The sequence below is a fragment of the Prionailurus bengalensis genome, chromosome C2 (assembly GCF_016509475.1).
Source record: "Prionailurus bengalensis isolate Pbe53 chromosome C2, Fcat_Pben_1.1_paternal_pri, whole genome shotgun sequence".
Taxonomy (NCBI): Eukaryota; Metazoa; Chordata; class Mammalia; order Carnivora; family Felidae; genus Prionailurus; species Prionailurus bengalensis.
In genome coordinates, this window is record NC_057350.1 from 159,667,791 (window position 1) to 159,739,879 (window position 72,089).

General features: G+C 41.4%; 2 protein-coding genes across 17 annotated transcripts in view; both read left to right on the forward strand.

The window, feature by feature from the left end:
* Positions 1-17,948: 17,948 nt before the first annotated feature.
* On the forward strand, positions 17,949-50,338 carry LOC122492215 (zinc finger protein 660). Of its 9 annotated transcripts, none has more exons than XM_043595942.1 (8): positions 17,949-18,053; positions 18,598-18,679; positions 19,834-20,374; positions 24,490-24,658; positions 26,112-26,203; positions 26,493-26,619; positions 28,690-30,102; positions 45,474-50,338. In XM_043595942.1, exons 3-8 carry the CDS (start codon positions 19,952-19,954, stop codon positions 46,322-46,324), a joined length of 3,075 nt encoding a protein of 1,024 aa, XP_043451877.1. In that variant the 5' UTR covers positions 17,949-18,053; positions 18,598-18,679; positions 19,834-19,951; the 3' UTR covers positions 46,325-50,338. The 9 variants fall into 9 exon arrangements, with proteins under 9 accessions (XP_043451877.1, XP_043451870.1, XP_043451869.1 ...); XM_043595935.1 differs by lacking the exon at positions 45,474-50,338 and having other exon boundaries at positions 28,690-28,917; positions 29,241-29,404; XM_043595934.1 differs by lacking the exons at positions 17,949-18,053; positions 45,474-50,338 and adding an exon at positions 18,173-18,344 and having other exon boundaries at positions 28,690-30,568.
* Positions 50,339-65,698: 15,360 nt separating this feature from the next.
* LOC122492216 (zinc finger protein 197) overlaps positions 65,699-72,089 on the forward strand; it is a 24,301-nt gene continuing 17,910 nt past the window's right edge. For 2 of the 8 annotated variants that reach the window (XM_043595943.1, XM_043595944.1), the window contains exon 1: positions 65,712-65,852. The gene's annotated coding sequence lies outside the window, so the exon portion shown is untranslated. Of the gene's footprint in view, positions 65,853-72,089 lie in introns of all 8 variants that reach the window. The other 6 variants (XM_043595948.1, XM_043595947.1, XM_043595950.1 and 3 more) reach the window with 6 other exon arrangements.

The window sequence follows — 72,089 nt, forward strand, 5'->3', positions numbered from 1 at the left end:
TTCTGACATACCTGACATACCAGGTCACATATGTCACCTCATTGTTCAGAAGAACACATACCTCCAGATTATTTCAAGGCATCCCTGCTCAAGGCTTCAAGGAACCCCTCACCCTCCTCTCATGTATTCACCTCCTTCCCCAAACATATGTAAGCTATCCCTAGGCTCAACAGGGTGAGGCAGCTTTGGGAATGATCTTCTGCCTTCTCATTGGGTTGCCCTTCTGATAATAGTTTTCTTTGCTTCAAAACTGATGTCTCAAACATTGTCTTACTAGGTATTGATTGGGTGCACAGCAAAATTTGAGTTCAGTAACAGTTATAGCAATTATGGTTTTTACCATTTTTATCTTACCTTTTTCTTAAGAATCCATATACCAATTGGTAAATAGCTACCCTGACCCTCCCTCACCCAACTGCGGTCCTCCTGAATCATTTACATGATCCAACAACTAAAGGGCTAATGCCATCAAGGGTCCTTCAGACTTACTTTCATCCACTCAGGCTGGTACAAATTGTTAATATTCTAAATATCACCCCTGTTGTGACCGGCGCAACAAACACCGAGATCAGGGTCCTGAGGGTAGGGGAATGTAAGAAAAAAAAAGAGAAGAGAAGCCAGTTTGGGAACAGGAGGGTCCCCTGGGCTGATGGCCCAAGTGACAGCTTTATTGTTGCTGTACACAATCTTTTATATCAAGACTCTTATGGATCAGGTCATTCTAAGAATAAACAGGTTTCACATGATCGCTGCCAGCCAAAACATTTAGTTCTGTGTACCTTGTGAACTTTCTAAATGGGTCACAACAAGACCTTGTTGATAGATTGCTAGCAAAACACAGTTCCCATGTTTGTTTCCATTTGACCCGGGGTAGAAAAAGGGGGGTAACATTACTGCCAACACCCACAGACCACAGGCTTCAGGAATTAGATTTCTCAGCCTTGACAAGGCTTTCGTATGCCTTTGTAAGTGGGGGAATGGGAGGGGGAACCACCGGGTTGGCTGAGTCAACAGGGAGCCATTGCTCGACCCGGTCTCAGCCTAGCACCAGGTCCAGCCTCTCACACACCCCTGAGGGGAATAGAGACCTAAGTAGCCCTTTCAGTTCTGTCTGTGGACTGAGAGTCATTGAAGGGGCCAAAAATCCCTCCATCCCTGCAACTGGTAGAATGAGACCAGGTAGAAGAGACCTCCTTCAGCTCCTCTCCCCATCCCCTAATTAATCCTTTCATCTAGATCATATGTATGATTCAGTGTTGGCATGATTATCGAGCAATGAAAGATGAGGTGGATTCACAAGGTGTGGCCAGCTGGTTTCAGAGTGCCATGGTGTTAAGGACCTCTTCCATTCTTAACAATGTTCTCTGCACGGGTGGGAGATGTAGCAGTGCATGCTAGGATAGCTGGATGTGTTTCATGCTCATGGCCTCCTACATGACCCGGTTCTGGTTATCTTACTTTCTGGGCCAGCAGAAGGTATAGATTCTCTCGTGTGGCCTGGCTGCCAGGGTGTTTGCAGGGCTAAGAGTATATAGAGCAGGATTATGTAGTAGCCATAATCGTTCTGTTGAGCATGTTGGAATATAAGAAGTTGGATGCAAACTTGCACGAGGCAAGATGAGAAGACCAGAGGACTTATTAGGAAGATGTTCTCAAATATACAGTTGATACTTCATACACAAGAGTGTACAATGTGGTCATTGATCAGTGGAAAGTGGGCAGAGAATGGGTAAATACATAGTCAAAAGGCCTCAACTCTTTTTTTCCCAAATTGGGAGATAGACTGCAGACAGTAGTCAGAAATCAACTGGCTGGGGAGGTAAGTCATAGAGGCAGAACATCTCCATGATGAACAGGTGGGCCATAACTGATGGGGACAGGGGACTCATATGAAGAGTGTCAGTGCTACCTGCTGTCACCATATGAGGGACATAGGTCAGTGATGAGGTCTGGGATAACCCATCTGAGGTTGGTTTGGGTTCTGGAAGAAGTGTTATAATCCCTAAGGGCTTTCAGACTTAGCCGTGGCCAAGATGCACATTTCATGAGTGGAAGAACATGGGTGTGGGGTGCCTGGGTGGTGCAGTTGGTTAAGCACCCAACTCTGGATCTCAGCTCAGGTCATGATGTCATAGTTTGTGAGTTCAAGCCCTGCGTTGAGCTCTGAGCTGATGGCACAGAGCTTGCTTAGGATTCTGTCTCCCTCTCTCTCTGCCCCTCCCCTGCTTGTGGGTTCTCTCTCTCTTTCTTTCTCTCTCTCTCAAAATAAATAAATAAATAAACAAAACAAATATATGGGTGTAATTCCTGACATGAGGAGTAGTGGGTGCTAAAGGCTGACATCAAGATCTTCAAAAGAGACAAGGGTGGAATGGTGGTATGGATGCAGCAATGGGGCTGCTGCTGTCTTTACAGCCCACGGAGGAACAACACAGTGTTGTGTTTCTCAAGTATGTCCACAACTTTTTGCTACTCCTCCCTTCAAGAGGTAGAACTTAATTCCCCTCCCCTGGAGTGTGGGCTGGATTTAGTGACTGTAGTTTTCCTGCCCTACTGGGCCAGTGATGATGGGAAGAGATATCCAGCTGAGGGAGCAGCATGCAAAGGCCCTAAGGTGGCCATGAGTTTGGTATGTCTGCACACTGAAAGATGGCCAACATGGTAGGAAACTGCCAGAGAAAAACAAATCTAGACTTCGTAAGGAGAGACTCTTATTCAAAAGAACTCAGAAGGGGGACTATTGCAACGGGGAGAATGTGACCATAAGGCCCACAAATGTCTCAAAATCAAACAGAAAACAGGCAAGTATCTTCTTGTGGTCAGCCGATTCCCAGGAGAAGCTGAAAAGGGGACATGTTCCACATTTTTGTGCTTGCTCTACTTTGGGGGCAAGCAGAGTTCAGGGAAGGTGTATAGGGAAGAGAGAAGCCTGACTAAAATTTGGCTAACAAGCATTTTGTTCCAGTTGATCACTAGGACAAGCAGTACAGCTAATGGGGTACAGAATGGACATTTAGACAGGCTGTGTCTGGTTTTGTTGTAGATGAAAAAGGAGGGCACCTGCAAATCTTATCTAAACCATATGGGGAAGTGTGGTTCTTTGCAGTAAGCTGTTTTCTTGAACACAAAAGAGTAAGGGGATTTCTTAACCATCACTGTTTACTAGGATCACAGGTCTCAAGCAAAATTCAACATAGCCACAAAAGAAAATAACCATGGCTTCACAGAAGCTATTACAAATCCAGGAGCTGTTCATGAATGACACCTTTACAGATTACCTTTCTTGGGCAGGAGAACAGAAGAGTTAGAAAAACACAATTTAGTTATAGAAATGCCTTGCATTTTCATACCAATAGCTACTTTTTTTCATATTTGTTAAAGATATGTTTAAAGGAAGATTAAAATGGTACAAATTTAACTTGTACTTTGAAATTACACTTGATCAGTCTCTGCTTAACTCAGTACTGGTTTTCTTTTCTTGCTTTCTGAAAAACCTCGGGCTTACTACATTGGGGTCACTTGCCCACAGCTTCCAGTAGCTGCCTATTTCTGCCTGTTTCAGCTGCAGAGTCCTGTCCTCTTACTATCCATTTGCAGGTTATTGCAGATGCAGGCAATTATGTTGCATTTCCTGTTCTCAAAGAAATGTTGGACAGAAAAACTTCCCAAGGAGGCAAAATAGGTAAAGTTAATCAAATAGAGGTTGAAGGCTTTAATTAGCTGATGGGCATCTGGGAGCAACTCAAAAGTAGGTAACTCCCTAAGCCAAAGAAATATTGGAGTTTTTATAGACAAGGAGAAGAAGCGGTACATGTGTGTTCCTGGCTACAGTTTTCTCTGTAACTGCTGTAAAACTTGTGGATGGAATAGTAGCATGTATTTGGCTTTTCATGTTCTTTCTCAGGATCTTTGGTGCAATCTCATTTTGGCAACTGTCAGAACAGTTATTTTGGAGAGATTTCTTTGTAAGTCTTGTAGCTTATCTGTTAATGTTTTTAGGTTCAGGGGAGGAGAGGATGGAAAAGAAAAATGAGAGAAAAAAAGAGAGAGAGAAAAAAGAAAGCAGGCAAAGATCTGAAGCAAGGAAAACTGAGTCTGTTCTTGTTCTTCTACAAAACAGAGATATTCTCAAGAGGCATGTTGGGCCATTTGGCCTCTGTCACTGCTGAATGCCAGCCACCTGCAGTGCCCAGCTCCAGGCGTTACTCTGTTCCAATGTGGGGACATACAAGTGGGGGGTGGGGGTGGGGGGCCACGCGGGGAACCATCCCCTAGTGGCATTATATTGGTGGCATGGACACCCACACCATTAGGGCTCCAGGTATAAATGTAAAATAGGGTTCAGAAATAGGGGAATGGGGCACAAACACACAGGGGAATGGAGCTTACACAAATATCCTGTGGAGCTTACACAAATATTCCTATCATTCCCCACAGAGCAGGGCTTAAGCAGAGAAATACCATGATTTCACCTGTCATGGGAAAGGTTCCCAGAGAGGTACCCTGCCACCACAATGTGCTATGTATGAATAGAGACCAGGGAGATGACTATGTGAATGGGAGCATCCTAGGAGAGTATGGCTTTTGTTAGAAACAGAGCCTTACATCCCAAGGCTAGTGTCAGCCTGTTCTTTGCTAAGTTGATTCAGACCTGCTGAACCATTTCTCTATGAGGGGAGGAAATAAGCCCCCTGAGCCAAGTGGATTTCTCTCTCCATATGGATTTGTGGAAGAATTACCACTGACATGTCAAAAGGAATGAGGGGTTGATAAGGGGCTGGCAATTCAAGTCCAGGTCTCACTGAAGAGAAAATGGATATAAGGGTAATGAAGGGGATGGGGGGTAGCATAAACGAGTTTCTTTATGGTAATGGAAGTTTTATATACTGATCATGGTGGTATTTACATGAATTGATACATTTAATAACATTTCATACTATACACTGTGGGACCCAGAAAAGAGGAATAACTGAAATACAACAAAAGCATTTATTTGATTTCTCAGAATTGAAATTCAGGGAGCACTGATTTGGGTAGCAACCCAAACTGTGTCCCACTGAGGAGTAAAAGCCAGGCTTATGTATCAGCAAATTGCAGAGGTATCAGGAAACTTACACAAGTTGTTTTCCAAAGACTGTGATTGGAAGGTACAATTACATTTGGCCATCCATTGGTTTTCTGAATACAGTGTGACAGTGACTAGGAAAAAATTTTTTTGCAGAGTGTCCAATTTTTATCCAGAATGTGAGTGTAGCAGTCCTCTGTTTAGTCATATGGTTTTGTCCAGTTCAATATCCTGTTTCAAAAACAGAAAGAAGTTTTAGTCCAAATATAGTCTCTCACGCTCAGAGGTTTTACACAGGTTCACAACACCTGATATTACTTTCTTGTGGCTGGTATAACAATGTATAACAATGGCTTAAAACAGAAATTTATTCTTGGGGCACCTGGGTGGCTCAGTCGGCAAAGCACCGACTTCAGCTCAGGTCATGAACTCACAGCTGGTGGGTTTGAGCCCCATGTTGGGCTCTGTGCTGACAGCTCAGAGCCTGGAGCCTGCTTCAGATTCTGTGTCTCCCTCTCTCTCTGCCCCCGCCTCCCCTGCTCACACTCTGCTCACACTCTATCTCTCTCAAAAATAAATAAACATTAGAGAGAAAGAAAGAAAGAAAGAAAGAAAGAAAGAAAGAAAGAAAGAAAGAAAGAAAGAAAGAGAGGGAGGGAGGGAGGGAGGGAGGGAGGGAGGGAGGGAGGGAGGAAGAAAATTGATTCTCTTACATGTAACTTCCAGACACTAGAAGTCCAAAATCAGTTTCACTGGACCAAAATCGAGGTGTTAGCAAGGGCTGTACTCTCTTAGAGGCTCTGAGGCAGACTGTTCCTTGCTTCTCCCAGTTTCTGGTAACAGTCATTATTGGTTTGGTGGTTTGTACCACTGGCTTTGTGGCTGCACCACTCCAATGTGCCTCTGTGTTGACATTACCTTCTCCTCTTCAATCTGTGTCAATCTTCTGTTGTCTTTCTCTTAAAATGATATATGTGATTCTATTCGGGGCCCATGTGAATAAACCAGGATAATCTCCCTATCTCAAAAATCCTCAATGTAATGGCATCTGCAAAATACTTGTTGCCACATAAGGTAATATTCACAGGTTCCAGAGATTAGAATGTAGATATCTTTAGGGGAGCCATTATTCAGGTTACACCCAAAACCCTCCCATAAAAAGATCGCATGTAAAATCTGGTGAAATCCAAATGAGATTTTTGCTTAGTTGATGGTGTTGTATCAGTGTCAATTTTCAGGTTTTGACAATGAATTCCAACTATACAGGGTGTTATCACTGGGGAAGCTGGCTGAAAGGTCTATGAGAACTCTCCATACTATTCGTATAACTTCTTATGAATGTTAAATTCTTTCAAAATGGGAAGCTATTTTTAAGTGGTATCTGTTGACATAGGAGAATGAAAATTACTGTAATTGTCTTCCAATCTATTTACTTTTATAAATAAACTTCTGAAGGTACTAGACTACTAAGATTGGTCAGTGAAATGTTGAAATCTGATGAAAACAGAGAACTGAGGATTGGAAACATTGTGGGTGAAAGATAATCAGAAATAGTTCTTTTAACCATTTCAATTTTATTGTATAAGGACTTCTTTCACATGCCCATTATAAATAGTCAGAGATAAACAGACACCCTGCTCTGAAAGTGTTTGTTTGCAAAATGACTATTTGTGTACAAAGTTACAAGAATGTCAAAAATGGCAAACTGACAGCACAGATGCTGCCCCCTGCCCATCCTATGAATGAGGCTGATTGTGGCAATTCATCACATGTTCTTTGTTCTCACTTGGTACAGGGCTTCAGCTCCTCCTGCATCTCTTGTAACATACTCTTTGCCATATTTTCCTCAAATATTTTTGATATTTAACTTGGTTAGGTAAAAACATTTTTGCTGGCTGATTTCACTTTTGATGGATTTGGCACATGGTAAAGTAAGATATTGGCTTTCCATATATACTTCCACAGGCCTCTGAAAAATAGGACTCCAAACTCTCTCCTGAAGCCTCCCACACACTTTTTCTTGCTTGCTGGACAATTTACTTAGATGTCCCTCAGCACCATAAAGTCAACGTCTAAATTTCATCTTCTTTTCCTATAAAACTAATCTCTTTCCTCATGCCACAGTTCCAACGTTGGCATCCTCACAACTACCTCTCACAACTGTGATTCCCCCCCTCCTTCCCACAGATTATTCCTTGAGAATGCCTCTCATATCCTCCCTTTACTTCAAGCCACTCCAGTCCAGGCAGTAATTGTCTCATATCTACTCCACTGCACTAGCTTCCTACTAAGCTTCCCTGTTTTTGGTTTTCTTACCAACTTTTACTATATCAAGGAGCAGAAAGGAGGAATGTAGGAGAAAGCATGGGGTGTAACAGATGCTAATGTGGTGGCACAAAGTCCAAAGGTATCAGCTGATCTTAATGTATGTAAGTACATTAGAAGATATTCTAGGTTGGCTTACTCATCTTTTCCAACCCCTTTTTCTCCTTGACTTCTTTTATTTTAAAGCTGTAGCTATACAATATGGTAGCCACTAGGCATACCTAGCCACTAGGTAATTTAAATAAAATAAAATTCAATTCATTTCTTCAGTCATACTAGCTAGCTACATTTCAAATGTTCAGTTACCACATATGGCTGGTGGCTATCATATTATTAGAACAAATATAGAATACTTCCATCATCAAAGAACCTTTTATTGGATAGAGCTACTGCTCTAGAGGCAAGAAACTGAGAGTAATGAGTCTCCTCACTTCTCTTAGAATTAAGGGTGACCATATGCATAGTTCTAAGATATAAGAGAAAGTTCTGGTGAAGTTGTCTCTTATAACATAGCTTTTTGAAAGGCTTCTGGGCCCACAATATATGCTCAACTAATCTTAAACAAAGCAGGAAAAATATCCAATGGAAAAAAGATAGTCTCTTCAACAAATGGTGTTGGGAAAACTGGATGGTGACATGCAGATGAATCAAACTGGACCATTTTCTTACACCATACACAAAAATAAATTCAAAGCGGATGAAAGCCCTAAATGTGAGACAGGAAAACATCAAAATCCTAAAGGAGAAAACAGGCAACAACTTCTTTGACCTTAGCTGGAGCAACTTCTTACCAGGCATGTCACCAAAGGCAAGGGAAACAAAAGCAAACATGAACTATTGGGACTTCACAAGATAAAAATCTTCTGTGCTGTGAAGTAAACAATCAACAAAACTAAGAGACAGCCTACAGAAGATTTTTGCAAATGACATATCTGATAAAGGGTTAGTATCCAAAATCTACAAAGAACTTATTCAACACTCAAAAAACAAACAACCCTCATAAGAAATGGGCAGAAGACCCTCAACAAATACAAAAAGATCAAGATCATACCATGCATATTTCCAGACCATAATGCTATGAAACTGGAAATCAACCACAAGAAAAAATTTGGAAAGATAACAAATACTTGGAGACTAAAGAACATCCTACTAAAAAATGAATGGGCTAACCAAGAAGTTAAAGAGAAAATTAAAAAGTACATAGAAGCCAATGAAAATAATAACACCACAGCCCAAAACCTCTGGGATGCAGCAGAGGTGGTCATAAAAGGGAAATATATAGCATTCCAGGCCTTCCTAAAGAAGGAAGAAAGGTCTCAGATACACAACCTAACCTTACACCTAAAGACTTGAAAAGAGCAATAAATAAAACCCCAAACCAGCAGAAGATAAGAAATAATAAAGATTAGAGCAGAAATCAATGCTATTGAAACCAAAAGAACACAGTGGAACAGATCAATGAAACCAGAAGCTGGTTCTTTGAAAGAATTAACAAAATTGATAAACCACTAGCCACTTTGATCAAAAAAAAAAAAAAAAAAAAAAAGGAAAGGACACAAATAAATAAAATCAAGAATGAAAGAGGAGGCATCACAACACAGCAGAAATAAAAACATAATTAGAGAATATTATGAGCAATTATATGCCAGTAAAATGGGCAATCTGGAAGAAATGGATGAATTCCTAGAAACATATAAACTACCAAAACTGAAACAGAAAGAAATAGAAAATTTGAACAGACCCATAACCAGTGAAGAAATCTAATTAGTAATCAAAAATCTCCCAAAAAACAAGAGTCTAGGGCCAGATGGCTTTCAGGGGAATTCTACCAAACACTTAACGAAGTGGTAACACTTATTCTTTTGAAGCTGTTCCAAAAAATAGAAACAAAAGGAAAACTTCCAAATTTTTTCTATGAAGCCAGCATTACCTTGATTCTAAAACCAAAGACTCCACTTAAAAGGAGAATTATAGACCAATTTCCCTGATGAACATGGATACAAAAATCCTCAACAAGTTTAATATCTTAAAAAATATCATTAAAAAAATTATTCACTACAACCAAGGGGGATTTTTACCTGGGATGCAGGGCTGGTTCAATATCCACAAAACAATCAATGTGATTCATCACATCAATAAAAGAAAGGACAAGAACCACATGATCCTCTCAATAGATGCAGAGAAAGCATTTGACAAAATACAGCATCCTTTCTTGATAAAAACCCTAAAGAAAGTAGGGATAGAAGGAGCATACCTCGAGATAATAAAAGCCATATATGAAAGACCCAACCTAATATCATCCTCAATGGGGAAAAACTGAGCTTTTGCCCTAAGGTCAGGAACATGACGGGGATGTCCACTCTCACCACTGTTATTCAACAGTATTGGAAGCCTTAGCCTCAGCAATCAAACAACACAAAGAAATAAAAAACATCCAAATCAGCCAGGAGGAGGTCAAACTTTCACCCTTCACAGATGACATGACAACTGTATATGGAAAACCCAAAAGATTCCACCAAAAACCTGCTAGAGCTGATCCATGAACTCAGCAAAGTTGCAGGATATAAAATCAACGCACAGAAATTGGTTGCATTCCTATACACCAACAATGAAGCAACAGAAAGAGAAATCAAGAAATTGATCCCATTTACAATTGCACCAAAAATCATAAAATACCTAGGAATAAATCTAACCAAAGATGTGAAAAATCTATACACTGAAAACTATAGAAACCTTATGAAAGAAATTGAAGAAGACACACAAAAAAGGAAAAATATTCTATGCTCCTAGATAGTAAGAACAAATATTGTGAAATGTCAATACTACCCAAAGCAATCTACATATTCAATGCAATCCCTATCAAAGTAACACCAGCATTCTTCACAGAGCTAGAACCAACTATCCTAAAATTTGTATGGAGCCACAAAAGACCCCTAATAGCCAAAGCAAACTTGAAAAAGAAAACCAAAGCAGGAGGCATCACAATCCCAAACTTCAAGCTGTGTTACAAAGCTGTGATCATCAAGACAGTATGGTACTGGCACAAGAACAGACACCCAGATCAATGGAACAGAATAGAGAACCCAGAAATGGGCCCAGAAACGTATGGCCAACTAATCTTTGACAATGCAGGAAAAAATATCCAATGGAATGAAGATAGTCTCTTCAGCAAGTGGTGCTGGGAAAACTGGACAGCGACATGCAGAAAAATGAACCTGGACCTCTTTCTTACATCATACAGAAAAATAAACTCAAAATGGATGAAAGACCTCAATGTAAGACAGGAATCCATCAAAATCCTCGAGGAGAAACAGGCAAAAACCTCTTTGACCTCAGCTGCAGCAACTTCTAACTGAACACGTCTCCAGAGGCAAAGGAAACAAAAGCAAAAATTAAGTATTGGGACTTCATCAAGATAAAAAGTTTCTGCACAGTGAAGGAAACAATCAGCAAAACTAAAAGGCAACCGATGGAATGGGAGAAGATATTTGCAAATGACATATCAGATAAAGGGTTAGTACACAAAATCTAGAAAGAACTTACCAAACTCGACACCCAAAAAACAAATAATCCAGTGTAGAATTGGGCAAAAGACATGAATAGACACTTCTCCAAACAAGACATCCAGTAGGTGAACAGACACATGAAAAAATGCTCAAAATAACTCATCATCAGGAAAATATAAATCAAAACCACAATGAGATAACCACCTCACACCAGTCAGAATGGCTGAACTTAACAACTCAGGCAACAACAGATGGTGAGGATGCAGAGAAAGAGGATCTCTTTCGCACTGCTGGTGGGAATGCAAACTGGTACAGCTACTCTGGAAAACAATATGGAGGTTCCTAAAAAAATTAAAAATAGAACTACCCTACAACTCAGCAATTGCACTACTAGGTATTTATCCAAGGGATATAGGTGTGCTGTTTCAAAGGGGCACATGCACCTCAATGTTTATAGCAGCGCTATCGACAATAGCCAAAGTATGTAAAGAGCGCAAGTGTCCACTGACAGATGAATGGATAAAGAAGATGTGGTATATATATAGAATGGAGTATTACTCAGCAATCAAAAGGAATGAAAACTTGCCATTTGCAACTACCTGGATGGAACTAGAGGGTGTTATGTTAAGTGAAATTAGTCAGAGAAAGAAAAATATCATAGGACTTCACTCATATGTGGAATTTAAGATACAAAATAGGTGAACATAAGGGAAGGGAAGCAAAAATAATATAAAAAAAAGGAGGGGGAGAAAACATAAGAGACTCTTTTTTTTTTTTAATTTTTTTTTTTCTTTTCAACGTTTTATTTATTTTTGGGACAGAGAGAGACAGAGCATGAACGGGGGAGGGGCAGAGAGAGAGGGAGACACAGAATCGGAAACAGGCTCTAGGCTCCGAGCCATCAGCCCAGAGCCTGATGCGGGGCTCGAACTCACGGACCGTGAGATCGTGACCTGGCTGAAGTCGGACGCTTAACCGACTGCGCCACCCAGGCGCCCCCATAAGAGACTCTTAAATACAGAGAACAAACTAAGGGTTACTGCAGGGGTTGTGGGTGGGGGGATGGGCTAAATGGGTAAGGGGCATTAAGGAAGACAGTTGTTGGGATAAGAATTGTTTGTTATACATAGGGGATGAATCATTGGAATCTACTCCTAAAATCATTATTGCACTATATGCTAAGTAACTTGGATGTAAATTAAAAAATAAATAAACAAAAATTTAAAAATTAAAAAATATATTAAAAATAATTAAATATTAAGATATATTTGGGCTACTGGGAACATAAACTCAGACAAAAGGGAAAATTTTGATCCAACATGTCTTTCTATTCTGAAAGGAAAAAAAAAAGTGCTCTTATTGTGGTGAGCCCTGAGCAACGTATAGAAATGTTGAATCTTATATTGCATACCTGAAACTAATATAGCACTGTATGTTAATTATACTTTAATTAAAAAAAAACTCAAAAATATTTTTAAAAATATTTTTTTAAAAAAGAACAGGATCAAGAGATATTATATTATGGTGGTTTAGGGGCATAGAGATTTTACACATAAAAACTAGAGATTGCATCACTTTTTTGTTAATTTTCTACAGCTTATAACAGGAAATAACCTGAATGGAAATAATGATTACCCCCCTCCTTAAAATGTGTCTCTCTCAACATTTGATCATGTTGTCTCCTCTCCCTCAACATCTGTCCAAATCCAACTTCAAGGCTCAACTCAATGCTGTTTCCTTTGAGGCTGTCTGTGATCCCTTTCAAGATCAAACCTTCCCTTGGCTCTCTGCATTTCCCCTATGTTGGGTTTCACATATTGCCTTTTGCTAGTCATCTCTATCTGCCTTGATATTTTCAAGGTCCAGTCTTACTCCCCTATCTCCCTCCTAGAATCCGACGTTTCTTACATAGATGTTTGTATAGGACATGCCAAAGCTCACAACTTACCTCACTTAATCCTCCTAACTTGGAGATGTCAGCAGGCATCGATTTTTTTTTTCCATTTCACACATAGAGACTTAAGACTAAATGGATACATAAGTTGTCACAAATCCCAGATGGTAAGTGGCAGAGCTTAGGTCCGTCATACTCACAGGGCTGGAAAGAAATTCCAGTCTATGTTTGAGACACTTCTGGAAGAACTTGGATTTCAAATCTGAGGTCCAACAAACTCAGAAACTGAAATATTATAACCAACAGTGTCAAGTTTATTATTTCCAAGACCAAATGGTGCTTCAGGAGAATCAAGGTCATGGACATTGGCTCAGAAAAAGAGACATCTTTGGAATGAGAGGCAGGAAATTTTGGCTTATATCGCTTGTGGTCCCATTTCCCCACCTGTAAAATAAGAAGGTGGTGGCCACACCCAAAAAACAAATAATCCAGTGAAGAAATGGGCAGAAAACATAGACACTTTTCCAAAGAAGATATCCAGATAGCCAACAGACACATGAAAAGATGCTGAACGTCACTGATCATCAGGGAAATACAAATAAAACCACACTGCTATACCACCTCACGCCAGAGTGGCTAAAATGAACAAATCAGGAGACAATAGATAATAGAGAGGATGTGGAGAAACAGGAACCCTCTTGCACCGTTGGTGGGAATGCAAACTGGTGCAGCCACTCTGGAAAACAGTGTGGAGGTTCTTCATAAAATTAAAAATAGAACTATCTTATGACCCAGCAATAGCACTGCTAGGAATGTATCCAGGGGACACAGGAGTGCTGATGCATAGGGGCACATGTACCCCAATGTTTATAGCAGCACTTTTCAATAATAGCAAAATTATGGAAAGGGCCCAAATGTCCATCAACTGATGATTGGATAAAGAAGATGTGGTTATATATACAATGGAACACTACTTGGCAATGAGAAAGAATGAAATCTGGCCATCTGCAGCAACGTGGATGGAACTGGAGGGTATTATGCTGAGTGAAATAAGTTAGTCAGAGAAAGACAGACACCATATGTTTTCACTCATATATGGATCTTAACAGAAGATCATGGGGGAGAGGAAGGGGAAAAAAAAGTTACAGAGAGGGAGGGAGGCAAACTGTAAGAGACTCTTAAATACTGAGAACAAACTGAGTGTGGATGGGGGATGGGGGAGAGGGGAAAGTGGGTGATGGGCATTGAGGAGGGCACTTGTTGGGATGAGCACTGGGTGTTGTATGGAAACCAATTTGACAATAAATTATATTTTAAAAACCCCACTTTTTTAACAGGAAAAAAAAAAAGGTGGTGGCCAGACTACCGACTCTAAGGATACTTCGTGCAATCCATTGGTCCTTGCCAACAACCTTGGTGGCTGGGAGCTGTGGGTAGGATTAGACCTGAAAATGCTCTTTGCACTTTGCAGATTTGCAGCAGGAAGGGCCAGAGGGTGAGCTGGAGGTAGGCTGAGAAGGCTGAGGTCAGAATGACAGGCCTGGAGCAGGGATTTAGCCAGAACAGAGTACAGGGGGTATAGCCCCTGCTCTCCTAAGACTACTGGGTTGGATTCCCAGAAAGGAAGCACAGTGAGTTGGGATGGTACCAGGCATGGAGGCAGAGGTCAGCATTCCCATTAAATGCCTTTGCTAATGTGCTGGGATCCCTGGATCATCCCCACCGCTTTCTGGGTGGGTATCCCCATCTATGTCAGTTGTGAGGGTCAATATCAGCAGCAAAAATGGGCGGACACAACCCAAGACTGCAGCTCCCACTGCAGGGCTCTGAAATGGCACACCCAGCCCAGCCCAGCCCAGCCCAACCACCACACTACCAGAAGTCACCTGGTTAGAGTCCTGAACCAAGGAAGCACCGGGAAGTGATCCCTTCATGTTCTTCGGGCCCCTGAAGCAACTTCCAGTTCCATGTAGGCAGCTCAGAGACCTGCTCATCTCCTTGGTCTTCCTGCCTGGGATTTGCTTCCAGTAAGTAGGACTGTGGGCCTCCCTGAGGCCTCTACTTGAGGAAAACAGTTCATGCAGCGCCCCTGTGTCTACCTCAAAGCTATGTTTTGTTACTGTCACTGACCCCCCGCCCCCCACCATGCTCCTAACAGGACCTGGAACTCCATTAGCAGGAAGGAATAGAGTAATAACGAACAGGAATGAATGAGGGTCAGAGAAAGATAGCATCTTGCAATAGAAAGAGGAGGGGATGGCTATAGACCTGAATTCAAAGTCTTCCTTGCCCTTTTTAGCCGGTAAAATATTTCCCAGATAGCAGGATGTTTGCCAAGCCTCACCTGCAAACTAACGATTCTATCTCACAAAGGCACTCGAATTGCAAAGCAGATATAAGGGATGTTCCTGTCTCTTTCCCTCTAAGCCTCTCAGTATAGCTGGCAATCACAACCCAGTCCTATGATTTTCCTTCTCTGATTAAAAAGTCTTCCACAGCAAGCCAGATCAAGGACATATTTCTTAGTGGTTAGACCAGGCTCTGTGCTGGACACCAGGGAAACAAAGGTGGCCTGACCTTTCCTTCCAGCCAAGAAGACAAATACTAAAACCAGCCAAGCTTGGAGTTTGTGCCTGGGGACTCAACTATGAACATGGTATCAGCTCACATAGGGCTTACTGTACAGTGCAGGAGGCTGACAAGTAAACAGTGTTAACACAGTGTTACAAATATATGGCAGGCCATCACAGGAACACAAAGGAAGGGGCACCTAATCCAGGTGGAGAGATGGGATATAGGGGAGACTTCCTGGAGAAAGGGATTTCTTGGGTAAGTCTTGAAGAACAAGTAGAAGTTTTCAAGGTAATAGGAGAGTCTCTCTGCTCTTGGGCCCCATCCACTCCCATTCAAGCACAGTAGCTGGATGTTCCTGCCCATATTTCTAGGGACACACCTTATTTTTAAGATGTATAAGAGTTCTTGGCTATTGAAAAGGAGACTGTCCACATAGATAATGTGACAAGGTCTGAGCAGTTTAGGGACAGAGAATCTCCAGACCTGACTGTGCTCCTCTTTTTGTGGTCTCCTTAAATCAAAAGGTTGTTATTGTCATCGCTGTTGTTGTTGTTACATACAAATGGGTCAAAGACTCAGCAGGCCTTGGCAGTAATCTGCATACAGTGGATGAAGAAGTGGGAGGAAACATACTAGAAAACACCTATTATACCTACAATCTTCCAGGCACCATTCTAAGTGCTTTTTATATATTATCTCATCCAGTCCTCTTATTAACTCTATGATTTAGCTACTGTTATCTTTATTTTACAGATGAGGAAGATGCAGCACTGTAGCACAGAAAGGCTAAGTAACTTGGCTATGGTCACCCAACCCATGGTATGGCATCCAGGGTTCTGGTTTGGGGTTCTGGGTGAATGACAGTGTCTTTCATGGTGATGGGAACATGCGTGGAGCTTCAGAGATGATGAGTTCTGCTTTAAGCATCTAGAATTTGGGTTACATTTTCTGTTAGCTCTCATAACAAAGATAGTGTGATGGTTTCTCAAAGAGGTCAGGGTAGTGTTCCCTCAGATCTCCCGAGTTTTTTGGCCCAAATGCCAGTGTCCAAGATGCTATATGGGAGGCAGCATGGAGATGTCTTCCTCACTGGGATTCAATCCAGTCATGGTATATCAGTTCCACACTGCTGGCTACAGAGGGACCTATGAAGTTTAGACACACTGCCCTGATAAAGCTGACTAGGAAAGCCAACCACCTGGGCATGAAACAGCTCTGAGGAATAAAAGAACTCAATCTTGTTTTCCAGATTCTTGAGTCTCCTACACACTCCTAAGCAGCCAGAACTGCAGGACAACACATGGTCAGGGAAACCTGAAAACTGAAGCTGACGCATTTGGTCTGGAATTAAGAAATTTCTTGTTTAAGAACGCTGAGTCTCTGAGGACTTAATGGACCAATGGGCCACATCCAATGGCAATGCCAGGCAGAAGCTAGGATGAGATGGCCAAGTCCTCCCTGTGAGGTTTCCAAATGTAGAGGATGATCTTGCTATCAGAAGGCCACTCTAGGCCAAGTGGGCAAAGACTACTTCAAAAGACTTCCTTTAGACTTTGCAAAAACTCTGCAGTAGGTCTTCTGATGTCTTTTTCTGTCCTGGCTTGTTCATGGAACTGAGGGACTCCTATCAAGTCCAGACATGGGCCCAGAAACTCTTGACATATTGGTGATGCTTGGATAGCCCAGGAGACTGTTACTTTGCACCCTGTAAATGACTCACCTGTTGGGCTACAATAAGCTACATAAGATATAGCTAACTATATGGGAAAGGGCCTGATCTTATCTTCTGCCCCTCACCCATGGCCATTACACCTAGAGATTGTGGCTTCAGGGCCTACTCAATCATGTTAGCAGCAGGACCTGTTCACAACCTGCTTCTATATGCAAACCATTCTTCCATGTGAAGACCACCTGGGTAACTCCTGCCTCCCAGATACTAGACTAGAGAAATGCATCTATATTATGTTGTCTCCATACCTTTCCATCTTTTACCTGCTGCTCCACACTCCCTAAGGACCTTTCCATGGACATAGATTGCCAGGACTGTTTCAGGAAAGATTAACCACATCCATAGACCAAAATATCATTCACTGGGCCTGTTTCTTCATTAGTAAGATGGAGATGCCCTGTTGCTCACTTCAGTGAAACTCAGATTGGGTGAAAATGCCCTGGGTATCACATATAATGTAATAATAACTGAACGCTCAGGATACGCCAGGCCATTTGCTATGTAGTATCTGTATGTTACTCCTGTCAGCACTCCTAGCCCAGTGAGGCACACTTTACGCTCTACATTTTTCGGATGACAAAAAGTCTCAGAAGTTGGGTCTATTTCCCAAGGTCGGCAGAAGGGGTAGGGGCAGACCCGGGATGAATACTCTGAGAGGAGCAAGTGCGCAGCCTGAGCCCTCATTTGAGTCTCCGCCCTCTCTCCCTTCTAAGGTGGCCCGGCCTGGCCCGGGAGCAGCTTGTACTGGCGACCACGGTCCCGCCACGCCTCCCCCCCCCCACCCTTCCCAGCCCCCCTTCTCCGAGGGCAGGGAAGCAGGCCCACCTTCGCCACAGAGATTTCCGGGATCCTGGAGGGGCCGGAAGTGGGCCTTGTTCTCGCTTCCGGCTCTGCCATTGTTTTCGCTTCTGCGGGCCACGGTTGTGTCCCGCACCCAGGGGTCACCGCCACACTACCCCGGTGAGCGGACCAGGGACGGGGAGGGAGGTGCTGCCCGGGCCGGGGTCGCTGGGTTGGAGCCGCGGCCGCCCGCAGCACTGATCGGCGACGCCGGCCCGGCCCACGCTTCGCCCCCGCGGCCGGCGGCGGGTCCCTGTGACGGGAAGCCGCCGGTTATAGAGCCTCCTCTTTGTCCCGTGCCCTTGATCAGCCGTGCCTGGCCAGGAGCCGGGCACCTGCCGGTACAGCGGTTGAAAAGGGCAGACGTGGCCAGGTGAGCGGCGCCGCAGAAGCCCTGGTTTAACGCGAAATGTAGGTGGATGTTTTCCCAACCTTGCATTGAAAGACAATAGGAAGCGTCAGAAGTGAGAGACAGTCTCGAAATTTCAAACGTCAAGTGACACTTGGAGACTCAAAAGTGCAGATGAGATTAGCTGCTGAGCATTCGGAACTGTTAGAGAAGTAGGAAAATGATCAGAACTTTCTACAGGTGTGGGATTTCAGAGCGGAATTAACGGATTATTTTAAAGTGTTTTGTTTGTTTGTGTTTGTTTTTTCCTTACAGGAACTGAAGCCTAGAGAGAAGTAGCTTACCGAGGTTCCTGAGTTGCATGGTGACTAGCCTAGACGCTCTGGTTACAATGAAGGTGCTGATTCTCAGAGTTTTACCTATATAAACTGGATACAACTTTCCCCCCACTTCAGTATCAGCTGAATGAGTCACATTCATTTGTCTAGCAAATGTTTACCACTGTATGCCCTGTACGCACACCTATATACAAAGAAGACTGGGAAACAGCCTTGCCGTTCGAGTCCTTCCACAGAGTGGGGGAGACAGCAGTGTAAACCACAAACAGTGTGAGAAGTGCTCTAGCAGAGGTTTGAATGAAAAAGGTGCTGTGGGCCCACTGAGGCAATAACCACACTTAAGCCTCGAGAGATCAGGAAGGTTTTCTAGGGGAGGTGGTTGAGTAGAAAAAGGTCTGGCATTTTCTGACTCCATTCGGTTCCTTTCCTTTGGTGGCTATCTAGCAGGAGGGTGTGAGTGACGAGTTGTGCATAAACTAGTTAAAACAGCAGTGTTTAAGTGAGAAGTAGAGAGAGAGACTACCAGCTCTCTTCCTACATGGGACAATCAGGAAAGCACTCAGGAGAAAATGGTATTTGTTTTGGGGCTTGACAGATGAGCAGGAGTTTATCAAAAGTTGAAGAAGAAAAATCCAATCAGGGTAAGAGTATATGTGATTCTAGCTGTGTCTCTGGAGCGTTAGTCTCAATCTATGTTGTGCATTTCTGTCACAATAAAGAAGAGATTTGAGCATTCACTTCCAACATAGGTTTATTTACTTCCAACATAAGTTTACTTACAAATTAAATATATGTACTGTTTTGCGAATTTCAGTACACATAAGACATAGGCTAAATAGGAATTAAATAGCAACTTACTATGTTCTTATATATTCTTTGCATCGCCTTGCATATTCCTCATTTGGAGATCATTACAGCCTTTCTAGTCTGGGCATTGGAGAGAGTGTTAGAGGGTGTGTCTAGAAAAGAGGCCTAAGGCCAGGTGGTAAAGGGCTGTGAATGCTAGTCATAGACATTTAGGTTTTATCCTGTAGATGATGGGAGCCACTGAAAAGTTTAAGAAGGCAAGTCACTTGGAGAGATGCTTAGAGAGACTGCCCTGATTGTGCCCTTTTTCTCCCCCCGGAGCTTTGGGTTTTAACTGTGGATGGTCTGTCATCAGCCTGGGACTGAACACTTTGGGACTCTGATTTCTCTCTTGGTGTTTCTGTAGGTGACACCCCATCACCCTATTCCCCCAACTCTGAAAAACAGCTCCTGAAACCTGAATTATAGAGCATCATTTTAATTGGACAAACTGCAGCTAAAACAAGCTTCTCTTTGAGGTCACAATGGCCACCCAAGGCAGGGGAACTTTAGGCCTCATCCCTAGGGGTGCGGTTCTGCAGAAGCAGGAGTGGCGCCAGACCATGAAGCAGGAGCCAGGGAGCCAGACCTGGGGTCAGGCCTGCAATCTCCAAAAGAACCACCCTCCCGTCTGTGAAATTTTCCGGCTCCACTTCAGACAGTTATGTTACCATGAGATGTCTGGGCCTCAGGAGGCACTGAGCCGGCTCCGGGAGCTCTGCCACTGGTGGCTCATGCCAGAGGTACACACTAAGGAGCAGATTCTGGAGCTGCTGGTGCTGGAGCAGTTCCTGACCATTCTGCCTGGGGAGCTCCGGACCTGGGTGCAGCTGCATCAACCTGAGAATGGTGAGGAGGCTGTGGCTGTGGTGGAGGATTTCCAGAGACACCTCAGTGGACCAGGAGAGGTGAGCAGATGAGTCTAGAATGGCCTCTGGAACCATTCTTTAGTGCTTGGGCTAACCTGGGAATAGTAATTCTCCATTCCCTAAGATCTAGGCTGGTTTGCCCAGAGGATTCCTAAGCTCGTTCCGTGGATACAGAGGAAATAGTTTTTGTGCTTCAAGCCAAAAAACAAAAATGCACATCCCAGCCAAGTTCTGTGCATCAGTTTGTGAAATACTGTGTCGTGAGCCTAGCTTCAGCCTAGAGATCCACACAGTACTCCTGGCAGGTAGAAGATCAACACGCTGGTTAGAGTGGGGGAGTATGGTAGGGAGAGGTAGTTTTTGGGGTGTGTTGGTCACATGGGCCTTCATTTGATAAGTTCTCACTGCTCACTTCCTCATACTTTTCAGAGTCTGTTATCTCTCTTGCTGTCTTTTAGGTTTCTTATCAGAGGTGATATTTCAGGGCATCATAATCATTTATTTCTTTTCTAGCTTTCCAAACCCAACTGAGGTCTCTCTCTCCTTTTTTTTTTTTTTTCTTTTAATTCTAATTTTGGTTTATCCTATTTCCTAGGGTTCTTTCAAATTTAAAGCCAAGGGAATTCAAATCAGAGGAAAAGTTGGAGAGTCAGCAGTGTGTCAACAGTGGAAAATCTGGCTTCTAGGACAACAGAGGGAACTAACTCTGTGACCATGTGTATCAGTCAGGGTTTAGCCAAAGAAGCAAAACCAGTAGGAAATGATATATATTATATACTTACATTTGTGTGTATAGTTACATTATTGCCACAAAATGGCTTATGTGGTTATGGGGACTGGCAGGCAAGTCTGAAATCAATAGAGCAGACCATCAGGAAGGACCAGCTGGAATTCAGGCACAAGCTGAAGCTGCTATTTACATGCAGAATTACTTTTTCATGGAACTTCTAGCTGTGATTTTAAGGTTTTGCAACTGATTGAATCAGACTCATCCAGATGATCTAGGATAATCTCCTTTACTTAGAGTAAACTGAGTATGGATTTTGATCACATGTACAAAATACCTTCACAACAACACCCAGATTAGTGCTAAATTGACACATTAAAAGACTATCACACATGGTAAGTTAGCTCTTATGAGTCTAAAATTGCTCTTATAACTAACTGAGTAGGGTAGATTAGGTTCTCCTCTACTTTTGCTCCTTTGTACTTTACCAGGGAAAACCAGTATATGAAAATTCCCAAGTACCCAGCATATCATTGTATTCATTGCTTTAAAAAAAAAAAATAGTTACAATATTTAGGCCTAGGGAATCAATTCCAGTTGATTGGAGTCTGAGGACTAGACTTTTTCCCAAGAGTACTGGCCATGCCCATTTGGCATTAAATCCATTGTCAACCATTATTTCTTTGGATACGGAAGTAAACGCAGGGATAAATCAGCCATCACCAGGATCTAGAGAGCAACTAGGTTCAACCATGGGCAGAGACTAGTGGCTGAAATGTTCTGAGTGCCATTTAGTGAGGAGGGTGGAAGGAAATTTTCCCTCTTTCCCACCTTCATATGCTTAAGCTGAAGAGAATGTTCCTTCCATCAAAACTTAATCTTTTATCCAGGGAGCCTCAGAAAAAGGTGACTAAGTCAGAAACTCAAGAGAGCAACTTAGAGTTGACAGGGCAGCTGAACACTCTTCGCTCCTGCCTAGGAGTAGGCTCTTTGGACTCTTATTTCTTACAGCCATTATTGTTGGCTTGTTCTCTGACAGGGAGGACATGAAAACGGGACTGTCGTGGGGTGCCTGAGTGGCTCAGTCGGTTAAGCATCCGACTTCGGCCAGGTCATGATCTCACAGTCCCATGAGTTCGAGTCCTGCATCAGGCTCTGTGCTGACAGCTCAGAGCCTGGACCCTGCTTCAGATTCTGTGTCTCCCTCTCTGCCCCTCTCCCTCTCCCACTCATGCTCTGTCTGTCTCTCCTTCAAAAATAAATATTTAAAAATTTTTTTTAAAAAAAGAATACGGGTCTGTCTTTCCTAGCATAGGCTCAGAAAATGTATTTATGGCTAAATGAGTAAACAAGCTTTTCATGGCAGTTTGCCAGGAGGAGATTAAAGAATATCAGGGCAGATCAGAGTCATTCTGCTCAGCAGGAGTGAGCATGTGCAAATGTGCACTTTGAGGCTGAAGAGGGTTGTAGGGTAGTCCTTGCTGGGCTGTAGAATCATGCAATTTACAAAATGCTTCTATATCCTGTATCTTATTTCAGCTCCTAGCAGGCTTAAAAAATATGCAGAGAGTAATCATCTCCATTTGACAAGTGATAGAAGGACAGAAAAGTAATTGATTCATCTAAGATGGCAGAGTTAGTGAATGTTCTCTTTGTCCATGAGATTTAGGCGAAGTGTGGTTATTGCTAATTACCACCGAGTGTGGGAATCAGAACTTTCCAGCTCCCTAGGTTCTAAGCCACTAGTTTTTCCCTAGTATCTTGCTGTTGAATGCCATCTTAGAATGAAAATTGGAATGGGGTTTTCTTGCCTACAAAGAAAAGAAACTTAGGAGTTTCTGAGTCCTGTATAATAAACAGGAACTGGACCAGCATTTAATTGTTGGTGAATTTCAAGATTGTGTTATCACAATGCAGTTAGGTTCTATCTTCTGCCAGTACTCAGCAATTGTATGTAAGAGCTGGAACTCCCATTTATAAGACTGCCCAGTGGAGAATCTGGGCACCACAGACTCCAGGGAGCCTCTTGGTTTTGTCACTATGCTGGAGAGATATACAATAAAGGAATGAGTCCCTTCATATTTCAGCAGATATAACCCAGTGGGGTAAATCCAGCAGGGTTTGTGAAGAAGTTATTTGCACCTATGCACCCAAGCTGTACTATGTACGTGTTAGTGCAAGCAGGTGAACCTATAAACGTTACTCATTTAGATAGTGTCTTAGGTTTTCTGCCCCAAATGCTGGTGAAAAAGTAACCGTGAGACTGTGCGGAGATGGTGTGATGACAATAAGCAAGAGTTAGAAATACCTATGATCTGAGGTATTTTCAAGGTCTGTAAAGATTGGTGCTATCTGATCTTATTTGACTTTTTATATAAATTATTTTGGAGGCATAGTACATATTGACAACTGGGTTTGCGGGTAACTTTAAAAACTAGTATTAAGTATTGAAAGGAAACAAAAAGTATTAAGAGAAGGTCAACAAATATTAACACCAACATTAGGCCAAGAATTGTTCTAGGGGCAAGTGATCAACACAAAGTTCTTACCCTCAGACAGCTTATATTTCATTGGGGGATAAATAGGCAATAAAGGCATAAATAAGATAATTTAAGGATTAAGACATATAGAAAATGTAACCAGGTTATTTGGGAGATAGTGACTACCCTTGCTTTGTCAGTATGGTCAGAGATGGCCTCTCTAAAGAGGAAACACTTTCACTGAGAGAAATTAGAAACACTGTCGTGGTTTGTCAGCACTATTTTGGGCCATTGCTTCTGCTGTCAGCTTCAGTAGCATTATATATGCACATATATGTACATACATCTATCATTTTTTATTCTCTAGGTACTTTTTTAAAGTTTATTTGTTTATGTTGACAGAGAGAAAGGGAGCAGGGGAGGGGCAGAAAGAGAGAGAGAGAGGGTCCCAAGCAGGCTCTAAGCTGTCAGTGCAGAGCCTGACGTGGGGCTCAAACTCAGAAATTGTGACATCGTGACCTCAGCTGAAACCAAGAGTTGGACACTTAACTGACTGAGCCACCTAGCGCCCCAATTTCCTAGGTACTTCTGATTGGCCTTTTTTGTAGGCCAAGGTCACAGGGAGTGTACAGAATTACTCTCCTGGCTCCTTTTTCTAGATTGTTCTTCGTAAGCAAATTTGTGTGTGAAGAATTGACAAAATGGAAATGGTTTTATAATCTGGTCTTCAAGCTCCTACCGACAGGTTCAACAGAGGGATAGCAAGCAGAATTGCATGCTATAGATTGCGCTTTGACAATTTTTTCTCCAGAAGGCTGTACTGTTGGGGCTGGAACGACATTGGCTGTTCTTTTCCTGGCTTTCTTTTGGGGATGTTTCTTAGAGGTTTTGGGTTCCATACCTTGAAGGGCACTCTTATGAATCCAATTATAATACTTTGTTCCTAGGTTTCAACTCCTGCACAGGAACAGGAAATACATTTGGAGGAGACCACAGCCCTGGGCACATCAGAAGAATTTCTTCCTACCTCGCCCCTCAGTGAGGGTTCAGCCCTTGAAGCCCACCTGGATCCTCCTCAGGACCCAGGGACATACCTCCTCCACAATGGGCACTCTGGTACTCAACTCCCAGCTCTGGCCTCAAGTGCTGCCTCCCTTTTCTCCTCAAGTCTCCTTTCCTTTATCTCCCTATCTCCCACCCTGTTGGAATCCCTCAATGTCCTGCCCTCTGTCTTTCTTTTCTAGTAACTTTGTCTGTTCCTATTGCTTATTCTCCAATCATTCATGTATTTAGCAAGTTTCAGTCAAGCACATGTCATAGGTTAGGCACTGTTGGGGACCAGAGAGATATAGTACACAGTCACTGCTTTCACAGAGCTTGTTATCCAGTTGGCAGAGAGTGAATCATAACTGCAAGAAGAGGCATTTTGTAAGATAACGTTGAGTGACATCTATCCCCAGGCATTTGATGCCATGAGAGTGAACATAATGAACATCATAAACATTGAGAAAAATCACTGTGGGCTGGAGCAGATAGGGGATGCTTATTGGAGAAGGAAGCAGTGGGATTGAACAATGACAAATGGGGTAGCATTTGAAGGGGGGAGAAAAGTGAGAGGCACCAGAGCAGAGGATATAAACAAAAACTGTAAATGAGGGTTCCTTGGACCCCAGTGAAGTGTAATGAGGAAGGACTATTTTTCAGTGCCCAGGGTCTGCTTATACAGGGCCTTACGGTTGATGCTAGGAAAATTTTGGTGGGCAAGAGTTGATGTGTTAGAAACAGTATTTCAAGAGGACTATTCTGACATGTAACCATTGTGGATTGAATGGTAAGACCAATGGCTTAGAGCATCTGTAAGAGGCTAGTGTGCCAGAATGGATGTGACACAATTGTTGTCTGAGCAATGTTGAGTGGAATAGAAATTGACTGGTGTGACACACATAGGAAGGAAGAATCCAAGAGACAGTGGAAAGGAAGAATTAGGGGGTTTGGCCAGTGTATGGATTCATTGACAGAAAGTGGGAAGTCAGGAAAGGAAGATGGTCAGAACATCCATTTTTTATTTTGAATTTGAGGTGATGAGGGACACCCAAAGGAAACGTCCTGTAGGTAACTGGAAGCTTCTGATAGGAGTCTAGGAAAGAGCTAGGAACTGCGGAAGCAGCGTTAGAGCATTGATAGTCGGTGAGCAAAAAAGAGATGCTCTGAGGTCTGAGAGCCTCCAGTGTCCATAACGAGAAGGCAAGAGAAGGAAGTGAAACCAGAACGAGGGGCCAGAGATGTGAGAGGAAAAGCAGGCTGGGCTGATGCTAGGGAAGCCATGGGGAGAGAAAGCGGGCAGAAGCATAGCTTCCTTCAGAGAGGTTGAAGCGAGTGAGGGCTGGGAGGAATGGCCAGCTCTCAGTTTGACCAAGGACCCTCTGCACCCTCAGAAAAACGCCTGCCTGGAAGAGGGATGAGAGGCAGTGTGTGGAGCCGCCCGGGTTCTCTTGAATCCACTCACTGGGACACAGACCTTTCTGGAGCCAAGGCAGGGCTGTCCTCATAGCTTTCTTTCCTCCGTCAGGTCAGTGTGCTTCCCAGGTGCCTGCCGTTTCCCAAGCCGGGAAGTCAGGAGACCAGGCAGCAGCAACTGTGCTTCGGATGGTCAGGCCCCAGGTGAGCTTGAGTCTGTCTTCCCTGAGTTCCCAAGTGTGTGGTGCAGGAACAGCTAGCACTCATCTCCGGGCCCTGGCCCATTCTGAAAGTGCTCCTGTGGTTTCCCAGCCTGATCGCACCCTCTGGAACTGGGTCCTGCCTGCTGAGTTCATGAACTCTGTTTCATCCCAGCTTCTCTCCCTCCAGCACCCCTTTGCTCACCAGGGCCCCACCCTGGGCTCTGGGTACCCTGATGTCTCTGCCCTTCAGGCCGGGAATATCCCTGAGCAATAGAAGCTTGTCATTCCAGGGTTCTGCAGCGTACGAGTTCCTGTCTGTGGACTATACCGAGAGGAAGTGGAAAGGTCCGGCACTCAGTCAGAGAGCCGTGTACCGGAGCCTCATGCCGGAAAATTATCGCAGAGTGGCCTCATTGGGTAATGATTCTGTTCCCCAGTAACGTAGTCTGCATTCTATACGTTTTCTTTGCTATGTGCTTCTTTTTCAAGTTTTTATTGCAAAAAGCTGCAAACGTAAGACAAAGTACAGAGAACGGTGTAATGAACTGTCACGCACCCATCACTCAGCTTTCTAATTATAAGCGGTGTCTTTATTTCATTTTTAATTGAGCTAGGTGGTTTGGTTAGAATTTGTAGTTGTAAGGAGTAGGGAACCACTCATGTTATTGTAAGTCCTGAGTTGTGTTACTTCAGTAAGGCTGAAGGAATGGAAACCCTGATCAAACCTGCCAGCTAGACCATCCTTTGGGAAATGGGGCCCATGGAAACTGGGCCCTGACCCAGAGCAGCACAGGGTCCTCAGCAACAACAGCAAATAATTTTTATGCCAGGGAATGTGGTAGTTGCTCCCTGCTTACCTGTTTGCTCCTTCCACGGCTACCTATTTTCTTCACTCCGAACCTTTTGTCCTCTTGTGGCATCTTCTTGTTTAGACTTTCTGTTCCCTCATACTTTTTGCATGCCGTGGCTCCTAATGGCTTGGCTTCTCTCCTTGCCTCATTTCAGCTTAGAGCTCCTACTTGTTTTTATTTTCTTTATTTTGCCCCATTTCCAGTTGCAGATTTACTTAGAGAGGGACTCCAAGAGTGGTTCAGCCATTAAGTATCATCTCTATTTGGGCAGACTTTGCTCCTGGCCACAGCAGAGGCTGATGTGTAAGGTACAGAGAAGCTACCCTTGGGCCTGGTGCCCTGGTCAGTCGTGGTCTGAGATGTAATGAGACCAGTTGTCATGAGGCACAAAGCATGGCTGCCTCAGCTTCCCCTTCAGGAACGACGGAGGCGGGACAGCTTCCTGGAGGGGGATGTTTTGGGGGCAGGTTCTCTGGATGGCAAGGCTAGGACAGTAGCCAAATCTGAAGAGGGTGGGTGGGCTTAGGAGCCAAGGAGCCCGATATCTATAACTTTCCATGTGCTAAAATGCCATGATGGGTTGTGGCCCTGCTTAAGATGTGATTAAAAGGAACCAACATTTTTGTGTTTAGCCGTGACTGATTGCCTGCTTCTTCCCATCTTTCCTAGATTCCAAAGGAAAGATTGAACTGTTCAGTTTCCTATGATTCCAGATGACCAAGATACCAAAGACATATTTTGAGTCATATTTCAAATTATCGATCCCTTTCTTAATTTTCGTAGGAATGCAGTACTGCCTTCTACCAGTTCAGTGCCCCAGGGACTAGAGGACCCCCACTTTTAGAGCTCTGCTGTCCCCTGCATGCTTTTCTGAACCCATGGCTTCTCTGAATCTTGTCATTGTCCTCACACGTGAGAATCACTTTTTTTGGTCCGTTTTTTTCCTAATTGTGCTTGCCTACACTGTTTCTCATATTTGACTTGAGGAATTTGCCACTCCTCTCTCCCCTCAATATCTTTGCTGAGAACCGTGGAAGCAGACAATGGCATGGTTGGAAAGGATGTTAGAGTTCATCATTTTACTAAGTGACTTCTGTAAGATCACCCGTCTGTACAGTCTGTTCTCTTGCCCTCCAGTTGCTCTTTTTTTTTTTTTCCTTTTAAGTTTATTTATTTATTTTGAGAGGGAGAGAGAACGCAAGTTGGGGAGGGGCAGAGAGAGAGGGAGAGAGCATCCCAAGCAGTCTCTGCTCGGCATGGAGCCCAACACATGGCTCGACCCCACGACTGCAAGATCACGACCTGAACTGATACCAAGAGTCAGATGCCTAACCGACTGAGCCACTCAGGTGCCCCTAATTGCTCTTTTGAATTGGGTAATTAATTGGAGCAATTAAGAGCTATCAGGACAGAGCTCTGTCCACTCTCTTCCCCCCTCATCGTTCTTCCCCTCTTCATCTTTCTGTCCATGAAGAAAAACTTGAGCTAGTTCCCACTTTTGTCCTGTTCTTACTGTGTCGCCTCTTAATGTGTCCCCTAATGTGAAGGTTTTTTCAGGTACGTAGACTCCTGATGGTTCTGTTTCCTTTATAGGATGCAAAATGAATAAAAGTTGTTTTCTTCTCTCTTTTGGCAGCAAATGAGACTAGGATGGAGTGTCCAGATTTGCCTGCAAAGCAGGAAGTTTCTAAAGGACTGGGGTCATCTGATGGGACATCAGGAGGCCTCTGTGGGGTGGTTTCTGGGGAACCAGAGGCAGGAACTGCCTGTGAAGGTGCTTTAGAGAAGCTGGAAGGGCAACCCTCAGATGAGGAAGGGAGCAGACTGGAAAGTGATTTCTTCAAACTAACACACAAGGATAAAGGTAAATCCACAAAAGATGGATGTGATGAATATAAGGATCCAAATCTGTCCTCTAGTGCTACAGAACATCAGAGAGTTCTCAAGGGACAGAAATTTTACCAGTGTGATGAATGTGGTAAAGCTTTCAATCGGAATTCGCACTTCATTGGGCACCAGAGAATCCATACTGGAGAGAAACCCTATGAGTGTAATGAGTGTGGGAAGACTTTCAGGCAGACCTCTCAGCTCATAGTTCATCTCAGAACCCATACAGGGGAGAAACCCTATGAGTGCAGTGAGTGTGGAAAGACTTACCGACACAGCTCCCATCTTATTCAACACCAGAGACTCCATAATGGTGAGAAACCATATAAATGCAATGAATGTGCTAAAGCCTTCACTCAGAGTTCCCAACTAATTGACCACCAGAGAACCCATACTGGAGAGAAACCTTATGAATGCAGTGAGTGTGGTGAGGCCTTTATTCGGAGTAAAAGTCTCGTTCGACATCAGGTACTTCATACTGGTAAGAAACCTTACAAGTGTAGTGAATGTGGGAAAGCTTTCTGTTCTAATAGAAATCTTACTGATCATCAGAGAATCCATACTGGCGAAAAGCCTTATGAGTGTAATGAATGTGGCAAGGCCTTCAGTCGGAGTAAATGTCTTATTCGACATCAGAGTCTCCACACTGGGGAAAAACCGTACAAATGTAGTGAATGTGGGAAAGCCTTTAATCAGAACTCTCAACTTGTTGATCATGAGCGAATTCATACTGGAGAAAAACCTTTTGAATGTAATGAATGTGGTAAGGCATTCAGTCTCAGTAAATGTCTTATTCGACATCAGAGACTTCACACAGGTGAAAAGCCCTATAAATGCAACGAGTGTGGAAAATCCTTCAATCAAAACTCACACCTCATTATACACCAAAGAATTCACACTGGTGAGAAGCCTTATGAATGTAATGAGTGTGGGAAGGTCTTTAGTTATAGCTCCAGTCTCATGGTACATCAAAGAACCCATACTGGGGAGAAACCCTATAAATGTAGTGATTGTGGGAAAGCCTTTAGTGACAGCTCACAGCTCATTGTACATCAGAGAGTTCACACTGGAGAGAAGCCCTACGAGTGTATTGAGTGTGGGAAAGCCTTTAGTCAGCGTTCCACTTTCAATCACCACCAGCGAACTCACATTGGAGACAAACATTCAGGTCTGGCTCGCTCAGTTTCTTAAGGCATGACTTTCCAAGGAACTTTGAATTAAGCTTTTTTTTATAAGAAGGATGCTCATCCTGATCTCTTAAAACTGCTCCTCAAAATGTGCCATTCTCTGCATACTTTCTGGTGGGTCATGAAGGTAGGAAAGTGGGAGTCACAGTGTAATCCTTTCTCAGTCTTGGTAAAGTAAGGACTACACATTTCATGTACTTATAAGTTCATTTATTCGTTTGTCCATTCTTTCATTGGATTTGTTGAGAAATCCAGTTTCTTAGTTATGTATCCCATAATCAGATTGTGTGCTTCTCAAGGACAGAGAATCTATGTTTCTTAGTGTGCTACATCTCCTCCATTTTACCATCTGCATAAGTCACTTTCCAAGTCAGATTCATCTTTTCCTTTACTCTTGGCAAAAGTTCTCCCTATATAGATTTTAATTTTTTTTTTTAATTTTTTTTTCAACGTTTTTATTTTATTTTTGGGACAGAGAGAGACAGAGCATGAACGGGGTAGGGGCAGAGAGAGAGGGAGACACAGAATCGGAAACAGGCTCCAGGCTCTGAGCCATCAGCCCAGAGCCTGACGCGGGGCTCGAACTCACGGACCGCGAGATCGTGACCTGGCTGAAGTCGTGACCCTTAACCGACTGCGCCACCCAGGCACCCCGGATTTTAATTTTTTTAATGTTTATTTATTTTTGAAGGAGAGAGACAGGACATGAGCAGGAAAGGGAGAGGGGCAAGAGAAAGGGAGACACAGAATCTGAAGCAGGCTCCAGGCTCCGAGCTGTCAGCACAGAGCCTGACGCAGGGTTCAAATTCACGAGCTGTGAGATCATGACCTGAACCGAAGTCGGGTGTTTAAGCAACTGAGCCACCCACGTGCCCCATCCCATAGATTTTAAACTTCCACAATAATCCAGACCTTCATCACCTGTGTTCCCTATCTATAAAACCTTTTCTTCCTGTTTGCTAATGTATGTCCCTTAGATCCTTTCAGATCCCTCTAATCACTAAAAGGCTTTCTTGAAATCCTCCGTCATCCTTCTTAAACATCTATTTTTTTGACCTTACTGCTTCCAATTAGCTGGTGCTACAGCTGGTGCAACTGTTGTTAAACTACCTTGTCAATTATTCTCAGTGTGTATGTGTATACTTTCATATCAACTTATTGTAGGCCCTTTGAGGCTAGATATGATATGTATTTCTTTTAGCATATAGATAATTTTCATATAGTAGTTGTTTAATAAATAATTTTTAAAAACTCTGTTCTCTAGGTGGACCATCCTTAAATTGGGCCTGATATCCCTGTTCTCACCCCAACTAGAGTAGAAGCTTCTAAAGATGGAAGCAGCATCTCATTGTAGAATATCACATTTGGGGGCCTTATTGAGAACTTCCCCATGTATTCTGGACATCTCGCCACCATTACTTCCTTGTTGGTTTCTGGTACTTTATTGTGTTTAGGAAGTTTCCTTCTATTCCTGTTTTTAGAAGAAGCAAGATAGTACAGTAGTTAAGAACACTGATTTTGTGCCTAGTATCCTAACTCAAATCCTGGCCTACCACTCATCTAGGGTATGTGGCCCTGGCCAAGTCACTTAGCTTCCTTGTGTGTCAGTCCTTCCATCTGTAAACTAAAGCTATGGTTGTGAGGATAAAATTAGTTCATTAGTAAGTATAAGGCATTTAGAACAGCTCTTGGCACATAGTACCCACTATAGCAATGATTACACTTAGAGTTGCTAAATTCTATCAAGTTTTTTAAAAATGTGTTGGTGTATGTCATCTATTCTTTTTGTAATTCATATTTTTTTGACAACCTTCCAAATAATTGAAGTTTCCTGGAAGTCCTGGAATAAAATCCATTTGTTTGTGATGATTTTTTTTTTATTTTTATGTAGAAAACTAGATTTAATTTACTAAGGTTTGGCTGGCTTTCCAAAATGTATATGGAAAGTTTATTTCTCTTTTGTTTTCTGAAATAGCTTGCATAATGTGGGAATTATTCACTGAAGGCTAAAAATAGTGGCCAGATCCTTTTTTGAGGAGGAGGTAATTGGGAGGGACATATCTTTAGCAACATTTTGATTCTTCAGTGGTTGTACTCTTTAGATTTCTCCCTCTGTAAATTTTGGTAATGTATATCCAGAAATCATTTTTACTGGACTGTTAAGTAGTGGCATAAAGGACTCCCACTTTATTTTTAAAAATTAGTGTCAATTTATACCCAGGAGATAGTTTAAGTGGTCAGATATGACAGTAAAAGTGCTAGGAGCTGGACACTTAATCGTCTTACCTCATATGCACATTATCCTCTTACCGCTTATGCACAGAAAGAAAATATTCCACACCTATACTCTACATCCCCAACCCTAATTGTTCCGCTTTTAAACCTAGTAGGAAAGGTCAAGAGACTATGGGTACTAAAAAGTTACTGAGTTAGACAATACTCAGTACCCATTTCTGTACTAAATGGGAAACATTTCTGTCAAGGCATTGACCTCCTGCTATGAAGGATACTTTCATGAAAACTTTCACTTCATGAAAACCTCTAGTTGTTAGGGACAAATTGTGACTATTCACAAGGTAGCTTTTGCTTAATGGAAAATATCATCCTCTGACTCTAACGTTAGGACATTTTCTAGCCTGATGGGGCCTCACGGAAGCACTTGTTCCAGCTGTATAAAGAGAAGGTGTCATGTCAGCTGGCTCCAGGTAACTAATGGTACAACTATTTGATCTAGAATAGGACAATGTAGATATTTCTTACTGAACCACAATAGTCTTCCCACTAATGTATGCACAGGGCTACATAAGATGAGGTACAGATCCCCTGTTAAGGCATGTGAATGCTTTACATGAAACCACAGTAGGAAAGAACTGTATGATGACCCACCCCTTTTCTGACCTGTGGGTCTTCCTCAAGTGTTGCTTGGTTAGGAATTGTTGGCTCATTAAAAACAATGATAATCTTATAATCTAACAGGCTTTTCCCCCAGATCCCTTCCAGTTGCATTGTCTTCTATATGGATGATACATTTACAGATACTCAGTTTCCCAACTGAATGCCAACTTGGTGCCATATGGATTGTGGATGGAGATGAACAGAGTCAATAGTTATCCAATATTTGGCTATGGTGAGATTATTAGACAAAGTAATCACAGGACAATATATATTCCCCTTAGACTGAAGAGGGAGTGGTAACCATAGCTGCATGCTCAGGGCCATGGGGCACAAATGTACATGGTCAGCCTTTAGATTGTATACATTAATTATATACTTTGAGTCCCATTTTGGAAAAAAATTGAAAAATGTTATATCCCCTTACTGAGACTCTATGTTGCTGTCTATGTCTGTGACTGTCTATGTTGCTTCCCAAGGGTGGAGGGGCCAAAACAAATGCAATTACATCATAACTGTAGCGGCCCTGGCAAGTCATAGAGCATGTCCTGATGTCAAGAAGACACCACCAGTGAAACTCTCCAGTCAGCATTCAGGCTGCTTTGGCAGTGAGCAAAAATTGGTGACACTCAAGCTTTTCCTTGGGAACCACCACGCTGGTGCCCTTAGGATTTGGGATGTATGCGGTCTGTTACAGGGGCCATTTATGGAAAAGGTGGTCATGGCAGCTGCCATGGTGCTAAATATTAAACCACTAACAACTGTATTCTCTGAGCTGTATGTTTATTATGGACATCTATCCTAGTGAGGAGCACTGGAGCAATGATAGTTGTGGTTTTTCTTTAAGAGACCTTAGAGAGCCACGTGGGAAAAACTAGACAATTCACCTCGTCTCAGGGGTTCCCTAAGTTTTCTTCTGAGAGTGAACATGTGGGATACTTGAACAGTAGGATCAGGAACAGCTGGGCAATTCCCAACCGTCTGCAGGAATAAGAGAAGTTGCACATCTGGTCAGGGGCCTCTGATTTGTCCAGAGCAATATGCTAGAGTCAAAGTTAATGAACAGCTTGTATTGGGGCAGAGGTAAAGGTGTGCCCCTACCTGCCCTGTCCCAAACAAGAATCTTTATGCATTCATCTATCAATAGCATGTTTATTTATTCATCAATCAATGGACACAGATTGCTTCCATATCTTGGCTATTGTATATAATGCTACAATAAACATAGGGGTGCATATATCACTCGAAGTGAAGTATCTTGATCCTTTCTAACAGCCTGAGAGACCTATATTCAAATAGGCTGAATTTCCAAAGGGAAGCATTGCATTATCACTATTTTGACCAATAAAGTAAGACCTGAATAATTGGATATTGACTTCATTTACCCAAATATGAGTTGGAATTTCTTTAGCTGGCAAATGTCATGATAAAGATGGAATGCTGAATATTTAAGCAATTGTAACCCTCAAAATACCCTGATTCTGAACAGTGATGTCATTTTGGACTGAGTGAATAGATTTTTGTCGGAAAAAAAGAATACGCTTCTAGATAAAGGCAACAAATTGAATGAGGGGCACTGAAATTTGTATTTCTTTTAAGTTTATTTATCTTAGAGAGCACACACTAGCAGGGGAGGATCAGAGAGAGAGAGAATCACAACCAGGTTCCAAACTGACAGTACAGAGCCCAAGGTGGGGCTTGATCCCATGAACTGTGAGATCATGACCTGAGCTGAAATCAAGAGTCAGATGCTTGGGGTGCCTGGGTGGCTCAGTTGGTTAAGCGTCCAACTTTGGCTCAGATCATGATCTCATGGTTCATGAGTTCAAGCCCTGCATCAGGCTGCCTGCTGTCAGCACAGAGCCCACCTCAGCTCCCCTGTCCCCCTATGTCTGCTCCTCCCCACTTCTCAAAAATAAACATAAAAAAAAAAAAGATGCTTAACTGATGGAGCCACCCAGGCACCCCTGGAACTTGTATTTTTAACATGGGTCCAACTGATTCTTATGCTTTCTAAAATTTGAGAACAACTGGGCTAGAATATTAAGGAGTAATCATTACCTCCTGGGACCAAATGTAGAGTTACCATGTTGAATCAGAATTAATGACCCCTCCCTCAAATAAAAGAATACATGAAAAGTTAGACTTAATTGGTCATAACTGTCTTAATGTACATGAATATTTTTCTTAGGTGTTTCTTGATATTGTGACAATAGTGTCATGGACCTAAGTTTTACGTCCAGGATCAACTAGGGGGCATGAACTTGTGTAAGTCTTATCATTTCTCTGAACCTCTGTTTCTCAGTCTCCTTCTTGAAATATGGCAGGGTTGTTGTTTCACCTATGTGAGCTAATGGATAAGAGAGCTCCTGGTACACTTATTCCAACTGCCTGTTTGACATTTTCACTTGGATGTCTAGTTGACATCTTTCACTTAACACATCCAAAATAAAACTATTGATCCTTTTCCCTAAAACCATTCTTCTTTCAGTCTACTCTATTTCTAAAAGGCAAACTTACTCTGGTTGCTCACATCAGTGACTGTAGAGTCATCCTTAACCAACAACCAATTCATTAGCAAATCATGTTGACCATGCCTTCAAAATATAGTTGACCCTTGAACAACACAGGTTGGAATGGGTCCATTTATATGTGTTTTTTTTTTTTTCCCAGTAAATTTACTGGAAAAACTCGGAGATGTGGGCAATTTGAGAAAACTCACAGAAGAACTGTGTAGCCTGGGAATACAAAAAAAATTTTAGGAAAAAATTGGTATTATTGTAAGAATTCAGTACATAATACATATAACCTACGGAAGTATGAATTGACTTATCTGTAAGGCTTCTGGTCAACAGGCTTAACAGTAGCTAAGTTTGGGGGGAGTCAAAAGTGATATGTGGATTTTTTACTGCACAGGGTCAGTGACCCTAACCCCTGCATTGTTCAAGCATCAGCTTTATATGCAGAAGCATTTCTCATCACCTCTATCATTTCTAAACTAATCCAAGCCTTCATCGTTTCTCATCTGGAATACTACAATAGCCTCAACCTCCCAGCTTTTACTCTCACCCGCCTACAGACTGTTCTCAACAGAGCAGCTAAAGCAAAATTTTAAAACGTTATGTCATCTAGTGAAATGTCCATGTCAGGTTTTTGTCAGAATGACCAGGGACTACCAGCAAGAAATTTGCAGAATTTGTGGGAACAAGTTTCTTGGCTTCTTTTGTATCTAAGCTAATAAACCTTGAATATGTGGCAAGAAAAGAAAAAGGTAAGATCATGTCCCTCCTTGGTTCCCAAACCCTCCAATATTATTTGTGACACATCCAAAGTCCTTATGGTCTATAAGGACTGAAATGTGTGCCCCACCTCCCTCCTGATTACAAGGCCTTTGCTCCTGATTGTTCCCTTTGTTAGGAATACTCTTCCCCCAGAGGTATTTATTTATCATTGCATCCCTTGACTCGAAAGTAAGCCTCACGAGGCAGCGAGTTCATTTTCTTCACTACCGCATCTGCAGCGTCTAAAACAGTGACACAGTAGGCACGCAATACGTATTTTTATACGCTGCGGGTAAGCGGTAACTGCACCTGGCTTTGAGCCTGAAAGGCACGGGATCTGTGCAAGGAAAGATGAACGTGACTTCAGGGAGCCTCTCGGATACAGAAGGGCTTCCCAGTTGATTGGTTCCTCTTCCCGCCCTAACCAAGTCTCTCCCTGGCTCCACCCCTTTTGGAGCCCTCGGGAGTTAATCTTCCGCACTCCCCCAGCCCTCTCATCCTCCCAGCCAATGCCCGGGCAAAAACTGCGGGAGGCGGGGCAAGAGGTCTCCTGAGGGGGCGGGAGGCTCCAGCCTCCGGGACACAGAGATGCGGAAACCTCCAGATGCCTAGAAGGGTCGGAGGGTGAGGAGGGGGGTTAGTGGGGAGTCCGTGACGCAGTTCCTTCTCCGCTGTGTTCCAAGATGTGGGTCGGGCGCTTTCGGTGAGGGGTATGTGGCAGGCTGGCGTGGGGGCTCGGTCCGCGTTCTGGGAGTGGGTGGGGCCACCGCCCGGGAGCCGGGCCTCCTTGAGGGCAGCACGCTCGGCGACAGGGAGGGAGGTGTCTACTTTGGTAGTTGTGGGCCTCTCCGTGGGCCTCTCCCTCCCCGCGTTCGGTGCTGCCCCTTTGTCCGGGGTCTCCTTTCTCACTCCGCGTAGCTGCTCGCTCTGACAGAGCTGATAGTGGTGACAGAACTTTGTCATCCCCGCCCCTAGTCAGCAGGCTGCCCTGGTCACAGCAGTCGAGATCCCAGCCAGGCTCAAAGGACTCCACAACCCGTCTTCAACGCCGGTTTGAATCGGAACACCGGTCCGTTCCCCGCTGTGTTCCCAGGAAGGAAAGGAACTCAGGAGGACAGGGTTTTCCCAAAGGTTGCTCGCTCATTCGTTCATTCATTCATTCATTCATTCATTCAACAAATCCTCACTGAGTACCTACCACTAGATGCTAGTTCCTGTGGTTACAGTTGTGTACAAAACAGAGGTATTTTCTGGTAGGGAAGAGATGGAATAAACTTGAAGGGTTAGAAGCAGAGTCTGGGAATCTGGAGAGGTTGAAAACACAAAACGAATTGTGAGGGCCAGTAACTCTCAGAAATAGGCAATTGTTAAAAAAACAAGAAAACATTCTCCTCTTATCCTCCCTTTAAGGGCTTAGTTTTCTCTTTAAAGATATTTGACTCAGCAAGGTTCCCTTCTCATCCCTCTGCTGCAGACGTCTGCTGGAAAAAGTTGGATTGCAGTTGGAATTTATTTTGCGGTTAGAGAAGAATACGGGAATTTTTAGATATCAAACAGAACAAGTGAAAAGGAGCAACTGTAGTTTGATAGAACGAGGATTACCTTCAGACACAGATTTGTCTCTCACCTGCTGCACAACCTTTGTCAAGTCACTCAACCTCTGGGAGCTTCATTTCCTCATCTTCAGAGTGGGAATTATCACCCTTACTGCTCTCAGTTCTCTGGGAAAGGAAGGTGCCCAGTATGTGACACTGCCCTGAGTGTCCACTGGGAGTTGAGCTCTCCGAGAACTCAATCATTTCTGTCTGTTTACAGTGATTCAGCATCCCATTAGGAACTTCCACACCAAACTCAAGGAAGAGATCAGGCAAGATTTGTGCTGGGCAGATCTTTGGAGTGAGGCTGTCTGTGCTGGGCAGGTGAGACCTATGCTGTGAAATTTGTTATCTGGGGACAGGAATCCTACATGCTAGAGAAAGGGGACCACAGCTGAAAGGGAGCCTTTCTGGATGGCTATTTACTGAGGAGGAAAGAGGCAGAGAAGTGGGAGTGGGGCCTCTGAGCCTTGAGGAATAGAGTTTGGGGATGGGAGGAAAGGTAATATAGTTGAACTCAAATTTGGGTGTCAGGAGACTTGGACTTGAGCCGCAGCTTTCCTCTAAGTTTCGGTCTCCCCATCACGACATTTTAATATAGGACACCAGGAGGTCTGGACGATCTGTTCTAGCTCTGACATTCTGAGAATCTCTGACTAGGTCAGTTTCTCAGGGAACTGGGGCCCCTGCATGGCCCCATTGCGACAGCATTGCTGAGATTGCACATATACTGTCACGGTGTTCAGACAAGTATGAAGCACTAAAGGGATGAACAAGTGGAGGTCAGATGCGATTCTCACCGTCCCTACACCCAGATTGAATTAAAATCTTAAGTTTGTTTAACATTTCAAATCATACAACATTTACTTAGCCCTCTTTGTGCTAGGAACTTTGTGGGATGCACATATGAATACCACGGGCCTTGCTCTTTGGGGCTTAGAGCTGAGTGTGTACTTGTGAGGCAGAGTGACACAGACATACACCCAATTAATTCTAGTATAAAGCAACTCTAGTTTATATTACAGATTTGTTAAGGTGTTTCCTCGAAGTACAGAGATTTCTTTATGGTAAAATCTATCCAGTTTGGTCATGACGTCAGGCTTTGTTTTATGTTTAAGGCACAGGCCTTTTTCTTCCTGAGGTCAAGTAGTTCCTCTGATATTTTCTCCCAGTTATTTTTTTTCCTTTCAGTTAAAAAAAAAATTGTTTTATTTATTTTTGAGAGAGAGAGAGAGTGGGGGGGAGGGGCAAGGCAGAGGAGGACAGAGGATCTGAAGCAGGCTCTGTGCTGACAGCAGTGAGCCTAATGCGGGGCTCAAACTCACAAACCACCTGAGCTGAAGTTGGACGCTCAACTGACTGAGCCCCCAGGTGCTCCTTCCTTTCGATTTTTTTGAAATTTATTTATTTACTTATTTATTTATTTATTTGAGAGAGAGGGTGCAAGTGAGTGAGAGGCAGAAAGAGGGAGAAAGAGCTAGACAGAGAGACCCATGAAGGGCAGAGAGAGAGATGGGGGGGTTGTGAAGCAGGGCTCACCTGAAGTGGGGCTTGAGCTCACTGGATGTGGGACTTGAATTCATGAACCGTGACACCATGACCTGAGCTGAAGTCAGATGCTTAACTGACTGAGCCACCCAGGCACCCTCATTTTTATCTTTCATTCATCTGTCTGTCTGGAATATTCAGGTGTTCCCTCTTATTCCTCACCCCATTGCAGCCAATCAGTAACCAAGGGCCATGTGACCACTGCTCAGAGGGACCTGAACAGGCAGGTGATGTGGTGAATTAAGGGAATACAACATCCCAAGGTAAAACCTCTTTCTCTTTCTCTTTCTCTTTCTGCTCTTTGTGAGTTTCTCACAGCCTGAACTGAATGGTGGTCCTGAGATCAGAACACTCACCCATCCATCTCAGGGATTTGTGGGTCAGAAATCTGGGGGGCCTCATTGGTTCTCATCCGTTTACCAGTTGTCTGAGAGTGTGCTTTTATGCACAGTTGCTTGGGTATCTCTAGTGTCCTGCTGGCTCTGTGGTCTCATCTATCTATCCCTGCTCCTACTTCTTCAGCCAAGAGTTCACTTTCCCTCCTAGTGCCTGGGAATTCTTCCAGGTTTTCTGAGGGAATTTTCCATCCAGTCAGGCAGAGGACAAATAGTTAGGTTTCCATTTGACCAGTTTCTCCTCGGATTGGCCCTCCCTGATCTGATAAGTCTTGCTTCCTTCTCCGGTCCCCCAGAACGGCCCTGGGTTTCCTTATGCACATCCTTGTGCATTTCTCTTTCTCCCTTCCTACTCTTCTAACCCAAATCTCCATCTCAGTGAGCTTATACTTTCTCATGACTTCCTCTGTCACCTCTTATTCTTAAATTTGCATTCCTGACGTATTCTTCCTTTTCTTATCTGAAGTGTTTTCCTACATCTTCATCTTTCTCAGTGACACTACCATTATAGATATTTAGACCTGGATCTGATAACCTTGAATTCTTTCTTTTAGTCATCCTCTGTATCTAGTCTGATAAAAGTGTATGCTTTCCTGGAAACAGCTGGACTTCATTGTTCTCTATCCTGTATTTATCCTGGACTGGGGTCTGACTATCTCATTCATTTGTTCATTCATTCAACAAACATTTATTGGGCACCTAGAAAGTGGCAGACCCTCTAATGGTCACCCATACTGCATTCCTAAAGTTGTCTCTCAACTCATTTCCCTTCCTCCATTCCTTTTTTTCACCTCTAACCCATCCAGGCTAATCTTCCTAAAGCATTTTTTTTTTTAAGATTTTTATTTGAAGTGTAGTTGACATACAATATTATACCCTAGAGCATTCTATTCCCAATTTCACTTTTATGTAGGATGATAGAAAACTTATTGTTCAAACTTGGTATACTTTTGTTAGTTAAGGGGGCTGCCGTTAATGATGCTGGAATAGCAAGTATAAACCAGCACTGTTCTGGGACAACCAGGATATATGAGCACCCTACTCCTAGGTAGCATCTCTTGGATTATTTCTTTTTATATCCCTCAAATACGACTCATAGGATACCCAGCTGCCTCTCTCCAGTTTTCTACTTCATGATGCTGAGAGAAATATTAATGTGCTGGGATGTGGAGGGAAGTATGGGGACGAGGGACAATGAATGATAATGCTTGAAAAACTGTATTCTTGACAAGTGAGAGTGAGAGAGAACAGCAAGGTAGAAAAAGAATATAGAATCGGGAAAGAAAATGAGAATGGTTGGTACTCATTTCAAATTATATATCAAATATATAATATATATTAAATTATATCCATATATGCCCCATAATTTCAGTGTTCAGGCTCATATGACTTCAGGCAACGTAATTTTTTCATTCGTTTATTTGTTCATGAAAAAAAATTTTTTTTAGTGCCTACTATATGCCTGGAACTGTGCTAGATGCTGGGAAGACAAAGGTGAACAAAATGGACAGAATTCTCACCATCATTGTCACGACCGGCGGGACAAACACCGAGGTCAGGGGCCTGAGGGTAGGGGAATGCAAGAAAAAAAGAGAGAAGAGAAAGTTTGGGAACAGGAGGGCCCTCTGGGCTGATGGCCCAAGTGACGGCTTTATTGCTGCTGTACACAATCTTTTATAACCAGACTCTTACGGGTCAGGTCATTCTAAGAATAAACGGGTTTCACATAATCGCTGCCAACCAAAACATTTAGTTCTGTGCTTCTTGTGCATTTTCTAGACGGGTCACAAGACCTTGTTGATAAGATTGCTAGCAAAACACAATTCCCATGTTTGTTTCTATCTGACTTGGGATAGAAAAAGGGAGGTAGCATTACTGCCAACACCTGCAGACCACAGGCTTCAGGAATTAACTTTCTCGGCCTTGACAAGGCTTTCGTATGCCCTTGAAAGTGGGGGAATGGGAGAGGGAACCACCGGGTTGGCTTGAGTCAACGGGGAACATTGCTCGACCCGGTCTCAGCCTGGCACCAGGGCCCGGCCCCCCACACATCATGAAGCTATGTGATAGTGTAATCTCCCACTTATTTCTAAGTACACTGGCCCTGTGCAAGTCAATTCCCATTTCCTTCTGAGGAAACAATTCTTTCCTCTTCTGGGGCTCAGCCAAAGGTTTGCCTTTTTAAGGCACCTTTCTCCGAGCATTCCTGGCCCCAGTAATCACTCCCTTCCCTAGCCCCCTTCACTTCCTAATTGGGTACTTCATAAATTTTAATTTGGTCTCTTAGTTTTTTGCCATTTATTCTATTGTAAGCTCCTTAAAGGTAGGTGTGATACTTTATGCTTATATTAGTGTGCCCAAGCTGCTGTAACAAAATTCCATAGACTGGGTAATTTAAACAACAGACATTCCTTTTCTCACAGTTCTGGAGCCTGGAAGCCGAAGATTAAGGTGATCACCTGATTCAGTTTCTGGTAAGGACTTAGGACTCTCTTTCTGGCTTATAGATGGCCACCTTCTTACTGTGTGCTCATATGGCTGTCCTCAGTTTGTTGAGGGGAGGGGAGGCAGGAGTGGAAACAAAAGTGAGCTCTCTCTCATGTCTTATTGAAAGGACACACTAATCCTGTCAGATCAAGGTTCCACTCTTATGATCTCATTTAACCTTAATTACCTCCTTAGAGGTCACATCTTCTAATACAGTCATATTGGGGATTAGCCATGTAAATACCTGGCTATTAACATTTTCCATGGATACCTCTTTCTTGAAAGCCACAACAAGATCTTTTCCATAGCAGCCTTGAGCAATAGAATAGTTATGTCACTAGCTAACTGGGAAGCTTCAGATCAGTCATGCCTAGAAATGAGACATACTGGCTTCAAGGCATTGTCTCATTCTGAATCTCTAAAATCCTTTGTTCTAGTAGTTATGGAAATCCATTCCTCTAAAGTCATTTCCCAACTTTTCCTAAGTAATACTTACAAAAAGAATTAAAAAATACAAGTTAGCAGAACACAGTTTGCTTAGCAAGATTAGAGCCCTCAATAACAGTAAATATATAAACTTACCCACTTTTTCATCCATCCATTCATTCATACTACCGAGAGTGTGTATTTTCTACTTTTAGTTTGTATTTTTCTCCTTTTCTGCAATAATGCTTTTAAAAAGTTTCCCTGTTAGATCCAAAACAGAGATTTGTACAAAGTAGAATGCTCAGTAATTACTACTTTAAAGCGTGTATGAAGAAAAGTTTCAGAGAAGATTACAAATGAAAAAACAACTCAAAAAGAACCATCAACTTTCTCAGAGAGAATTTTGGAAGTGGCTTCACTTACTGTCTGACTCTGCTTTGCAGGCCCCTAGCTTCTTACTGATTTTCTTCCTGTTTGATTAGGAGGGGTAGTGGCAGCTGGATGTGAGTGTGCTTCAGGATCCTGACAAGAGTCCGCCCCCTTACCATCATTTTCTCTGCCTCCCCCTTATGTCATCGGCACAAGTTCGTATGTATGTGTCCCTGTATGGCATCAGTGGCACCTATGTTCCTGAGATGTGAACTCTAACCTCAGTTGGAGGTTCTCTTCCTTCCTCGCTGGTCTTGAGCACTCACCATTGGACATGCTTCTCCTTCAGAGAGTGTGACTCAGTTTATCACAAAGCTATGAGACAATGGAAAGTGGTCAAACTTTTATGAAAGGCAAAGGCAGTACTACAAAACAATTTCATTTCTTCTGACTCAATAACTCACTTGTAGAGCTTTTATCCTAGGAATATATTTCAGTAGGAAGAAAACTTTGTTTAAGTGATCATGATAGGGGCTCCTGGGTGGCTTAGTCGGTTAAGGGTCCGACTCTTGGTTTCTGCTCAGGTCGTGATCTCATGATTTGTGGGATTGAGCCCCAAGTTGGGCTTTGTGCTGACAGCGTGGGACCTGCTTCAGATTCTCTCTCTCCCTTACTCTCTGCCCCTTCCCCATGCTTTCTTTTTCTCTCTCAAAAATAAATTAATAGACTTAATAAAAAGTGATCATGATAGCATTATTGACAGTGGTTAAACCTCAGGGAGCAACAGAAATGTCTGACACTAGCAAAATTGTAGGTAAATGATAATGAATTCAGTTGGCAGTGTATTATATAGTCATAAAATGATCTTATGATTAAATAGCAATGTGGAAGATTACATATGAAAACTTGGAGAAGTAGGATACAAAATTATATCTACCATATATTTGTGATTATATAACTATAAATATGGACAAGTCTGGAAAGGAACATAGTAAAAGGAACATTAATTATGTGTTCGTATCATGCAGTCATCTTTCTGTTTTCCTTTTATGACCCAATCTTCTCCATATTTGAGATAGGCACGGATTACCTGTATGTCCCAAGTTTCATGTTAAATTCTTTGGGAAGTTCCTGCTCATTCCTGACATGGGTTTCATGTATTGGCCCCTTTTGGTTGTGCCGTCTCCTATTTTCACCCTTTTGCCACTATTAGATACTTTACCATTGTATCATGCAAGGTCTTATCAGAGTTTCCCATGCCATATTTTAGCTAATCCTGTTCCCCCCTCAGCCTCTGAGTTTCACACTATAGATTTAGTGATAGCTTGTCAGAGTGGTAGCTTGATGAGAAGCGGAATGAGCACATGTGGCTAGATTCAGCTACAGAGCAATCCCTACAAAGTAGGCTATGGTGTGACTAGGCTCCAGTAGGCTCTGTATTGGAAGAACTGTGTTACCCCTTATTAAGACAGGTCTTAAGAACAGAGATGTGTATAGGGGACTCATACCCGGACTTAGAGCAAAAGATGAAATCTTAGTCATACCCCAAGACAATCTCAGTTGCTGATCATTGAAACAATTCTTGAGCATCTGTTTTGTGCCAGTCACTATATCATTGGTATTAGGGGAATCAGTCAGCAAGAACTAAAAGCCAAACTATTTTGAAGAGCTGGTGAACTAAGGATCTTTCAGTTCATTTTGTCTAGGGACCAGATGAGGAGTTAGATGACTCCAATTCTGGGAGTAGAGTATAAGATAGGAGGAAACCAGGGTGGATTTTATATTACTCATTGCTGATCCTGATCCTGGACATGTTGGGTTCCTGTCCTGTCTTCCCTTAAGCCTTTACCTCGGCCTCTGGGTCTGCCCTTATTTTTCTCATCTTATTTGTAATCAGTTCTCTCTGACTTTGAACACTTCCTCTTCCTTGTAAGGCCCTGTGATCTACCACATCTTGTTATCTTTGGATAATTCTCCTTCCTCTAGTGTAGAGAATGGGTGATATGTGCAATTTCTCTTTCTTCTGTCAGATGGTGAAACTGGGACTGAGGAGGTGTTGATTCCAAAGTATCATTCCTGAAAAGTCAGAATCTCACACTTTGAAGAGAACTCCACAGAGGTGTTGCCAGGGAAGTCAAAATTTAGAAAGCTCCTCTGAAAGGAAAGAGAAGACTCAAGAGGCCAATGTGATGCTTCAGGCAAGAGAAAATGAGGAGAAAGACCAGAAACTTCAGACATAAGACAGTTAAAGACAATAAAACACTTACAGAAGTGAGTGGGCAAGAATCTGAAAAAGATGGTAGTCAGTGCTCGGATACTGCAACAAACATGAAAATTCATGCTGGAAAGAGACAGTATGTATGTACTGAGTGTGGGAAAGCCTTTAGTCAGAGTGCAAACCTTACAGTACATGAGAGAATCCACACAGGGGAGAAACCCTATAAGTGTAAAGAGTGTGGAAAAGCCTTCAGTCATAGCTCCAACCTTGTGGTTCATCGGAGAATCCACACTGGACTGAAGCCCTACACATGCAGTGAATGTGGGAAATCTTTCAGTGGTAAGTCACACCTCATTCGGCACCAGGGAATCCATAGTGGGGAGAAAACTTATGAATGTAAGGAGTGTGGGAAAGCCTTTAGTCGGAGTTCAGGTCTTATTTCACATCACAGAGTTCATACTGGGGAGAAGCCCTACACTTGTATCGAGTGTGGGAAAGCCTTTAGCCGTAGTTCAAACCTTACTCAACATCAGAGAATGCACAAAGGAAAAAAAGTTTACAAGTGTAAGGAGTGTGGGAAAATATGTGTCTCTAATACAAAGATTATGGACCATCAAAGAATTCACACAGGAGAGAAGCCTTACGAATGTGATGAATGTGGAAAAGCTTTCATTTTAAGGAAGACCCTTACTGAACATCAGAGACTTCACCGTAGAGAGAAACCTTACAAGTGTAATGAATGTGGGAAAGCTTTTACTTCTAATCGAAACCTTATTGATCATCAGAGAGTTCACACTGGTGAGAAACCCTATGAATGTAATGAATGTGGAAAAACCTTCAGACAGACTTCTCAAGTTATTCTACATTTGAGAACCCACACTAAGGAGAAACCCTATAAATGTTGTGAATGTGGGAAAGCCTACCGTTATAGCTCACAGCTTATTCAACACCAGAGAAAACATAACGAGGAGAAGGAAACCTCATAAATGACATGTATTGTGGATAGTAGGCCTAACTGCTACTTTTTGGAAAAACCGGCTTTCATTATTACCAACCTTAATTCAATTTCTGAGACTCCATACAGGGGAAGTTACCAGAAGTACACAAAGATTAACAAAGGGATATTCATGCCAGCATCATATATAACTGAAGGAAGAGAACTAGATTTTCAGTAACACTGGGTTTAAATGAATAATGGTCTATCCACATGATGGTTTTGCAGCCATTATAAACATTTTTAAAGAATATTTAATGCCATGGGGGAAATTATTTGTATAAAATGGAAGATAAAGAAAAAACAAGTTTGATCCAAATTAAAAAAAAAAATTTACGTATAGGAGAAAAATGAGAATGAAATAATACCAAACCAAAATGTTAACAGTGATTACCATTGGGTGATAGAATTATAGGCGAATTCTATTTTCTTCCATATACTTTTCTATGCTTCTTAAAGACTTTTGTACAATGAGAATACTACTTTTATATTCAGGAAAGTAGAGTATTTTTTTAATTGCAATGAGTGTACATGCTCATTTTCACTCAGCAGTGTTATGAAGGTGTGTAGAACATAGACCCTAAACTCATGGGATTCCACCTTAATACTGGCACTTAGTAGCAGTGGAACCATGAGGAGGTCGTTTCCTTTTAGAGCCTATTTCCTGTTTATTAAGTCATAAACACTAGTTATTGATCTTTTGCAGTTTTAGAATAAGCTGACTTTACAGGCTGTCAACATGATGTATAATCCACTTAATCACTGTTAGGTTAAAAGAACAGCAAAAATTCACTATATTCTCTCCCACAGTTGTTGAAGGATCTGCAGATAATAGAGGCTTCATTTTTTCAACATATGTCTACAAAACCAGGAAAAAAATGTCCTCTTATGAAACTGAAATTGCAAATTGCAGGTTCCTAACCTGTAAAGATGCAGTCAGCATAATCTAAAACTAGGGAAAGACACTGCCTTCTCACGTTATGTACAATTTAGTAGTTAAAAGCACGGACTTTGGAATGAGAGACATGTTCTGATCCCAGATTTGCCACATACTAGCTTGTCAATTTTGGACAAGTCATTTAACTGCTCTGAGCCTTCAACTTATCTGTAAAAAGGGAATAACTACCTATCTCACAGAGTTGTGATGATTTAATGAGATAATGCACGTATTGTGTGACAAGGCTAGCACATACATAGTAAATGAAAATAGCTTAAGTATGGGACATTGGAGCAGTGTTTCTAAACACGTAGAGTGATTCAGGAAAACCCTTACGTAAGGTAGCATTTAGGATATTTTTGGGTGTAATGAACACAGTATCAAGTACTAGTAGCGAAAACCTTAAGAACATTGATTGTTTACTTATGGGGAAGGCTAGAGGTAAGCAGTTCCAAGTTTGGTTTGGCAACTGAGCAATTCACTAAACTTAAGTCTTAACTCCGTAATTTTCAGCACATTGGCTTTCATTTTTGGAGCTTCCTGGTAGTAAGATGTTGGCTATAGCTACAAGCTCTTCTCTTCACACAACTCTGTTTCAAAGTCAGGAAGTGAGGAAAGGAACTGAGGTTTTCTGATCTGTTTGCTTTCTTCCTTTTATCACTGAGAAAAACCTTTCTCAAAAGAAGGGCGGGATGCTATGCAGTCAGTACTACAGGCACTTGCTAGCTTCCTCTGCCTTTCTTTATGTCTGGTCCTTTGAGAAGGCCTTAACCCATTTTCAACCAATATATAAACCTTTAAGTCCTTAGCTCAAAATCCATCTGGGAATACTTAGAATCTGCTCATTCTTAAATGTGGTCCTCCTCTTGCTTTGTATGCAGTGAATCCCTAAGCCTAATGACACTTGTCTTATGCACATAGTGAAGTATTGTTATCCCATAACATTTGTACAAGAAAATTGAGCCTCAGTGAGGTTAGGTGACTGCTAGTTAGTGATTGGAATGAGGATTTGAACTCAGATCTGAGTGTTAAGTCCACGCTTTCTTCATTATACCAAAGTACCTCTGCCTGCCATGGTGGTTCTGTACATGAGTGGGAGGCCAGTTGGGATTCTCCTGAGTGAAAGGTAATTGTATCTGGGTAGTTATTTGCCCATGGTTTCATGAGGAAGATGCTATCTATCTCCTCTGAGTTTGATTTATGGTTTATCTCTGCACCTTGTAATTTAGTTTAATGATTATATATTTCTGCCTTTCTATTACTGGAGAAAAAGAAGCAAAAGGTTGTGAAGGGTATAGTTGTGTAAAAATGGATTGTTTGGTTTTGTCCTATTTTGATAGGATAGTGGCTTATGTGCAATTATGTGATGTAATTGTCCCTCTTTGCACAGTTATTCAAAGCAAGGTTTGGAGGCTCTGGAATGGATTTGCTGCATTCCAGGGATAGAACTGTTGTATCACCATTGGGTAGGCACTTCCCTGAGAGTCTGGGCGGACACAAGAGTAGGGTAACCTACATGGAGCAGTGAGTTACACTACTATAGCAGTAAGGGTCCTTCCATCATTTTTCCCTTGTCACATGTCCTTTTAATATTAAAGAAGGTGTTTGTAATTAGTATACTTTGCCTTTTGTCACGTCAGCCATCCTCACCTGCTGATTACCTATGTGGAAACTCCCCATGACTAATGTCTATTGGCTGTCGAAACTAAGAAAACAGGCAGTTGGCTTCTTGTGTGCCTGTCAGAGGTTATTTTTTGAGCACTAATTATTACTGAGCAGAGTTGTTGATGCTTTTTATATGTTACTGAGCAGGTAACCTCTGACCAAAAACATTTTCCTATTACTGTGTCATAGTGCCTGAGATTCTTTCGTCCAATAGGCTTTCTTTTTCATCTTAAAAGACTTTTGTGATCTTCAAGAGTAAATGCCTTCTGGAAGGATACTGTGTCATCTCAAACCCAGCAATCTGAATACAGATCTTCACATTTCTTGTCCCAGGCAAGCTACAAGAATAGACCCTCACCCATTTTCTAGGCTGATACTTGTCTTAGGCTGCAGGAGTACATGTTGATAAGCGGTCCCCATACCCTTTCAGATAAATATTCTGCAATATAATCTGAACTGATAATCCACCTTCCTCCAGGGACTTTTTCAAGACTGTCAGCTGTTTATTTCAGTCAGAGTTTAATTATGAAGTTCTTACCACACTTTCAGGCCTTTTCATGATACACTCTAGATTCAGGGTCTGTTTGTGTTTTTTCCAGCTTCCGGTACTAATGGAAACCTAGTTGTTGCTTAATAGCAGTGCTTCCTCTGCAGCCCCTCAATTGTTAGTTTTTGTCTCCCTCAATCCATTTACCTGTCTTTACTGCATTTCTTCTCTATTCTCCATTAAAAAAAAAAAACCCAGCTGTTTTGAAATATACATCATTAGACTACTGTGTATTACCCATCCCTGTTTTCATTACCTACTGGCTTCCTGTGCACTCATACTTACTCATGTGTTTAGTATCCAGAATATTCCTGAGGAATATGAAGAGGTGATATTTTTAGCCACAGACATCCCAGTTGCATAGAATTGCTCTTGTGTGGAATAGAAATATATGTGTCTCCTTTTAGTTGAGGAAGTATGGAAATAAAGTTTCATTTTATATAGCCTTGATTAAAGGGAAATGTGAAAGATAAAGAATTCTGCATACAGAGGAGAGAATCTCCCTAGGATAGAGATATTTTTTATTGATGGTGTATACTATATCAGGGCTTACTTGGAACAGAGAAGAAAATCAAAACCCAAAACGGCTTTAAATAACTGAACAATTCTGTTGCATTTAAATCTCATAACACCAAATTTCATGTTTGCTCTATATTCTCAGTGATAAACTTCCTTTTTAAAAAATTTTTCCACTTAATATAAACAATTCCATTTAATATAAATAAAATAGTATGCTCATATTATTAGATTGTTTTTAGAAACTAGACTGTCTTTAATCACCTCTGATGTTAGAAAACTTTTTGCAGGACATACTTATAATTCCTCCAATAAATCTGTTGTTATTTACTTGTTTTAAATATCACTGATTTTTTTTTTTTTCGTGTTGTTTCCTTTGTTCAGAGTGGGAAGAAAACAGTTCAGTTTGCTTTTCTAAGCATCTGTTTTTGGAATGAAGTGATTTGACTTGTGTCTGATTTAAACACAACATGAAGCTTATTATTTTCATACTCATATTACAGAAATGAGAGCTCTCTAGCCAATATAAAGTGTCCTTTCTCTGGCCTCATCTGTGTTTCAAATCTGTACTATTATGTAGACCTCACATGGGTGTATAAAACCAGCTATGTTCCTTGAAGTCCATTTCTGCTCCAGAAAATAGGCTCATGAGGGGGTAAAAAGGTGATGGCAGACTCCTTTCTGGACAACACAGATGCAGGACCTGACTAGTTCCCACTCCTACTGACCGTGTAAATGCACATGGCACAATTTGACCACAGGGATTGTGGACATGCAAAAGGTGTAACCAGTCTCTGAAACTAAGGCCAGTGAACTCCAAATCCGGGAGTTAACATGAGTTAACAGCACACATACAGATCAGTGTCCCAGGCCCACCAAATCTGGAGCAGAGTCCAGGAATCTATAGGAAATAACACTTTCACAGTGGGAATTGAAAAACATTTTTCATTAGGAACCTTGACTCTTTACATGACTACTTTTATAATGATTGTCCATTTTTCCTTCAGAAGAACCTATAAATTACACAATGGTTGAGACATATACCAATGTTTGTATGATCATGACAAATTAGCAACCAGTTTACTGAGTATGAAATACAATGCTGTCACATTTGCAGTGTTTGTTTTACCACAGAATTGAGCAGAGATTCATGTCTTTAAAAAGTATAAAGTATAATAGAACAGTATGACAAACCAGATAATCATAAAGCCCTTTGGCTACAAAACAAAACCTAGAAATTCTGGGTAAAATTTAAACATCCTTTTAAAGGGCTTTCAAGAAGGTGAGATAAATCCACAGAACCTAAAATGAAGAGGGAGTGGAAGCCAGAAAAATAAGTGGGTGATGATACCTTGGGTGCTGTGAGGCAGTTTGGTGACATCAAGGAATGTAGATTTTTATCTGGTTTAAGGGTGCAATTTGAATCTGTGGGGTTGTAAGAGGTGGAGAATTGGCACAGATTTCCATAGGAAGCCCAGATGTTTATAAGTGTACACCCTCAGTGAGAGCATGCATTAGAAGTCATGCAGGAGTAGAGGGGCGCCTGGGTGGCTCAGTGGGTTAAGTGTCCAACTTTAGCTCAGGTCATAGTGTCGGGGTTCACGAGTTTGAGCCCCACATCAGGCTCTGTGCTGACAGCTCAAGACCCTGGAACCTGCTTCAGATTCTGTGTCTCCCTCTCTGTCTGCGCCTACCCTTCTCATGCTCTCTCGCTCTCTCTCTCTCTCTCAAAAATAAACATGAAAAAAAATCAACCAGGAGCAGAGAAAAACATAAGTTGTGAGACTCGTCATGGGCTTTAAGTGGAAAATAAAAGTCTCCCTAGGGGCCCCTGGGTGGCTCAGTCGGTTAAGTGTCTGACTTAGGCTCAGGTCATAATCTCACAGTTTGTGGGTTCGAGCCCTGCATCAGGCTCTGTGCTGACAGCTCGGAGCTGGCTTCAGATTCTGTGTCTCCCTCTCTCTTTGCCCCTCTCCAGCTCACATTCTATCTCTCTCTCTCAAAAATAAATAAACATCAAACAAACAAAAAAGTCATGAGTCTGTCCTTATGGTAATTTAGGGTTCAAATTTGGGAAACACCAAACCAAGAAAGTAATATAAAATTAGATATGTGCTTTTCCAAGTATTCATGGAACAGTTATTTAAAAATTAACAAATTTTTAAAAAATGAGTTATGTGATTGTTACAGGTTGAGCCTTTTAGAAAGTATACATAGACAAAGAATAACATGCAGCAAATTTGTTGGAGAGTGTTATTGGAATTAACACCCAATAGAGAAGGAGAAGAGAGAGGGGAAAGTAGCGAGAGGGGAGAAAACCAGATTAGTAGTAGGAGAAGTCATCTATGTTGCAGATGCAGTTACCTGTGTTGCCTTATTGCCTTCAGACTTAGACTGGGCTGGCCTTTCAGAATGGTCCAGACCTAAGGTGAGAGGTCTGGGCCCTTGTATCCCTTCATCAACAAATCACTGAGTACAAGCTCCATCACACCATCCTAATGGGAACCATGATCTTCAGTGAGGTATATTTCTTTAGCTGAGGATAGTTGCTGAAGAGAACTGACAGTTGAGGACTTTTAGCCTGCCCCTCTAGTGAGCTGGAGGGCAAGGGGACAATCCAGGGAAATACAGACAGTTCAACAAAATGTCTTCTACTCTGGTCATAATGCAATTAGAATAGAAATTAACAAAACCATGTACACTTGGGACTTAAACACAGCGTTTCTAAATAATTCATGAGTTAAAGAAGAAAACTTAATGAAAATGAGAAAATACCTAGACAAGAATAAAACTAAAGGAGAGACTCTCTCTTCTGGCCATATTGGAGTTATAGGGACCAGAATTGCATTCTCACCTGACACAAAAACCCCAGATAAAATATATGAAACAATAATTTTTTAAAAGTTTATTTATTTTGACAGAGAGCCAGCATGAGCAGGGGAGAGGCAGGCAGAGAGAGAGAGAGAGAGAGAGAGAGAGAGAGAGAGAGAGAGAATCCAAAGCAGGTTCCATGCTGTCAGTGAGGAGCCTAATGTGGGTCTAAATCCCATGAGATCATGACCTGAGCTGAAATCAAGAGTCAGATGCTTAGCTGACTGAGCCACCCAGGCACCCAATGAGACAATGATTTTTAAGACATTGACCTCAGCAACAAAAAACAATGATCCCTGATAGATGGAAACAAGTGAGGTGAGTCCTTATGTGCCCCAGTTTATTGCCTTAAGAAAGTCCACAGGCAGTGACATAGGGAGAGAGAACCAGGTGAAGTCTGGTGAAATTGTTGAGTTGAAGAGAGCTGAGAATCCAAGGAGACTAAGGCAGGTAGGGTTCACAAGATAGTACTGGAGGAGAGAGAACTACACAGAATTTTGGGGATCTGTGAATGGTCCCTGCAGGATATTCAGCAAAGTACTGAATGAAGAAACATCTAAGGTTGGGGGGGGGGGCATTCCATAGGATTTATGTGAACACTTCTAGGCACAAAAACAAGACCAGGAATAGTGTCTTCCCACAAACCAGACTGAAAAAAAGCAATTCCTTTGTGCATTGGATAAAGTACTCGAAGGGGCTTACCTCAGCAGTAGAAAATAAGCCATAGAATAAATCTGAAGAAAACTACTCCAAGGTACATCATAAATTGCTTAAAACCAGTCAAGAAGAGAAAAATTATAAAAACAGCCAGAGGAAAAAAACACATGTGCACAGGAAGAAGATAGGGATTACAGCAGATTTCTCATTGTATTCCATGCAAACATGAGGACAATTGAGTAACATCTTTAAAGCACTGAAAGAAAAACTTGCCATCCTGGAATTCTACACCAGTCAATATATTATTCAAACACAAACCAAAACACATCTTCAGACGTTAAAAAGCTAAAAGAACTCATTAGTAGCAGACCTGCACAAGAAATGTTAAAGTAACTCCTCCAAGAATAAGAAAAATGACATCAGATGGAAATATGGATTTTTCAAACTTTGTATTACATTTTCTTAAACTTTATTTAAGTAATCTCTACACCAAACATGGGGCTCAAACAATCCCAAGATGAAGAGCTGCACACTTCCAACTGAGCCAGCCAGGTGCTTCTCTCTTACTGACATTTTGGACTGGAAAAGTCACTTTTAGGTTGTCCTGTGCATTATAGGACATTTAGCAGCATCCATGGCTTCTAGATGCCAGTTGTTTCAAGCATCCATGGCTTCTAGATGCCCTCAGTTGTTTCAAAAATATCTGTATGTGTAGACAGTGCCCCCAGGGGAGAACCCCTACTAAACAAGTTGAGAACCACTGTTATACAGAAAGTGGTATAATATCACTTGAAGGTAGACTCATAAAGATACATACTATAAATTCCAAAGCAATCATTAAAATGACAAAACAAAGTTATAGTTAATAACAAGTTAAAGTTGCATAGAATCATATGCCCACAAATTAGTATATACAAAATTGGTGAAATCTGAATAAGCTCTGTGGATTGTAACATACAATTTGTGTGGTTGTGATGTTGTGCTCTGGTTATGCAAGATGTGACCACTGGGGGAAACTGGGTGAAAGGTACATAGGAACTCACTGTTTTGTTTTGTTTTTTTTAACTTCCTGTTATCCCCCTCCCCCAAAAAAAGTTCAACAAAGAAAAGAACTAAATAAGACTGATTGCAATTTAATTCCATCCTATATATGTTATGAGCATATATAATTCTACATTGAAAAAAAGCTATTTGGGAAGGTGGAGTGGCATGGAAGTTTTTTTGTTTGTTTTGGTTTTTGCCTCTCTCATCCCTGAAATGCAGCTAGGTAAACACCAAACCATCTTTCACACCTAGAAAACTGATCTGAGGATTAACACAGTAATCTGCACAACTTGAGCCACAGAACTCAGCAGGTACACAGTATGGAGAGGTGAACTGGGGGAGAGAGAGGCTGTGGAGGGCAGGGAACTATTTTTGCTTGCAGAGAGGAGGGAGATGGGAGAGTACAGGAAAAGCACCCCCTTGAAAGCAGCTGGAGAAAAAGAGAGAGTGGAAACACCTGCAAGGGACTGAAAGGGAGAAAAGAGAAAGGAGAGGGTTTAAATACCATTAATGACTCTATGAACAGGGGAGTGCAGAGTCTGAGACCCCGCAGCTTGATACCTGGCGGAGCTCCAGTGGGAAGGGCAAATCCCTAGGAGCAGAGTGAGATCCGAGGGGTCCTTGGACCACACAGAGAGAGGCAGCTCCCCTGCTGGGAGGACATTTGGTAGAGACTGTGCAGCCTCCCCACAGGCAAAAGTCTCAGCAGACCCCAGAGTATAGCCATGTTCACTGATGTTGGAACCAGGATGTTGAGGGTGAAGCCTGGTGCCAGATGTGTATTGTGATTTACCATAGTCCATGAAATGCTGCTGCTACATGATTGCGTGAACTTTTTCAGGGGTGGGTTGGTACCCAGCTGCAGTCTCTAGGTATCTGCAAAGGTGCAGTCATGCAAACCTTCCTGGGAGCAGGTCACCACCCGGCCTCAACCAGAGGGTCTGAGTGGGTCAAAGATGCAGGCCCCTCAGAAGTGAGGGGTTTGGAAAGACAGCCCCAGCTGAGATATAACTCAGGAGGGAGGTGCTGCCTGGCAGGCTGATGGCTTGGTCATGGACAGCACAGAAGCAGGCAGTGGACGGAAGCTGGAGACAAAGGAGGGGTGCTTGATTGCCAGTTGGGGAGAGCATGGAGTTCTGACACTAGAGACTGGGTAGCTGGGTGATTCCATTTTCATCCCTTACATGCATGCGCATACATGCCAACAAATGCCACAACGATCCACCCCAGTAACTACGCAGTGCCATCTAATGGAGAACGGAGACATTACACCAAGTCCCATCCAGCAGGGCCAACCATGCTCTAGAGGAACACCAGAAATTTCTCTGCCTGCTTAGTTTATAGGCTATAACGTGCTTCATAGTTTGACTTCTAGGGGAAACTGGATATAATTTAAAGAGGAACACCAGAAATTTCTCTGCCTGCTTAGTTTACAGACTATAAAGTGCTTCATAGTTTGACTTCTAGGGGAAACTGGATGTAATTTCAATCGTATTTCATTCTGTTTACTGGTCTACCTATTCAAGTTTTTTCTTTTTCTTTTCTTATCTTATTCTTGAATACAGAAAGAAAAAAACTTTATTTTCCGTTTTTATAAAAAAGATTTTTCTTTAATTTTCTCTACTGTATTTTTTACTTTTTTGTAATTTTTTAAAATTCTATTTTACTTTCATCACTTATTTTTATTCTATTTTATTGTATTCATTTTTAAATTTTTTCAAACAATTTCACTTCCCTCCTTTTATTCTTTTTTTCTATTCCCTTTTTTTCTGTATTCTATCAAACTTCTTTCAACAACCAGACCAAAAAACACCTAGGATCTAGCACCCTTTATTTGATTTTTTGTGTTGTTTATAATTTTTAATTTTTTAGTTATTTTTTTTATTTTATTAATTCTTTTTCTTCCTTCAAAATGACAAAACTAAGGAATTCACCCCAAAAGAAAGAACAGGAAGAATGACAGCCAGGGACTTAATCAACACATACAGGCAAGATGTGTGAACCAGAATTTAGAATCATGATAATAAGAATACTAGCTGAGGTTGAAAAAAGCATAGAACCCCTTTCTGCAGAGATAAAAGAAGTAAAATCTAGTCAGGACAAAATTAAAAATGCTATAACTGAGATGTAATATCAAATGGCTGCCATGGTTGCAAGGATTGATGAAGCAGAGCAGCGAATCAGCAATATAGAAGAAAAAATTATGGCTACTAATGAAGTAGAAAAAAAAGAAAGAAAGCAAGGCAAAGGAGGATGATATAAGAATTAGAGAACTCAGTGACTCATTAAAAAGGAATAACATTGGGGCGCCTGGGTGGCGTAGTCAGTTAAGCGCCGACTTCAGCCAGGTCACGATCTCGCAGTCCGTGAGTTCGAGCCCCGCATCAGGCTCTGGGCTGATGGCTCAGAGCCTGGAGCCTGTTTCTGATTCTGTGTCTCCCTCTCTCTCTGCCCCTCCCCCGTTCATGCTCTGTCTCTCTCTGTCCCAAAAATAAATAAACGTTGAAAAAAAAATTTTTTTAAAGGAATAACATCTGAATCATAGGGGTCCCAGAAGATGAAGAAAGAGAAAAAAGGGTAGAAGGTTTATGTGAGCAAATCATAGCAGAACATTTTCCTACCTGGGGAAAGATACAGACATAAAAATCCAGGAAGCACAGAGAACTTCCATTAGATTCAACAAACACTGACCATCAACAAAGCATATCATAGTCAAATTCACAAAGTACACAGACAAGGAAAGAATTATGAAAGCAAAAAGGAAAAAGAGTCCATAACCTACAAGGAAAGACAGATTGAATTTGCATCATACCTATGCACAGAAACTTGGCAGACCAGAAAAGAGTGGCAGGATGTATTCAATCTGCTGAATCAGAAAAATATGCAACCAAGAATTCTTTATCCAGCAAGGCTGTCATTCAAAATAGAAGGAGAGATAAAAATTTCCCAGCAAACAAAACTGAAGGAGTTCATGACCACTAAACCAGCCCTGCAAGAAATTTTAAGGGGGACTCTCTGAGGGGAGAAAAGATGAAAACCAAACCAAACCAAACCAAACCAAACCAAACAAAAAAGACCAAAACCAAACAAAAAATACCAAACAAAAAAGACCAAAAAGACCAAAAAAAAAAAAAAAAACAAAACACTAGAAAGGACCAGAGACCACCAGAAACTCCAACTCTACAGGCAACCTAATAGCAATAAATTAGTATCTTTCAGTACTCACTCTAAATGTCAATGAACTAAATGCTCCAATCAAAAGACATAGGGCAGGGGCACCTGCGTGCCTCAGCCGGTTGGGTGTCTGACTTCTGCTCAGGTCATGATCTCGTGGTTTACCAGTTCAAGCTCTGCAGAATCATCTACCATGCTAATGGTGCCAAAAGAAAGCTGGAGCAGCCATATTCATATCAGGTGATCTAGATTTTATAACTAGATTGAGTAATTACTAGAAATAAACACTGTAACAAGAAATGAAGAAGGGCATTATATCATAATTAAGGGTTTCACCACCAAGAAGATCTAACAATTGTAAACATTTACACTCCAAACGTGGAATAACCCAAATATATAAATCAGTTAATCACAAACATACAGAAATTCATTGATAATAATACCATAATCACAGGGGACTTCAACACCCCACTTACAACAATAGACAGATAATTTAAACAGAAAATAAACAAGGAAACAATGGCTTTGAATGACACCCTGGACCAGATGGACTTAACAGATACATTCAAAACATTTCATTCTAAAGCAGCAGAATGCACATTCTTCTCACGTGCACATAGAACAGTCTCCAGAATAGATCACATACTGGTAAACAAATCAGCCCTCAACAAGCCCAAAAAGATCAAGATCATACCGTGCATATTTTCAGACCACCATGCCATGAAACTTGAAATCAACCACAAGAAAAAATTTGGGAAGACAACAAATACCTGAAGACTAAAGAACATCCCACTAAAGAATGAATGGGGTAAAAAAAAAAACAAAAAAACAAAAAAACAAAAAACAAACAAACAAACAAAAACGGATGAGGGTAATGTAGAAGATAAAGAGGAAGTTAAACAGTACATGAAAACCGAAGAAAATAATAATACTACAGCCCCAAACCTCTGGAAGGCAGCAAAGGTAGTCATAAAGGGAAAGTATATAGCAATCCCATAAAAGGGAAGTATATAGGCCTTCCTAAGGAAGGAAGAAAGGTCTGAGATACGCAACCCAACCTTACACCTTAAAGAGCTAGAAAAAGAACAGCAAATAAAACCCAAAACCAGCAGAAGATGGGAAATGAAAGATTAGAGCAGAAATCAATGCTATAGAACCCAAAACAAACCAAAACAAAGAAAAACAAAAACAAAACAAAAAAAGCAAAAAACAAAAACAGTAGAACAGATCAATGAAACCAGGAGCTAGTTCTTTGAAAGAATTAACAAGATTGATAAACTCCTAGCCAGTTTGATCAAAAAGAAAAAGTAAAGGACCCAAATAAAATCAAGAATGAAAGAGGAGAGATCACAACTAACATTGCTGAAATACAAACAATAATAATAGAATATTATGAGCAATTATACACCAATAAATTGGGCAATCTGGAAGAAATGGATGGATTCCTAGAAACATCTAAACTACCAAAACTGAAACAGGAAGAAATAGAAAATTTGAACAGACCCATAACCAGTAAACCAAATTAGTAATCCAAAATCTCCCAAAAAAACAAGTGTCCAGGGCCAGATCACTTTCTAGGGGAATTCTACCAAATATTTAAGGAAGAGTTAACATCTATTCTTTTGAAGCTGTTCCAAAAAATAGAAATGGAAGGAAAACTTCCAAACCCATTCCATGAAGCCAGCATTACCTTGATTCCAAAACCAAAGACCCCACTAAAAAGGAGAACTATAGACCAATTTTCCTGATGAACATGAATCCAAAAATCCTCAACAAGATACTAACCAACCGGATCCAACAATACATTGAAAGAATTACTCACCATGACCAAGTGGGATTTATACCTGGGATGCAGGGCTGGTTCAACATCTGCAAAACAATCAATGTGATGCATCACGTGAATAAAAGAAAGGACAAGAACCACATGATCCTCTCAATAGATGCAGAGAAAGCATTTGACAAAATACAGCATCCTTTCTTGATAAAAACCCTTAAGAAAGTAGGGATAGAAGGATCATACCTTGAGATAATAAAAGCCATATATGAAAGACCCAACCTAATATCATCCTCAATGGGGAAAAACTGGGAGCTTTCACCTTAAGGTCAGGAACACGACAGCCATGTCCACTCTCGCCATTGTTATTTAACATAGTATTGGAAGTCCTAGCCTCAGCAATCAGACAACACAAAGAAATAAAAGGCATCCAAATCAGTCAGGAGGAGGTCAAACTTCCACTCTTCACAGATGACATGATACTCTATATGGAAAACCCAAAAGATTCCACCAAAAATCTGCTAGAGCTGATCCATGAATTCAACAGTTGCAGGATATAAAATCAATGCACAGAGGTCAGTTGCATTCCTATATATCAATAATGAAGTCACAGAGAAATCAAGGAATTGATCTCATTTACAATTGCACCCAAACCCATAAAATACCTAGGAATAAGCCTAACCAAAGAGGTGAAAAATCTATACACTGGAAACTATAGTATAATTATAATAATAATAGCACAAAAATGGGGGAAAGAAAAGAGAGATATGCGGGAACTACACAGTTTTGTATCTCACTGGAAGTTAGTATAAATCTGAATTAGATTCTCATCACTTAAGATATATATTAAGAACAACAACTAAGTAATAATGTAAAAAATACAGTGAAAAAAATCATTAAAGGAATTAACATATTATATTAGAATATTCACTTAATGCAAAAGAAAGAAGTAAAGGAGGACAAAGCATGAGATGTATGAAAAACAAAAGGTAAAATGGCAAACATAAATCAAACTACACCAATAATCACATTAAATGTGAATGGGTTAAGAAATCAAATAAAAAGCAGAGATGCTCAGACCGGATAAAGAAACAACATACAACTATATATTTCTATAGGAGACACACTTTAGTTTCAAAGATACAAATAGATCAAAAGTAAAAGGATAGGGGTGCCTGGGTGGCACAGTTGGTTAAGTGTCTGACTCTTGATTTCAGCCCAGGTCATGATCTCATGGTTGGTGGGATTGAGCCCTCAGTCAGGCTCCACACTAGTAGCACAGAGCCTGCTTGGGATTCTCTCTCTTCCTCTCTCTGTCTTCCCCTCCCCTGCTCACACTCTCTCTCTCAAAGTAAATAAATATTTTTTTAAAGTAAAAGGATAGAAAAAGATATATCATGCAAACAGCAACCATAACAAAGATGGAATGGTTATAATAATATCAGACAAAATAGATTTTGAAACAGGAAAAAAGTCATTAGCAATAAAGAGGTACATCTCATAATGATATGAAATGGGATGAGTTAATCCATCAGAAAGATGAAACGATTATGTATGCATCTAATCAAACACCCCAGGGATGCCTGGGTGGCCAAGTTGGTTGAGCATCTGACTCTTGGTTTTGACTCAGTCTATAATCTCACAGTTGATGAGTTCAAGCCCTGCATTGGGCTCTGTGCTGACAGTGTGGGCCTACTTAGGATTCTCTCTCCCTCTCTCTCTGGCCCTCCCCTGCTTATGTGCTCGCTCTCTCTCTCTCTCTCTCTCTCTCTCTCTCAAAATAAATAAATAAACAAACAAACAAACTTAAAAAAAGACCCCCAAAATATATGAAGGAAAAAAACGACAGGAATGAAAGGAGAAATAGACATTTTAACAATAGTTGGAAACATCAATACCCTATTTTCAAGAATAGATAGGTAAATTAGGGTTGCCTGGGTGACTCAGTTGGTTAAGTGTCCGACTCTTCGTTTTGGCTCAGGTCATGATCTCATGGTTCGTGAGTTCGAGCCCTGCATTGGGCTGACAATGTGGAGCCTGCTTGGGATTCTCTTTTTCTCTCCCTCTATCTCTGCCCTACCCCTGCTCATGCTTTCTCTCTCTCTCTCAAAAATAAGTAAACATTAAAAATTAAAAAAAAATAGAAAAATCAGAGATTAACAAAGAAATAGAGGACTTGAACACTTTTAACCAAAGAGACCTAATGTACATCTCTAGGACACTGAACCTAAGAACAGCATAATATACATTTCTCTCAAGTGCATATGGAATATTCTCCAGGATAGACCATATAGTAGATGATAAAACAAACCTCAGTACTTTTAAAAGGATTGAAAGAATGCAAAGCATGTTCTCTGACCATAATGTAATTACCTGTATAACTCTCTAAAAAAAGCTCAAGAATATTCATAGGAACAAAATATATCCAGACCCCAACAAAGTAAAAATCAAAATATCTGGCATACACTTACTATCAGGCATGCAAACAAACAGGAATTACAACCTGTATTTATAGATATACACGATCAGTCAATCAAAACTGACCCAGAACTGATATAGATATTAGAATTAACCAACAAGGATATTAAAACAATTATTATAACTATATATCACATAATCAAAAACTTAGAGGAAAGATTGAACTTTCAGACATGGAAGAAATAAAACCACCCAAATTGAACCTCTAAAATTATAATGTCTGAGATAAAATATACATTGGATGGAAAATTCTGCCTGACGGTTTTACCACACTCATTACACTCTTAAGGCTTCTCTCCAGTGTGGATTCTCTGATGCCCATTGAGGGATGAGCTCTGATTGACAGATCTGCCACATTTACCACATTGATAGAATTTCTGTTCCTTCAGAACTCCTTGATGTTCAGAAGGACATATTAGGATGTTCCTTATGTTCAGCATATCCATCTTTTTTGTGTGTTTTAAACATTCCTTGTTTATTACTCCCAAGAAATCACTTTCCAATTTACTCCTTCTCCATGTGAGGGTTGGCCTTTTAGTTCCTCTGAAGTATCTTTACAGGCCTATAGCTTCTGATCCCTCAGGAACCACCACATAGGATCCTCCTGATGTCCCATTCGATGATTCTGACCTTTTAGAAATTTCCTTCTTTGGAGTCAACTCTGAACTCTGCATCCCTGTTCTTATCGTCTGCCAAAATAAAGAAGAAAACTGATTTTACTAGTTTATTTTCCTGTGGTTGAAACAGAATCTCTAAGAAACCTATACCTCAAAACAAAAACAAAACAACAAAACCCTTCACATATGGGTAAGGAATGAGGTGACACATTGAAAACAGGAGGGGAAATTGGAAATAGCTCATTTTTTTTTCTTCAGGGACAGAAAAAAAATAGAGAAGAGGAAGTTGATAAATTCAGGAGAGTAGAAGAGATACCAGGACAGACAAATGGTGAACCATCATAGTCAAGTTAGAAGGGCAGTTGAAAAGCAGACAACTTTGTGGTATGATCTTACAGAAGTAAGATCCTTAGTAAAATGATTAACTCTAAGGTCCTTTCCAACCATCACATTGTTTGGTACCATGGCTCGTGGAGAAGATGTTGAGGAGACAAAGAGGTGGCAAGCACCTCAAATCAAATATGGGAGAAGACGGAATAATCATGATCATGATTGCTAAACATGAAAATGTTGATGACTTTCAATCAAGTTGTAACCAGGGCCACAAACTATCATGCCATTTTAGTATATGAGACGTTGAAGATGTCAGAGTTCCTGACTTTTAAGCCCACCTTTTCCATAGTTGACTACTGTCCTAGCCTAGTCAATCACAGAACCTGCCTTGCCAAAAAATCTTCCAGGAGGCTTCCCTGATCCAGTTTTGGTTGAGAGGGAAGCTGAGGTAACCATATTTTGTTCCAAGTGATGCTACTTAGTCCATAATGGACTACAGGTGATTGGACCAGGGTCGGGCACTTGACCCATGTGAAGCTTATCTCTAGGTTAATTATCAACCTCTGCTATGACTTGGGTGGGGCAAAAGCTCTGCCCAAACAGAGATGATATTTAATGGCTGATCCAACTGGAATACCTCTCTATGGAAATTTTCAATTGGAAACAGGACAAAAATAAGGCAGTTAAAAGCAGGAACTGAAGATGAAATGAAGTATGGAAAGAGCATTAGGAGCCACAGCAAATAAAGTATGAGAGAACAGAAACTAAAATGAAGAAGCTATAAGGGGGACAGATGATTCTTCTTCACAGCTGAGCAGCAGTGGAAAAAGTAGAGAGAAAACAGATATACAGGAAGCAACTGAGTTACATTCACAGTGAAACACTAGGGTAAAGATTCATTTATTTTTGTTGTTGAGGCTCCCAGACTGTCATCCATCAAGGTACATTCTCCATGAGGACCTGTTTCTCATAGTCTCTTCTAGCTAGTTGGGCTTGGATCCCTTTCCATGTGGTAAGAAATTTAACCATAGACCCCTCTTTAACCAGGGATGCTTTCTTTTCCTCATTACTGTACCATTCAGGAGGATGAGATGTGTTAAAGCTTGCTAATCCATGTCCCTATAAAAGTCCTATCTAACCTAGAAGTTAAAGAATTAGCTCCTGGATCCTCTGGAACAAGATAATTAGTCTCCAGCCAGACTGATACATGGGTTTTCACAAAATTGGGCATTGATGAAGGCACATTTTTATTTGAATCGAAATTGTTGATTGTAAGTTTAGGTTTCTCCAATAGCATAACTTGAGATAAGGACTTAGGGATAGGTAGATAACTGGGGGGGGGGGGGGATCCCAAGAAGCAGAAGAGAGAAGCAGGGAGAATAAGACAGACAATAGAGGAAAAGCCAATAAAGTGTGAGATATTGAGTGGTTCCAGTCTGAGCAACTAAGGCTCAATCTCACTTGGGGCCCCCTAAGAACCCATGTGGGACATAGCTGAGAGTTTTTTTGTCAAAGCACAGGAAGCTTGGGTATTTATGCACCAATTCTTATTTGTCATTCTTCTGGGTTGCCCTTGGGGCTGTTATTCTCACCACTTCTTCCAGGCAGTACCTGAAACGGGCTGGAAGAGAAAGCCCTGAGGCAAAATAACCGGAGATGTCATGGTGCCCACTGGAGATGGAAGAATGTTAAGATGGATAGAACCATTCCTCAAGAGTTGCACAAAATTCACAGGTAGGCCAAAGTGATTATGGTATATAGAGAACAGATGGCATATACTGCAGGTCACAAGCAGAAGGTGCTTTTAATACCTGACTCAAATAATTTAGTATGTAGAAATAATCTCTTCATCTGTGTAGTAACTACTAACATTTTTTAGTACCCAAAAGTATCTGCACAATCCCTTGGACTGGGAAGGGCCCGAGTTACATTTTGTTCTGCTCCCCAGCCACTTTTTTTTTTTTAAATTTTTTTAATGTTTATTTATTTATTTAAAAAAATTTTTTTTAACGTTTTTATTTATTTTTGAGACAGAGAGAGACAGAGCATGAACGGGAGGGGCAGAGAGAGAGGGAGACACAGAATCGGAAGCAGGCTTCAGACTCCGAGCCATCAGCACAGAGCCCGATGCGGGGCTCGAACTCACGGACCATGAGATCGTGACCTGAGCTGAAGTCGGACGCTTAACGGACTGAGCCACCCAGGTGCCTCTTTAATGTTTATTTTTGAGAGGGAGAGTGCAAGCGGGAGAGGGGCACAGAGAGAGGGAGACACAGAATTCAAAGCCAGCTTCAGGCTCTGAGCTGTCAGCACAGAGCCCCACTCTGGCCTGGAACCCATGAACTCCGAGATCATTACCTGAGCCGAAGTCTGACGCTTAACCGACTGAGCCACCCTGGAGCCCCTCCCCAGTCATTTCTAAGGCTAGGAGACACTAGATTGATTTCAGGACTACCGCTTTTGGGTCTCTCCAAAGCGCAGTGTATTTCAAGAGCTATGAGCTTCTTTATACAAGTCCAGGTGGTATAAGCTAAGATAGTAGGTTCAGCTCCTTTAGGAGCCAACAAGTGTCCCGAGGGCCTGGGCCAAATTATTCACCGTCGCATCCTTTACGTGTGGGATGCAACAGCTTCCATCAGTTCGTTCGGAGTAATGGAAACCCAAGCGCCCGGAAGCTCGGCCGGCCTCTTGTACTCTGGCGAAAACGAATCATAGAGATATGGCTTGCCAGAGAGCCAGGGATGGGAGGGGCTGGTGAGCAACCGGAAGTAGCGGTACGAGCGGGTCAGCCATTATTCTGGTCCTCGGCCGCAGTTGCGTCCTGTTCCCGTGTCATCTCTTGGAGTTCTGGTGCCCGGGCGGCGGTACCTAAGGCCGGAAGCGCAGCGGGAATCCCGGGTGAGCGGGGTAAGCTGGGGTCGGGTGGGCGGCCGGAGAAGCGAGCATGAGCTCCCTAGGGCAGCGCACACCTAGCCGACCCCTCCTGGCCACTGGCCCCCAGCACGGCCCCTACTCAGTTCCGTGTTGGCGTGGACGCCGTGGCTTGGACTGGGCAGATGGCGGCGTGGGGAAGGTAGTGAAGACAGCACCTCTGAGTCTTTGTGTGTCTGTGGTGCTCGAGTCAAACAATGAGGACAGCTGCCTCAGTAGCCGCGCCTTTCTGCTTTTCCCAGTCTTTTCTGAGGCTGGTAGAGACAGCTTGGGAGTTCCTAGAGCCGTGGCAACCAGACTCCTGGGGACTTTTTTGTTTTTTGGTAGGGATGGATTACTTTTTATCTTTTAATTTTGTGTTGTAATGGTGTTTAAAAAGCATACTTACACCACCCATGCCGCCATTATTTAATATATATATTCATTCATTTATTTTGAGAGAAAGAGAGAGAATCCCAAGCAGGCTCTGCTCTGCGTTGTCAGCGCAGAGCCGGATGCAGTGCTCCATCTCAACAACCGTGAGTGAGATCATGACCTTAAATGAAATCAGGAGTCTGTTGGCCAGCCCACTGAGCCACCCAGGTGCCCCAAAGGAATATATTTTAAAGCTAAGTACTGACACTGTAAGCTCGGAATAAATGCCATCGTTTGCAAGAAAGGTCATTGCCAACCTCTGTTAGTCACTGTGTATAGTTACTGTATTTTTTGTTTTACAGTTTGCCAGATTAAATCTTTGTAATGAACTGGTGTTTGGAAACTTTTGGTTTAGAATGGATGTTGTTTGGCTTTCAGAAGTCTTTTAGATGGAAGTATTTTGGACTTTTGGAATTAAAATCCCTGATTTCAGAATTTACTCCCACATACAACCAGTCAAATGGCCTTGAGTGAATTACTTAGCTCTTCTGAGCCTTCTCTTATTCTTTTTTAACTCAGAGCTCACAAATGTTTTGTGGGAAGTAAACAAAATGTATGTTGTAAGATTTATTTATATCTGTGAAGGAAGAGTAGAGTTCTAATAATTTACCGTAGAAGATCCTTTTCTCCCCTTTTATTTATTTTTCTCAAAATAAACTTTAGTTTTTAGAGCAGTTTTAGTTTCACACCAAAAGTGAGCAGAAAGCACAGAGATTTTCCATATACTTCCCTCATTCATGCACAGCTTCCCCCACTTATAACATCCCCCATAGACTGGTACATTTGTTAAAATCGATGAAACTACGTTGTCATGTCATAATCACCCAAATTCTATAGTCATTACATTAGGGTTCACTCTTGGTGGTATACATTCTATGGGTTTGGACATATGTAAAATGACATATATAATGTATCCACCATTATGGTATCGTGCAGAGTGGTTTCACTGCCCTAAAAATCCTCTCTGCTCTGCCTGTTCATCCCTCTCTTCTCCCACCCCCTGGCAACCATTGATATTTTTACTGACTCTGTAGTTTGACCTTTTTTTGAATGCCATGTATTTGGAATTGTACAGTAGATTGTCTCTTCAGATTGGTTTCTTTCACTTAGTAATGGGCATTTTAAGATTCCTCCACATCTTTTCATGGCTCGATAGCTCATTTCTTTTTGGTGCTGAATAATATTCCGTTGTTGGAATGTATTACATTTATCCATTCACCTTGTGAAGGACATCTCAGTTGCTTCCAGATTTTGGCAATTATTTATAATGCTGCTATAAACATTTGTGTGCAGATTTTTGTGTGGACATATGTTTTTAACTCCTTTCAATAAATACCAAAGGACATGACTGCTGGATTGTATGTTAAAGAGTATGTTTAGTTTTGCAAGAAACTGCCAAAACAGTCTTCCAAAGTTGGCTGTACCATTTTGCATTCCCACCAGTAATGAATGAGAATTCCTGTTACTTCACATCCTCACCAGCTTTTGGTGGGGTTAGTATTCTGGATTTGGTGGTGTTAATAGGTGTGTAATGGTATTTCACTGTTGTTTTGACTTTCATTTCCCTGGTGGCATATGATGTGGAGCATCTTTGTATATTCTTGTTTCGAATGTGTATATCTTCTTAAAAAATTTTTTTTAACATTTTATTTATTTTTGAGACAGGGAGAGACAGAGCATGAACAGGGGAGGGTCAGAGAGAGGGAGACACAGAATCTGAAACAGGCTCCAGGCTCTGACCTGTCAGCACAGAGCCCGACGTGGAGCTCGAACCCACGGACCGTGAGATCATGACCTGAGCCGAAGTCAGCCGCTTAACCGACTGAGCCACCCAGGCGCCCCAAGAATGTGTATATCTTCTTTGGTGAGGTGTTGGTTAAGGTGTTTGGGCCATTTTTTAATTGAGTTGTTTGTTTTCTTACTGTTGAGTTTTAAGAGTTCTTTGTATAATGTATAAAAAGGTTAACAGTCCTTTATCAGATTAAGTGTGTCTTTTGCAAATATTTTTCCCAGTCTATGGCTTGTTATCTCACTCTCTTGACATTGTCTTTCACAGTGCAGAAGTTTTTAAATTTTATCAAAGTTCAGTTTATTATTTTTTTTCACGGATCACACTTTTGTGTTTTATCTAAAGAGTCATCACTATACCCAAGATCATTTAGGTTTTCTTCTGTTATCTTCTAGGAGTTTCATAGTTTTGCATTTCACATTAAAAAATTTTTTTTTGGATGTTTATTTATTTTTGAGAGAGAGGGAGAGACAGAGCATGAGCAAGGGAGGGGCAGAGAGAGAGGGAGACACAGAATCCAAAGAAAGCTCCAGGCCCCCAACTTTCAGCAGAGAGCCTGACATGGGGCTCAAACTCACGAACTGTGAGATCATGACTTGAGCTGAAGTCAGATGCTTAACCAACTGAGCCACCCAGGTGCCTCTTGCATTTCACATTTAGATCCGTTTTGAGTTATTTTTGTGAAGGGTGTAAGATTTGTGTCTAAGTGATTTATTTATTTACTTATTTAGTTAGTCAGTACATAAGTATGTGGATGTCCAGTTGTCTTGGTACCATTTGTTGAAAAGACTCTTTATTCCATTGTATTTCCTTTGCTCCTTTATCAAATAACAGTTGACTATATTTATGTGGATCTATTTATGGGCTCTCTATTCTGTTCCATTAATTTGTTCTTTCACCAATACCACACTGTCTTCATTACTTCATGTTGTGTGGTGTCAGTCCTTCTACTTTGTCCTTTTTTTTGAATGTTTTATTGGTTATTCTGGGTCTTTTGCTTCTTGTATAAACTTCAGAGTGAGTTTGTTGGTGTCCACAAAATAACTTGCTGAGATTTTGATTGGCATTGCATTGAATCTGTAGATAAATTGGAAAGAACTGGCACTTTGGCAATATTGAATCTTTCGGTCTGTGAACATGGAATAGAAATCCTTTTTGAAAGTTCCTTTCCATCACCCACACCCAGATCAATTGCCAAGAACTGCTCAGTTTTTCTCAATTGTTTTATCCTTACTGCTGATTAGTGTAGAATTTCATCATTTGTTTAGACTATTGCAAAAACTTTACTGGCCTTCCTAAGATCCAGTCCTCCCTCCCCCATCATTCGTCCTATATAGATTTCTGACCTTGTTAGTACTTCCTTCACACTTAGAGTGGGAAAATCCTTTCTAACTCTGACACAAAACCCAGAGCCATAAAAAAAAAAAAAATGATTGCATGGTGAAACAAATATAAAGAAAGTCACATGAGATATATGGCAAAGACATGACAAAGGAAAAATTTGCCACTCCTATCGTAACAAAGGACTAATTTTCCTTTTAAAAATACACTCATTTACTCAAAATGCAAGTTAGATTTGGTGAAGGAGTGAGGAAAAAGGTACTCCCATATTGCTCATGCTGGAAGTGTAAATTGTAAATTAGTCCAGGCCCAATGAAGGACTAATTGGCAATATCAAAATTATAAAGTCACATAAATTTTGATCCAGCAATTCTGCTTCGAGGAACTTTTCATGTGTATGCCTACCCACATGCAAATTGATAGATGCCCAGAGTTTTTCATGAGAATATTGTTAGTTAGAAAAGATTAAAAACTGCCCATCTGTGATAGAGTGGGTAAATAAATTATGATACACCCATACAGCAATACTATGCATCGGTAAAAAGACAGGAGGAGCTATGTGTGATAGGAAAGATCTCTAGGATACATTTTTTTTTTAAACAGATTTTATTTTTAAGTAATCTTAGGTAATTTACATCCAGCCTAGGGCTTGAACTCACAACCCCAAGATCAAGAGTTGCATGCTGCACTGACTGAGGCAGCCAGGCATCCCTAAGATACATTGTTAATTGAGAAAAGGAAGATGCAGTACATGACTCATGGTGTCCTATCGTTTATGAAAAAATATATATATTATACATTGTTTTATATATATATATGCACATACACACATAATAACTGTAAAGATATATAAGATAAATAAGAAACTAATGGGAAGAGGGAAACTTTACACAGTATACATTTTATAATTTAAAACTTTGAATCAGTATTACCTATTTTAAAAAATAACAGGGGCGCCTGGGTGGCGCAGTCGGTTAAGCGTCCGACTTCAGCCAGGTCACGATCTCGCGGTCCGGGAGTTCGAGCCCCGCGTCAGGCTCTGGGCTGATGGCTCAGAGCCTGGAGCCTGTTTCCGATTCTGTGTCTCCCTCTCTCTCTGCCCCTCTCCCGTTCATGCCCTGTCTCTCTCTGTCCCAAAAAAAAATAAATAAACGTTGAAAAAAAAAAATTAAAAAAAAATAACAAAAAATATAAAGTAAAATCTCTCTATTGGTTGCTTATCACACATAGTATGTGATCACCTCTTTGTTCTGCCTCTTAAGAGCCTTTAGAATTTGACTTCTGTTTACTTCTCGACTCTACTCCCATGGCCTTACCTCCAGAGTTTACTTCTCTGGTTTGCAAAGTACATTTTTTGTTTTGTTTTGTTTTGTTTTTCCTCTTTCTTCTTTCTTTTTTCTTTTTTCTTTTTTTTTCAAAGCACATTTGTAATAGAGCTATACTGTCATCCCCATGCTTTTGAAAATATAGTTTCTTTATTCCTGGAATGGCTTGCCTAATACTCCAGTGGTCTTTATTTTTCTTTAAAGCCCAATCCAAAATTACCTTCCATGAATTCTTTCTGTGCTTGTATGACCTCCTATTAATTTTACTTATACATTATATTGATATTGTGTTTACATTTCTGCCTCCTCTGTTCAGTTATATACATGCTCCTTAAGGGTCCGAGTGTTAAATAAAATTAGCGAGAGTGCATTCGTATGTCATTGATAGTGTTTTAACCGTTATGACTTTGAAAGCTTAAAACTATTCTCATCTTCCAGCCCAACAGTTTTTTGTTTCTGGGAATTATTCCTGAAAAAATAAGCAGAGGTATAACCAAAAATTCATCAGCAAAGATGTTCATTGTGGCCTAATTTATAATAAGAGGAAATTATAAATAATTTAATTGTTTAACAATAGGGGACTACTTAAGTATGCATAGTCTCATGTGCTCCTAAAATAATGATAAAGACTATGTGATGTCATGTTCATGAGATAACATGTGAGAAGCAAGTTACAGAGCTGTACTATTGGTTCCAATCATGTGATCCAAATCGGTACAGGGAGAAATGATCAGAAGATAATAGTACAAAACAATAGCAGTGATTATTCTTTGGTTTTGTGTGTTTTTTGATTTTACAAATTTTATGTTTTGTAATGAGAACAATAAATGTTATTTCTAAAAAAAGAAGATTTTTAGAGAGCAGCAAGCCTAAGTTTTGTATAATAAAAGTCAAATGTATCCAAATATTTTGATTAATGGATAAACAATTTTCAGAGAATCCAAAGTATGTACAGTGAAGCTAACTTAGTTCAGCTTTTCTTTGTTAATTGAGAAGGTGTTAGGGTTTTGTCTTCTGTGTATCAGGATTAAGACCATACTTGTTAGGGGCGCCTGGGTGGCTCAGTTGGTTGAACGTCCACCTTCTGCTCAGGTCATGATCTTGTGGTTTGTGGGTTCAAGCCCTGCACTGGGCTCTGTGCTGACAGCTCAGAGCCTGGAGCCTGCTTTAGATTCTGTGTCTCCTTCTCTCTGCGCCCTCCCCTACTTGTGCTCTCTCTGTCTCAAAATAAACATTAAAAAAAAAAAAAAAAAAAAAAGAAGACCATACTTCTTGACTGCACAGAACATAGGAAAGAGTGCTAATTAAAGAAGGATAGTAACTAATTTTTGAGTCCGTATACCA

Excerpts from the sequence above, each read along its gene's own strand:
- LOC122492215 (XM_043595942.1), top strand. The coding sequence starts at position 19,952 with ATGGCCACCCAAGGCAGGGGAACTTTAGGCCTCATCCCTAGGGGTGCG. Across the intron at positions 26,620-28,689 it reads TCGCAGAGTGGCCTCATTGG|CAAATGAGACTAGGATGGAG; the intron begins GTAATGATTCTG and ends CTCTTTTGGCAG. Across the intron at positions 30,103-45,473 it reads AACTCACATTGGAGACAAAC|AGTATGTATGTACTGAGTGT; the intron begins ATTCAGGTCTGG and ends CTGGAAAGAGAC.